General features: G+C 42.8%; 1 protein-coding gene across 1 annotated transcript; it reads right to left on the bottom strand.

The window, feature by feature from the left end:
• Positions 1-33,207: 33,207 nt before the first annotated feature.
• XK (X-linked Kx blood group antigen, Kell and VPS13A binding protein) lies at positions 33,208-64,489 on the bottom strand. The gene is made up of 3 exons (XM_069757542.1): positions 64,172-64,489; positions 44,403-44,665; positions 33,208-34,098 (listed from the first exon to the last, which is right to left on the bottom strand). The coding sequence occupies exons 1-3, from the start codon at positions 64,414-64,416 to the stop codon at positions 33,275-33,277; spliced, it is 1,332 nt and encodes a 443-aa protein (XP_069613643.1). The 5' UTR covers positions 64,417-64,489; the 3' UTR covers positions 33,208-33,274.
• Positions 64,490-72,089: the final 7,600 nt, after the last annotated feature.

Below are 72,089 nucleotides of genomic sequence, written 5' to 3'. Positions count from 1 at the left end.
TAACCCTTATAACTCCCTAACAAAAAAAATGGTGGTTCCATAATTGTGCTGATGTAAAGTAGACATGTGGGAAATGTTACTTATTAAGTATTGTGTGTGACATATGTGACGCCCAAGAGACCGGGGTACCCAGCACCGGACCAATGGGGTCTGTCTCTTGAGGGGGGTGTCACGGGTGGCTTGACCCGATGCTGTGGCCTCAGGCAATGCACAGTGTAAAGGGTATCGTGAGGGAACAGGCACTTACTTGATCAGCAGCAGGTTCTCCCAGCGGTGATGATCCCAATCCTGGATAGATGGCTATTGTCCAAATGAAAGACTGAGGCACTGAAACGTTTAACCAGTTTACTTTAACAAAAAAAAAGGATTTACAACCAGTCCTGTCACCGGAGTCTGTATGGGAACTCTGAGTTACTTTGACCCTGCCGGGGTCTTCGCCTCTTATTGTGCGCAATTTCTGTGTGGCCCTGCTGCTGTATGTGAACTGGCTGCCGGCCCAATCTGTCCCCTCCGGGTCCTGGTTCGACGGGCAACCCGAGTCCTTTTATCGGCTTACCCCCTCCAGGAGTACCGCTGAACTCTGTGTCTGTTGCTGCGTCTGACCCTAGTGAAGCTGATATCACCTCACGTATTTCCGGTTGCTGTATTATATGTAATGAATACAGCCACGGATCCGGTATCCGTCTTTGCGCCTGTTCTGGGTAGTGATTAATGCTACCCGGTTCTCACAATGTCCTTTTTCTCTATCCCTCTTCTCCTTAGGCCGGTGATTTAGGCCTGGTAACAGTCACAGGGCTGTTAGAGATTCAGCTGTATGACCTCTCACTATCAGCTCCTTGGCCCAACTGCCATTTCTTCTCTCAGACCAGAATGGATCAAGGGGAGTCTCTGGAGCTCCCCCTTCTGGCCGGAGGTGGTAGTGCAGTCTTGCTATTTTAGTATTTGTACTTACTGTCAGTAACTATTTTTGTGGCAAATACCCCTAGGGGTGCCACACATATCTCTGTGATTAAAGGGCATGAAAATTCAAAGTTGGAAATTTTCAAAATTTTGGCCAAATTTCTGTTTTTTTCACAAATAAACTCAAGTTTGTGGAAGGTCCTTAAAGATGATTTCAGGGAATTAGGCTGCAAGCTGAAAGCAAGGACCTCCAACGTGGTATTTTCCGAAATACTGCCTGTACCACGTACCACGCCAGAGAGGCAACGGGAGATTAGGGAGGTTAATAAGTGGCTCAAGAATTGGTGTAGGAAGGAGGGGTTTGGGTTCCTGCAGAACTGGGCCGACTTCTCAGTTGGCTACAGGCTCTACGCTAGGGACGGGCTGCACCTCAATGGGGAGGGTGCAGCTGTGTTGGGGGAGAAAATGGCTAGAAGGTTGGAGGAGTGTTTAAACTAGGAATTGGGGGGGAGGGTATTCATTTTATAGGAGGGAAAGATAGTGCAGATAGAGATCTGGGCACAAATAAGGAAGTTGGGGGTGGCGGTGGCATGGGGGGTGGGGGTTAGAACAGTTAATAATTTAGGAAAGAATAGAGGTGCAGAGATATACATAAAATGTATGTGTACTAATGCCAGAAGCCTCGCCAACAAAATGGACGAATTAGAACTAATGTTGTTGGAGCATAATTATGACATGGTGGGGATATCTGAGACATGTCTCGATGAGAGCCATGACTGGGCTGTTAACTTGCAGGGCTATAGCCTGTTCAGAAATGACCGTACAGATAAGCGAGGGGGTGGGGTGTGTCTATATGTAAAATCGTCCTTAAAACCCATCCTGCGTGATAATATAGGTGAATTTAATGAAAATGTAGAATCCCTGTGGGTGGAGATAAGGGGAGGGGGAAAAATAATAAATTACTGATAGGGGTTTGTTATAAATCTCCAAAAATAATGGAAGCAATGGAGAATATCCTTGTAAAGCAAATAGATGAAGCTGCGACTCAAGGAGAAGTCTTTATTATGGGGGACTTCAACTACCCTGAAATAGATTGGGGAACAGAAACCTGCAGTTCCAGCAAAGGTAATCGGTTTTTGACAACTATGAGAGACAATTACCTTTCACAACTGGTTCAGGACCCAACAAGAAGGGAGGCACTGCTAGAACTAATATTAACCAACAGGCCAGACCGCATAGCAAATTTAAGGGTTGGGGGTCACTTGGGAAATAGCGATCACAAAATAATAAGTTTTCATGTATCCTTTAAAAAGATGTGTAATAGAGGGGTTACAAGGACACTAAACTTCAGGAGGGCAAATTTTCAACGGATGAGAGAGGATCTTGGTGCAATTAACTGGGACGATATCCTGAGACACAAAAATACACAAAGAAAATGGGAGACGTTTATTAGCATTCTGGATAGGACCTGTGCACAGTATATACCGTATCGGAATAAACATACTAGAAATAGGAGGAAACCAATATGGCTAAATAGAGCTGTAAGGGGCGCAATAAGTGACAAAAAGAAAGCATTCAGAGAATAAAAGGAAGTAGGTAGTGATGAGGCATTAAATAAATACAAAAAATTAAATAAATTCTGTAAAAAGCAAATCAAGGCAGCAAAGATTGAGACAGAGAGACTCATTGCCAGAGAGAGTAAAAATAATCCTAAAATATTCTTTAACTACATAAATAGTAAGAAACTAAAAAATGATAGTGTTGGCCCCCTTAAAAATAGTCTGGGTGAAATGGTGGATGAGGATGAGGAAAAAGCCAATATGCTAAATGACTTTTTTTCATCAGTATTTACACAAGAAAATCCCATGGCAGACAAAATGACTAGTGATAAAAATTCCCAATTAAATGTAACCTGCTTAACCCAGCAGGAAGTGCGGCAGTGTCTAAAAATCACTAAAATTGACAAATCTCCAGGCCCGGATGGGATACACCCTCGAGTACTGCAGGAATTAAGTACAGTCATTGATAGACCATTACTTTTAATCTTTAAAGAATCCATAATAACAGGGTCTGTACCACAGGACTGGCGTATAGCAAATGTGGTGCCAATATTCAAAAAGGGGACAAAAACTGAACTCGGAAATTATAGGCCAGTAAGCTTAACCTTTACTGTGGGTAAAATCCTGGAGGGCATTCTAAGGGATGCTATACTGGAGTATCTGAAGAGGAATAACCTCATGACCCAGTATCAGCACGGGTTTACTAGGGACCGTTCATGTCAGACTAATTTGATCAGTTTCTATGAAGAGGTAAGTTCCGGATTGGACCAAGGGAACCCAGTGGATGTAGTGTATATGGACTTTTCAAAAGCTTTTGATACGGTGCCACACAAAAGGTTGATACATAAAATGAGAATAATGGGGATAGGGGAAAATATGTGCAGGTGGGTTGAGAGCTGGCTCAGGGATAGGAAACAAAGGGTGTTTATTAATGGAGCACACTCGGACTGGGTAGCGGTTAGCAGTGGGGTACCACAGGGGTTAGTATTGGGCCCTCTTCTTTTTAACATATTTATTAATGACCTTGTAGGGGGCATTCAGAGTAGAATTTCAATATTTGCAGATGACACTAAACTCTGCAGGGTAATCAATACAGAGGAGGACAATTTTATATTACAGGATGATTTATGTAAACTAGAAGCTTGGGCTGATAAATGGCAAATGAGCTTTAATGGGGATAAATGTAAGGTCATGCACTTGGGTAGAAGTAATAAGATGTATAATTATGTGCTTAATTCTAAAACTCTGGGCAAAACCGTCAATGAAAAAGACCTGGGTGTATGGGTAGATGACAAACTCATATTCAGTGGCCAGTGTCAGGCAGCTGCTACAAAGGCAAATAAAATAATGGGATGCATTAAAAGAGGCATAGATGCTCATGAGGAGAACATAATTTTACCTCTATACAAGTCACTAGTTCGACCACACTCAGAATACTGTGCACAGTTCTGGTCTCCGGTGTATAAGAAAGACATAGCTGAACTAGAGCGGGTGCAGAGAAGAGCGACCAAGGTTATTAGAGGACTGGGGGATCTGCAATACCAAGATAGGTTATTACACTTGGGGCTATTTAGTTTGGAAAAACGAAGACTAAGGGGTGATCTTATGTTAATGTATAAATATATGAGGGGACAGTACAAAGACCTTTCTGATGATCTTTTTAATCATAGACCTGAAACCGGGACAAGGGGGCATCCTCTGCGTTTGGAGGAAAAAAGGTTTAAGCATAATAACAGACGCGGATTCTTTACTGTAAGAGCAGTGAGACTATGGAACTCTCTGCCGTATGATGTTGTAATGAGTGATTCATTACTTAAATTTAAGAGGGGACTGGATACCCTTCTGGAAAAGTATAATGTTACAGGGTACATACACTAGATTCCTTGATAGGGCGTTGATCCAGGGAACTAGTCTGATTGCCGTATGTGGAGTGGGGAAGGAATTTTTTTCCCCAATGTGGAGCTTACTCTTGCCACATGGGTTTTTTTTGCCTTCCTCTGGATCAACATGTTAGGGCATGTTAGGTTAGGCTATGGGTTGAACTAGATGGACTTATAGTCTTCCTTCAACCTTAATAACTATGTAACTATGTACCGTATATACTCGAGTATAAGCCGACCCGAGTATAAGCCGACCCCCCTAATTTTGCCACAAAAACTGGGAAAACTTATTGACTCGAGTATAAGCCTAGGGTAGGAAATGCAGCAGCTACCGGTGAATTTCAAAAATAAAAATAGATGCTCCATACCGTTCATTATTGCCCCATAAGATGCTCCATATAAAGCTGTGCCACATATAATGCTCCATACTGTTCATTATTGCCCCATAGATGTGCCATATAGTGCTCTGCACCGTTCATTATTGCCCCATAGATGTGCCATATAGTGCTCTGCACCGTTCATTATTGCCCCATAGCTGTGCCATATAGTGCTCTGCGCCATTCATTATTGCCCCATAGCTGTGCCATATAGTGCTCTGCGCCGTTCATTATTGCCCCATAGCTGTGCCATATAGTGCTCTGCGCCGTTCATTATTGCCCCATAGCTGTGCCATATAGTGCTCTGCGCCATTCATTATTGCCCCATAGCTGTGCCATATAGTGCTCTGCGCCGTTCATTATTGCCCCATAGCTGCCATATAGTGCTCTGCGCCGTTCATTATTGCCCCATAGCTGCCATATAGTGCTCTGCGCCATTCAGTATTGCCCCATAGATGTGCCATATAGTGCTCTGCGCTGTTCATTATTGCCCCATAGCTGCCATATAGTGCTCTGCGCCGTTCATTATTGCCCCATAGCTGCCATATAGTGGTCTGCGCCGTTCAGTATTGCCCCATAGATGTGCCATATAGTGCTCTGCACCGTTCATTATTGCCCCATAGCTGCCATATAGTACTCTGCACCGTTCATTATTGCCCCATAGCTGCCATATAGTGCTCTGCGCCGTTCATTATTGCCCCACAGCTGTGCCATATAGTGCTCTGCGCCGTTCATTATTGCCCCATAGCTGCCATATAGTGCTTTGCGCCGTTCAGTATTGCCCCATAGATGTGCCATATAGTGCTCTGCGCTGTTCATTATTGCCCCATAGCTGCCATATAGTGCTCTGCACCATTCATTATTGCCCCATAGCTGCCATATAGTGCTCTGCGCCGTTCAGTATTGCCCCATAGCCGTGCCATAGAAAGCTGTGCCATTGCTGCTGCTGCTGCAATAAAAAAAAAAGCCATACTCATCTCGCTGCTTGCAGCTCCCAGCGTTTCGTCTCGGCGTCTCTCTGCACTGACTGATCAGGCAGAGGACGCCGCGCACACTATATGCGTCAGCGCCCTCTCCCCCTCACCCGCCGCCCCTGCTGCCCACCGTGACTCGAGTATAAGCCGAGAGGGGCACTTTCAGCCCAAAATTTTGGCTTTTACCACTATCATGAAGTACATTATGTCACGAGAAAACAGTGTCAGAATCACCGGGATCCATGGAAGCGTTCCAGAGTTATAACCTCATAAAGGGACAGTGGTCAGAATTGTAAAAAATGAGCCCCGTCATTAACATGCAAACAACCCTTGGAGGTTAAGGGGTTAAAGATACCATTTTAGTGCAGATACAATCTTTTTATCGCCCGTTATTGCATTTTTATGCAATGTCGCGGTGACCAAAAAAACGTAATTCTGGCATTTTGACTTTTTTTCTCACTATGCCGTTTAGCGATCAGGTTAATCCTTTTTTTATTGATAGATCAGGTGATTCTGAACGTGGTGATATCAAATATGTGCAGGTTTGATGTTATTTTTATTATTTTATTTTGAATGGGGTGAAAGGGGGGTGATTTGAACTTTTTTTTTTTTTACATTTTTTAACACATTTTTACATTTTTTTTACTTTTGGGATGCTATATAGCAGATTTAATGACTTGCTATGAGGGCCGACCACTGGGTGGCACTCACAGCAATCCGGCAGTGACAACCATAGACATCTCCAGGAGACCTCGGGTTGTCATGCCGACACCGGTGACTCGCAATCATGTGACGCGGGTCACTGGTGTATTTCCAGCGCGATTGTCTGAAGCACCATTTAAATGCTGCCGTCAGCATTTGACAGCTGCATTTAACTAGGCTATAGCTGCGGGTGGATAGCGACATCGGCGTACTGTCTCCGATATGGAGAAGGATGATTGGAATCCTATCACGTCTGACTAATCAAGATGGGGGTGTAATGTAAAGATACAGCATTGTATCTTAATTAATCAGACAACTATTTTTGGCAAGCCAGAAAGAATAGACTGTTATCTACATGTTAACAGTATTGAATTTAAGCATTTCTTTCTGGTTGGTCAAGAAAACTTTTTCTGTGTAAGCCTGTAATATTGTCTTGTAAGTTGACAATTGATATAACATATTGTGCTCTTATCATTGATAACTAGTGATGTTTACTGATATGCTAATTATGCGTTGTCTAGGCCAGATAGTTTTTGACTTCGAAAACAGAGGAGAAAAACCTATGCAAATAGATTAAATAATCAAGTAATGCTACTTGATCTCATCTCCATTTTTACTCTTTATGTACAGTAAATACTGAATGAAGGACACTTGTTAAGTATCAAATAGTTTACATGCCTCTGTATAGAGAGACAGGGAGACAGAGACAGACAGAGATTCTACTGAGACATCCATACATCCAAAGGACCAGGGACAGGACAGTAACCAATACATGATGGCTCCATCATGAGGGACAAGGATATATCATTCTACAGGAAACAACCTAGGGGACCTCAGCCCCGGTTGGAAGAATACAGATCTGCTCCATTGACCATCGATGAACCATGGATACGTTTGGAGAAAGCCAGGATTGGGACCCGCTGATCGCCTGGCTCCATGGACAGGTCTGGAGAAGCCACATTGTGACCCTTGGGTCAACAGGCCTTGTACTTCAATGGACTGTCATCTTCCCAAGCTTATTGATACCTCCGCTCTGTGTACATGCCACAGGTGAGGTTGTCGACCCTGGAAGCTCTGAAGTATAGTGGGGAAAATAAGTATTTGATCCCTTGATGATTTTGTAAGATTACTGACAAACACATGAACAGTCTATAATTTTAAGAGTAGCTTAATTTTATCATTGATAGAATATCAGAAAAAAAAACAGAAAATCACATTGTATAAATTCTATAAATTTATTTGCATTTTGCAGTGAGAAATAAGTATTTGATCCCACTGGCAAACAAGACTTAATACTTGGTGGTAAAACCCTTGTTGGCAAGCACAGCAGTAGACGTTTTCTGTAGCTGATGATGTTTGCACACATGTCAGACGGAATTTTGGTCCACTCCTCTTTGCAAATCATCTCTAAATCATTAAGATTTTGAGGCTGTCGCTTGACAACTCAGAGCTTCAACTCCCTCCATAAGTATTTTATGGGATAAAGGTCTGGAGACTGACTAGGCCACTCTATGACCTTAATGTGCTTATTTTTGAGCCACTCCTTTGTTTCCTTGGCTGTATTGTTTGGGTCATTGTCTTGCTGGAAGACCCAGCCATGACCCATTTTAATGTCCGGCAGAGGGATGGAGGTTGTCACTCAGGATTTAACGCTACATGACTCCATCCATTCTCCCATTGATGTGGTAAAGAATTCCTGTGCCTTTAGCAGAGAAACATCCCCAAAATGTTATCACCTCCATGCTTGACAGTGGGGATGGTTTTGTGTCATAGACCTATAAAGAGGGCACCGGAGATAAATGCTCCACCATAATAAATATAATATTTATTGATGTATGCTACTCATATGTGTATGTATATACCCGTGGTATAAGTACAATTTGATTCTCTTGCTCTTTAGTTTAGTATTACGTCCGTGTGTGGCACTAGTGTCGCCTTTCCGTTTTTTCATTGTATCCTTTTTACTCTGGTTCCTATTTGCATTATTTATGTATTTTTTAATATAGTTTTTCAATAAAATTGTTTACTTTTAGCTCTAGTGTCCATTTGTCTTTTGGTTTTCTTTGTGTTGTGTCATAGGCAGCATTTCTCTTCCTCCAAACACGGCAAGTTGAGTTAATGCCAAAAGACCTCAATTTTTGTCTCATCTAACCACAACACCTTGTCCCAATCACTCACAGAATCATCCAGGTGTTCATTGGCAAACTTCAGATGGGCCTGCACATGTGCCTTATTGAGCAGGGGGACCTTGCAGGCACTGCAGGATTTTAAACCTTTATGGCGTAATGTGTTACCAATGGTTTTCTTGGTGACTGTAGTCCCAGCTGCCTTGAGATTATTAACAAGTTCCCCCCCGTGTAGTTTTAGGCTGATCTCTCATTTTGCATGGTGCCTCAGATCGATGTCGATTGACAGTAATTTTGTATTTCTTACATTTTCTTACTATTGCACCAACACTTGTCTCCTTCTCACCTCATGTCTTACTTATGGTTTTGTAGCCCATTCCAGCTTTGTGCAGGTCTATGATCCTGTCCTTGAGATCCTTATAAAGCTCTTTGATCTTGCCAATGTTGTAGAGGTTAGTCTGACTGATTAATTGAGTCTGTGGACAGGAGTCTTTTATAAAGGTGACTATGTAAGACAGCTGTCTTTAATGCAGGTATCGAGTTGATTAGGAGCGTCTAACTGGTCTGTAGGAGCCAGAACTCTTATTGGTTGGTAGGGAATCAAATAAATTTATATAATATATACAATGTGATTTTTTGGATTTTATTTTTGATAGTCTATCTCTCAATGTTAAAATTAACCTACCCTTAAAATTATAGACTGTTCATATCTTTGTCAGTGGGCAAACTTACAAAATTAGCAAGGGATCAAATACTTATTTCCCCCCACTGTAACAGCTGCCATTATCCCAGCGAGTCAGGGGAAGGGTGAGACTCTTTAATGTGCACCATCTTGGGGTATTTTGCTGGGACTGTTCTATGTGATATATGCCTGTTTTGTGGTTCAATAAAGCATTGCCTCACTGTTTTACACTCACCTTGTGTTGTTTGAGTAGCGTTACGCCCACATTAAAAGGAGAGTGGGCGTGCGGTGGGACGATCCCTGGTCCATTCGGTTTCAGCTAGTGGACCAGGGTGCCTGCCGAACCCTCGTGTCTCCACACCTAGCTCTCTTAATATATACGAAACATAATAAATCAAATTCTAAATGGTTATTAATAAAAGGATTTCATAAATGTGTCTCACACCCCTGAAAAATATGTCCACGTGCCAAAAATTCTAAAACCTTTAAAGACTCCTGAAAAAGAATATTTTAATATAAAATCATTCATAAATTGCAATTCAGCAGTTGTAGTTTACATTATTGAATGCACTGCTTGTAGACTGAAATATGTTGTTAGCGCCACAAAATGACTCAAAACCAGTATTCGAAAACATATGATACTGAAAAATTGGAATATTACCAGAAATATGTCACAGGTGTCTAAACATTTCATTACTTCACCAGTCGTTACACTGGCTGCCCATTCATTACAGGATACAATTCAAAGTACTTGTTCTCACCCACAAAGCTCTCCACAGTGCGGCACCCCCTTACATCTCCTCCCTCATTTCTGTCTATCAGCCTAACAGACCACTGCGCTCTGCAAATGACTTTTGGCTAACCTCTGCACTAATCCGTACCTCCCACTCCCGACTCCAAGACTTCTCCCGTGCTGCGCCAATCCTCTGGAATGCTCTACCCCAAGATATTAGGACCATCCATAATTTGCATAGTTTTAGGCGCTCGCTCAAAACACATTTGTTCAGAGCGGCCTATCACGTTCACTAATCAAAGTTATGTTATGTTTGTGTGTGTGTAGCCCATTCACTATCCCCATCTATTCCCCAACCCCTGAAGATGGCTGGACCATGATTGTAAATACATCATTGTAAATACACACCTGTACTTTGTATCTCCCCCACCTCATTGTAGATTGTAAGCTCTCACGAGCAGGGTCGTCTTATTTTGCTTTAATTATTGTATTGTTAACGTTGTTACTTATGACTTTTGTGTTTGAAACTGTTAAACTGTAAAGCGCTGCGGAATATGTTGGCGCTATATAAATAAAGATTATTATTATTATATTATTATTACTTGCAAAAAAAGTAGTTTTTCATCCCTAAAAGTTTAAGCATTGGAACACATAGCGAAACACAAAAGAGGAGGGAATAGGAAACAAATCTACTATATAATTGTCTAAGGGTCACTTCCGTCTGTCTGTCCTTCTGTCTGTCACGGATATTCATTGGTCGCGGCCTCTGTCTATCATGGAAATCCAAGTTGCTGATTGGTCACCGCAAAACAGCCACGACCAATCAGCGACGGGCACAGTCCGGAAGAAAATGGCCGCTCCTTACTCCCCGCAGTCACTGCCCGGCGCCCGCATACTCCCCTCCGGCCACCGCCCACACACAGTTAATGCCGGCGGTAATGGACCGCATTATGCCGCTGGTAACGCACTCCGTTACCGCCGCTATTAACCCTGTGTGTCCCCAACTTTTTACTATTGATGCGGCCTATGCGGCATCAATAGTAAAAAATGTAATGTTAAAAAAAACAAAAAAAAAACTGCTATACTCCTCCGCTGAGCCAGCCGCATCTTCCTTTCCCGGCGATGCATTGCGAAATTACCCAGAAGACTTAGCGGCCTTGCGAGACCGTTAAGTCATCTGGGTAATTTCGCAATGCATCCTGGGAACGGAAGATGGCGGCAGCCGCGCGCGTATCGCCGGAGCTCCGATGGACCCAAGGAGGTGAGTATATAACTTTTTTTTATTTTTATAATTTTTTTTTAACAGGGATATGGTGCCCACACTGCTGTATATTACATAGCCAGTGTTATATACTATCTGGGCTGTGCTATATATTACGTGGCCACTGTTATATACTACGTGGCTGGGCAATATACTACGTGACTGGGCAATATACTACGTGGCTGGGCAATATACTATGTGACTGGGCAATATACTACGTGACTGGGCAATGTACTACGTGTCTGTGCTGTATACTACGTCGCTGTGCAATATACTATGTGACTGGGCAATATACTACGTGACTGGGCAATATACTACGTGACTGGGCAATATACTACGTGTCTGTGCTGTATACTACGTTGCTATGCAATATACTACGTCGCTGGGCAATATACTACGTGACTGGGCAATATACTACGTGGCTGGGCAATATACTACGTCAGGGGTGTCAAACTGCATTCCTCGAGGGCTGCAAACAGGTCATGTTTTCAGGATTTCCTTGTACTGCACAGGTGATAATTTAAACAGCCAACTCATTATTTGTGTAGGTGATTAAATTATCACCTGTGCAGTACAAGGAAATCCTGAAAACACGACCTGTTTGCAGCCCTCGAGGAATGCAGTTTGACACCCCTGTACTACGTGACTGGGCAATATACTATGTGACTGGGCAATATACTATGTGACTGGGCAATATACTACGTCGCTGTGCAATATACTACGTCACTGGGCAATATACTATGCGGGCTGTGCTGTATACTACGTGACTGGGCAATATACTACGTGGCTGGGCAATATACTACGTGACTGGGCAATATTCTACGTCACTGTGCAATATACTACGTGGCTCTGTGCTGTATACTACGTGACTGGGCAATATACTACGTGACTGGGCAATATACTATGTGACTGGGCAATATACTACGTGACTGGGCAATGTACTACGTGTCTGTGCTGTATACTACATCGCTGTGCAATATACTATGTGACCTGGCAATATACTACGTGGCTGGGCAATATACTACGTGACTGGGCAATATACTACGTGTCTGTGCTGTATACTACGTCGCTGTGCTATATACTATGTCGCTGGCTCAGCGACGTAGTATATAGCACAGCGACGTAGTATACAGCAGACATGTAGTATATTGCCCAGTCACGTAGTATATTGCCCAGCCACGTAGTATATTGCACAGCCATGTACTATATTGCCCAGTCACGTAGTATATTGCCCAGTCACGTAGTATATTGTCCAGTTACGTAGTATATTGCCCAGTTACGTAGTATATTGTCCAGCGACGTAGTATATTGCCCAGCCACGTAGAATAATGCCCAGCGACGCTGGGCAGTATACTACGTGGCTGGGCAATATACTACGCAAGCAGCTACGCAATATACTACGCAAGCAGCGTTTGAGGTCCGTCACTCAAATGACTGCACATCGCTAGAGCACGCTGTTGTGAATTCAGCTTTTGGCCATTTTGAATACCTTGTGATGCCATTCAGACTCTCTAATGCCCCATCTGTGTTCCAATCCTTCATGCATGATATCTTTCGGAGTTATCTTGATAAATTCATGGTTGTATATTTGGATGATATTTAGATTTTTTCCAATGATTGGGAGTCTCATGTGAAACAGGTCAGGATGGTATTTCAGATCCTCCGTAATAATGCTTTATTTGTGAAGGGGTCAAAGTGCCTCTTTGGAGTGCAGAAGGTTTCTTTTTTGGGTTTCATTTTTTCTCCCTCATCTATACAGTAGAAATGGATCCGGTTAAGGTTCAGGCCATTCATGATTGGATTCAGCCCACATCTGTGAAGAGCCTTCAGAAATTCTTGGGCTTTGCTAATTTTTATCGTCGTTTCATTGCCAACTTCTCCAGTGTGGTTAAACCTCTGACCGATTTGACAAAGAAAGGCGCTGATGTGACGAATTGGTCCTCCGCGGCTGTTTCTGCCTTTCAGGAGCTTAAACGCCGATTTACTTCTGCCCCTGTGTTGCGTCAGCCAGATGTTTCTCTTCCATTTCAGGTTGAGGTTGACGCGTCTGAGATTGGGGCAGGGGCCGTTTTGTCTCAGAGGAATTCTGATGGTTCCTTGATGAAACCGTGTGCCTTCTTTTCTCAGAAGTTTTCGCCTGCGGAACGCAATTATGATGTCGGCAATCGGGAGTTGTTGGCTATGAAGTGGGCATTTGAGGAGTGGCGACATTGGCTTGAGGGGGCCAAGCACCGTATTGTGGTCCTGACCGATCATAAGAATCTGATTTACCTCGAGTCTGCCAAACGGCTGAATCCTAGACAGGCTCGATGGTCCCTGTTTTTCTCCCGTTTTGATTTTGTGGTCTCGTACATTCCTGGTACTAAGAATGTTAAGGCGGATGCCCTCTCTAGGAGTTTTATCCTGATTCCCCTGGGGTTCTTGAGCCGGTCGGCATTCTGAAGGAAGGGGTGATTCTTTCTGCCATCTCCCCTGATTTACGACGGGTTCTTCAGGAATTTCAGGCTAATAAACCTGACCGCTGTCCAGTGGGGAAACTGTTTGTTCCTGATAGATGGACTAGTAAAGTGATTTCTGAGGTTCATTGTTCTGTGTTGGCTGGCCATCCTGGGATTTTTGGTACCAGAAATTTGGTTGGTAGGTCCTTTTGGTGGCCTTCTTTGTCGCGGGATGTGCGTTCTTTTGTGCAGTCCTGTGGGATTTGTGCGCGGGCTAAGCCTTGCTGTTCCCACGCTAGTGGGTTGCTTTTGCCATTACCGGTCCCCGAGAGGCCCTGGACACATATTTCTATAGATTTTATTTCCGATCTTCCTGTTTCCCAAAGAATGTCGGTTATCTGGGTTGTCTGTGACCGATTTTCTAAGATGGTTCATTTGGTGCCTTTGCCTAAATTGCCTTCTTCTTCTGATTTGGTTCCGTTGTTTTTTCAGCATGTGGTACGTTTGCATGGTACTCCGGAGAATATTGTGTCCGACAGAGGTTCCCAGTTTGTTTCTAGGTTTTGGCGGGCCTTTTGTGCCAAGCTGGGCATTGATTTGTCTTTTTCTTCTGCATTTCATCCTCAGACAAATGGCCAGACTGAGCGAACTAATCAGACCTTGGAGACCTATTTGAGATGCTTTGTGTCTGCTGATCAGGATGATTGGGTGGCTTTTTTGCCATTGGCCGAGTTTGCCCTTAATAATCGGGCTAGTTCGGCTACTTTGGTTTCGCTTTTTTTTGTAATTTTGGTTTTCATCCTCGTTTTTCTTCTGGGCAGGTTGAGCCTTCTGACCTTCCATGTGTGGATTCTGTGGTCGACAGGTTGCAGCAGATTTGGGCTCATGTGGTGGACAATTTGGTGCTGTCTCAGGAGGAGGCTCAACGTTTTGCTAACCGTCGTCGGTGTGTTGGTTCCCGGCTTCGGGTTGGGGATCTGGTTTGGTTATCTTCCCATCATGTTCCTATGAAGGTTTCTTCCCCTAAGTTTAAGCCTCGATTTATTGGTCCTTATAGGATTTCTGAGACTAATCCGGTGTCCTTTCGCCTGGAGCTTCCGGCCTCTTTTGCTATTCATAATGTCTTCCATAGATCTTTGTTGCGGAAATATGTGGAGCCCGTTATTCCCTCTGTTGATCCTCCGGCCCCTGTGTTGGTCGATGGGGAGTTGGAATATGTTGTTGAGAAGATTTTGGATTCTCGTTTTTCGAGGCGGAAGCTTCAGTACCTCGTCAAATGGAAGGGTTATGGCCAGGAGGATAATTCTTGGGTTTCTGCCTCTGATGTCCATGCCGCTGATTTGGTTCGTACCTTTCATCGGGCTCATCCTGATTGGCCTGGGGGCTCTGGTGAGGGTTCGGTGACCCCTCCTCAAGGGGGGGTACTGTTGTGAATTCAGCTTTTGGGCTCCCTCCGGTGGTTGTAGAGGGTAATGCAGTTGTGCCTGGACTGCAGGATTGGACAGGTGTATCTACTAATTGCAAAACTGACTGGGGTATATAGCTTTGCAGGACTCTTTAGTCCCTGTCAGTTGTCCATTGTTTTTGGAGGATTCACTTCCCTGCTGGTCTCTCCAGTTTGCTGTGCTTTTCTACAAAGATAAGTCCTGGCTTTGTGTTTGCTGTCCACCTGCTGTGGACCTTATAGTTCTGTACATACTCATGTTTTTGTCTTGTCCAGCTTTGTCTGTGAAGGATTTTTTGCAGCCAAGCTGTGTCTCTGGAGATGCAGATATACCCTCCATGTCTTTAGTCAGATGTGGTGATTTGTATTTTCTGTGGTGGATATTTTCTAGTGTTTTTAATACTGACCACATAGCACTCTGTTCTATTCTTTCTTTTTAGCTAGTATGGCCTCCTATGCTAAAATCTGATTTCATATCTGCGTATGTTATTTCCCTCTCCTCTCACAGTCAATATTTGTCGGGGGCTATCTGTCCTTTGGGGATTTTCTCTGAGGCAACATAGGTTTCTTGTTTCTGTCTTTAGGGGAAGTTAGATCTTAGGCTGTGTCGAGGGGTCTAGGGAGTGTTAGGTACCCCCCACGGCTACTTCTAGTTGCGCTGCTAGGTTCAGGGTTTGCTGTCAGTACAGGGACCACCTTCTCCAGAGTCCGTCTCATGCTGCTCCTAGGCCACCAGATCATAACAGCACGCCCAATGTTACAAACAATGGCGGCGTTAACGGACTACGTTACACCGCGTTATGCTGCGGTGTAACGTAGTCCGTTTAACGGAGTCACATAATGCAATGTGACCCTAGCCTAAGGCATTAGGGACACTTTGGCAGCATCATAATGTGTGCAGGAAAAATGTGGAGGCATTATACGGTGTTTGGGCAACTGTGGTGGCAGCATCACACATTGCATGTGAGAGGTATTGTGGGGGCAAATTGTGCGTGAGAATTAACTGTGTTGATATCATACGCTGAGTGAAGAGGCATTTTTTGGGGATACAATACAACTGTAGGGGTTGTGAAAGGGGTACTTTCGTGGGTGAGAACACTAAGGGCTTTCAGTAGGAGCATAATTACTGTGTTTGTGCTGCAATCCAAATGTCCCTTATGCTGTTTTTAAAAGTTGTAAGATATAAGCCTGCCTACTCGGCTGAATTATTTTTTGGGGTATGGGGGGAGATGGGAAGATTGGTGGTACAAATTAGGACTTTTGTCATTAATTCTAGGTGTGCTGCTGCTATGGGTTTTTGCTTTTTCTTATCTACCATTACATTGACCAATCAAAACATGGCCACATTATAGAGGGGAAAAGTCGAATACCCAAAGAGTAAGTCACAGCTGCAGCCTAGCTTAGCGTGTTCTCCTGAGATGAGATTTGTCTCATGTGACCAAAATGAGAACTCGACAGTCGCCATGTCTCTTACTGCTATGGGAGTCAAAGAGCGCAGAAGTGCATCACCTATAACATACTAAAATTTGACACCCCAGCCTGTAGCTGTGACCTTCTCTGTGGATATTTGCTTTTCCCCCTTTATGACACAGCAATGTTTTCATTGGACAGCGTATACATTGAGGAGAAAAAGAAAAAGCTTGCAGTGAAGATCTATGGTATACACCTAGTTGGTTGAAGGGAAAATATGCATCTTTATTACAGGGGGAGGGGGTATAACTTTAGGAGAGGTACAGAAAATAAAATAAAAACTGTTTCAGAATCAGAGTCATTTGGTGGAGGTACTCAATTGAACCTGCAAAAATATTCCTCAGTAATCTTTTTCAGCAATTTGTATACTATACATTGTATATACGTCTGTAGAATTTTAAACTTTTGGAATTTTGATTTTATTTGAGCTATAGTCTGAACATAACAATGAAGAAAGCCAAGGGTACTAGTGGATATGTAGTTTGCAGAACAGCATAATCTTCATGTGTATCACGTATGGACTCCCTTTGTCAGAAACCATATCATTTTTTTGTTTTGCTTCTTTTACACACTACAACACATTATTTTAGTTGGTAATAAGTTTATTGGATATATGTGATTAAAGTCATACAGGTCACACAAACATCACATTTCTTTAATAAAAGCTATATTGTGAGTCACTTTACACATAATGGCCGAACATGTTAAGGCATTGTATTTGCAGATGTCCTCATTCACATAACTGATATGGTGACAACATCAATTTGCATTTTTCTGGCACAATAATAAATAGTTTTCATTTACACCAATTCTAAAATACTGCTTATGGATTGCAGCTAGATGGAAGTGGGGAGTTTATTTTAACATGCCAGGCCATACATCAGATATTACGGGGGGAAAATGTGCAATTCAAGTCTATGCACAATGTTGTTCACATGATGCTTTAGCACAGTATTTTCAGTTCTTGTTTGATCTTACTTTTGACATAATTGGCCATATCACTAGAAGTCAAATATATTTGTAGCTCACATTTATTAAAAATGATGACCCAAATTCATCAAGGCAGAAGTAAATATTGCTGGTCTTGATGAAGAGGGCATGATGGAGTCAGAGTTTCCTAATTAATTAAGAGTCACAAGCCTCCTAATGAATCAGGCTTGTGTGAAAAGTGGTAAGCACCTCGCCACAAAAATCTTACTCCATTCAGAGACTGGTGTAAGATTTCTGGCATAAGGCATTCCATAGCTCGCCAAGAGGTAAAATGAGTTGTGGTGTTCCGCCCCCTAGCTCTACTCATGTAGACAGAGCTATGAAAAAATACCATCAAAATTACAAAAGTTTCAACATTTTTGCACAAATAATTTGCAACTTACCAAAGTGTTTTATTACAGATTTCTGGCGAAAACACTTTGATGAATAGGGGCCCATGTCTTTTGTATTACTTATATTTCCTTCTGGTTTACTGTGGGTTAATACAAACACTGTAACCGTAGATTAGCCAGTGTGTAGTCCCTTACTTTTGTACATACATTATCGAAAGCAGAGTTTAAGCTGCTCATACAATAGAAATGTTTGTATGGTGGAAATGGCAAATCGAGACCATTTTCTAATCACCATTTGCGGCATTTTGTCACATGAAATTAGGGTGAGAAGCCACCTGAATGCAGATATCTGTTGAAACATTGATCTGTAGTGTTGTGATATTTCAGTCGCTGTTCAGTGCTGTAGTTGAAATTTATGCCAAACAGCAGAGAAGCATCTCATCAATGGAAGCCCAGAATGGTAAAGAAATAACAGATATGGCTCAGCTAGGTTGAACAGCCACATTACAATGTCAGGACCATCTTACGGGAAAGCTGTATAAGGAGAGGAAGGAGCCATGTGTAGGATGATTCACCTAAAAGAGGTGTACTGTACTCCTCTGGACGGTCACAGATACTTTTTGGTGCAAGGCAAAAATATCCTTATTTTCTCACTAGGAGGCACAAAGCGTAATGATTACAGTCACTTAACTGGTACAAGCTTTATGGTTGAAGTGTCTGAAAAGGAACACTTGTCAGTTACCTTCACTTTTGGTGGACACATTCTCTTCAACAGAAGAATAGAAGAGTAGCATAGTTGTAGCAGGATTCTCAGACCTACGGTTGAGGCATAGAGGCCAGACTGAACTCCAAGATGGCAGCTAACTCTTGCTCAAGTCTGTGTCACTATATGTCTAGATATTGACTTTCCTCTCCCCTCTTCCTATATGTGCTATGTCTATATCAATAGCTGCCCCAATTAAGTAATCTGTAGACTCATCCCTTTCTCTCAGCACACACAGTTTCAGAGACTCTAATGACCCCTGCATAGGTTTGGGGTAAAAAAATTTGTTGGGGTCTATACAAAGCTCCTGACAAAGACAGACCCTGCCTACCCTGCAGCTGTCTCTCTCTCAAACTCTCCATCCTCTGCCTCTCTTATCTTTTTTAGAAGTGATACCTGAGGGACTTTATTCTCTACTGTCTTTCGCCTCCCTGAGTTTTGCAGGACGGGAGACCATAGATGCACTTCCACAAGGAGACGACAGACTTAGGTTATTATTGTAATGTGGCTAAATGGATTATCTGCACAAATGCAATGGGAGCTTCAGAGTTAAGTGAAAAGAATGATTTATTTTAGCAATGAAAAATATTCTGTAATTATGCTAAATATGTCTTTGACATTTGTATATTACAATGTTTTATACTTATCGTATGTTTTTAAGGTTACTCACTAAGAATCATGGTAGTGCACAAAAATATGACTGCGCTAATAAGGTAACCATTTAGGCCAGACAAAGCGCACAACAGCTCAAAATGGCCGTCGTCTATATGCAGCAGTGTTCACCTGTAATTTGCAAACTGCTATTTTTTGTTCAATAAAGACACCAAGAAACTTAAGGCGAGTGCCACTTTTACTTCTTCCATATTGCATTATTGGACTACTTTGTATTATTGCTGAGCATCGTCTATGTGATTATTTGACAAAGCCCATAGTGAAAATTGTTGTGTGTTACATACACTCAAGCCGTCACTGTAGTAGCTTATCTATGGTCTTTCTATATACATACTGTAGATTGACCTACAGCGCCTTTACAGTGGTCCTGTTTGTTTGGCAATCCCCACATGTGTTGCGATTGTCTACCACCGTAAATTATGCAGCTACAGGGACTCGAATATATTATCGTGCACGGCCAAGATACTCGGATAACACCAGAACATGCTTGAATAACACGTTATCTGAGCATGTTCGCTCATCACTAGTGCCTAAGGCATTAAATGGCGGGCACCTATTAAAAGGGTTGTCCGGTCCAAGTCAATAAGTTACTTTATGTAAAAATTGAAGTAATATAGAAGAGCCGTATCATAACTTATATGATAAACACCATTAGGGTATGTGCACATGTATTCCTGAGGTCTGCGGATTTTTCCGCAGCGAATTTGTGAAAACCGCAGGTCAAAGGCACTGCTTTTTACCTGCAGATTTCCTGCGGAATTACCGTGGATTTACCGCGGTTTTTGTGCGGATTCCACTGCAGTTTTACACCTGCGGTTTTCTATTATGGAGCAGGTATAAAACCGCTGCGGATTCCGCACAAAGAATTGACATGCTGCGGAATGTAACCCGCAGCGTTTCCGCGCGGTTTTTTCCGCAGCATGTGCACTGCAGATTGCGTTTCCCATAGGTTTACATGGTACTGTAAACGCATGGGAAAGCGTGCGAACATAGCCTTAAAAGGCATAAAAATATGACAAAAAGCATGACAATCAAAAAGTCATATAGAAAAACAATGGTATCACTGAAAAGGTAATCTCCAACTAAAAAAACCTTCATATTCAATTTTTTTCTAAGTGTGGCTCATTTACCCTGCTGAGGTTGAGACCTCTAGTGTACTGCATGCAATGTTTGAGCTCAGGTGCAGAGACATGAGGCTGATCTGGACATCGTGGTCCGTACTTGGGTTGTGAATGTTGCACATGTAAAGTCGGCCTAATGAAGGTTCAAGAACACAGACTTACTATATACAGTTAGGTCCATATATATTTTGACAGAGACAACATTTTTCTAATTTTTGTTATAGATATTACCACAATGAATTTTCAACAAAACAATTCAGATGCAGTTGAAGTTCAGACTTTCAGCTTTCATTTGAGGGTATCCACATTAAAAGTGGATGAAGGGTTTAGGAGTTTCAGCTCCGTAACATGTGCCACCCTGTTTTTAAAGGGACCAAAAGTAATTGGACAATTGACTCCAAGGCTATTTCATGGACAAGTGTGGGCAATCCCTTCGTTATGTCATTCTCAATTAAGCAGATAAAAGGCCTGGAGTTGATTTGAGGTGTGGTGCTTGCATTTGGAAGGTTTTGCTGTGAAGTAAACATGCAGTCATAAGAGCTCTCCATGCAGGTGAAACAAGCCATCCTTAAGCTGCGAAAACAGAAAAAACCCATCCGAGAAATTGCTACAATATTAGGAGTGAAAAAACACCAAAAACAGGCAAAGATGCTTACCTGTCTAAACAGGCCTCAATACAAATGCACAAGCAGGGTGCAGCGGACCCAAACAAAATAGCAAATGCACAGGTGCGATACCTAATGAAACAGCCAGCCTTCAATAAGGGTTTGGCCGTGTGGTACACCAATGCACTAAGATAAAATACTCTGTATGTGGCGTGTTCACACAAGGAATGCAAAGCGTCTGGCTGCAGCCTATTAATGACGCCATATGGCGGGCTGCCCAGTGCTAAAATGCATCCTGTGTGAACAGAGGCCACAGTGTACAGAACAACATGCAGTCATAAGAGCTCTCCATGCAGGTGAAACAAGCCATCCTTAAGCTGCGAAAACAGAAAAAACCCATCCGAGAAATTGCTACAATATTAGGAGTGACAAAATCTACAGTTTGGTACATCCTGAGAAAGAAAGAAAGCACTGGTGAACTCATCAATGCAAAAAGACCTGGGCACCCACGGAAGACAACAGTGGTAGATGATCGCAGAATAATCTCCATGGTGAAGAGAAACCCCTTCACAACAGCCAACCAAGTGAACAACACTCTCCAAGAGATCGGCGTATCAATATCCAAATCTACCATAAAGGGAAGACTGCATGAAACTAAATACAGAGGGTTCACTGCACGGTGCAAGCCACTCATAAGCATCAAGAATAAAAAGGCTAGACTGGACTTTGCTAAAAAAAATCTACAAAAGCCAGCACAGTTCTGGAAGAACATTCTTTGGACAGAAGAAACCAAGATCAACCTCTACCAGAATGATGGAAAGAGAAAAGTATGGCGAAGGCATGGTACAGCTCATGATCCAAAGCATACCACATCATCTGTAAAACATGGCGGAGGCAGTGTGATGGCTTGGGCATGCATGGCTGCCAGTGGCACTGGGTCACTAGTGTTTATTGATGATGTGACTCAGGACAGAAGCAGCCAAATTAATTCTGAGGTATTCAGAGACATACCGTGTGCTCAGATCCAGCCAAATGCAGCCAAACTGATTGATCGTTGTTTCATACTACAGATGGACAATGACCCAAAACATAAAGCCAAAGCAACCCAGGAGTTTATTAAAGCAAAGAAGTGGAATATTCTTGAATGGCCAAGTCAGTCACCTGATCTCAACCCAATTGAGCATGCATTTCACTTGATAAATACTAAACTTCAGACAGAAAGGCCCACACACAAACAGCAACTGAAAACCACCACAGTGAAGGCCTGGCAGAGCATCAAAAAGGAGGAATCACAGCGTCTGGTGATGTTCATGAGTTCAAGACTTCAGGAAGTCATTGCCAACAAAGGGCTTTCAACCACGTACTAAAAATGAACATTTTATTTAAAATTATTTAATCTGTCCAATTAAATGAATAATGAATCTTACCTAAACTATATACCAATTTATGGACATGTATGGCTTATTCAGATGTATCTTACATTATTTGGCTGCATTGCCGCTGAACTGCTACATTTTCTTTTGGTACTATACAAGAAAGGCACATTGCAAGCCTTTGCCATAAATTGAAATACATGGTAAGTGTGTCTAAACACACAAACACTGTAACAAAAAGCACATTACGTTGTTATGTACTCCATGAAAACATTTTACTGCATCATCATTAACATACTCTTTGGGCCAATTCAAACACTGCACATTTTGTATGAGAATTGAGAATTATTTCGCAACAGAAAATCAGTTTCAGTAATATGAATGTAAAATGTGAATGTATTCCAGTATTGACAGCAAGCACATGGAAATTTCATTTAGATGAGTAGACTGTAAGGGTACGTGTCCACGTTCAGGATGGCCGGCAGTTTTGACGGAGTGGCAAACTCACTCTGCCCAAAGCTCCGCCCCCTTCTGGAGACGCGATGATGCCGGATGTGTTCATTGCACACATCCGGAATCATCTCACTCCATACATAGGACTGCGTTATACCTTGTGGCGGCGCAGCGGCGCCGCAAGGTAAACAAACATGCTGCGATCTAAAAATACGCGCCGAATGTCCGGAGTCGCAGGGCCGCCGAATGCGTGTTACCACGCATAGTGGAGACGGGATTTCATTAAATCCCCTCCACTATGCTGTAACATCTGGACGCTGCGTTTCTATGCAGCGTCAAACACGCAGCGTTTTCTGAACGTGGAAACATACCCTTAGAGAACTTTTTGCAACAAAATTTGCACCACATGTATCCTCCTTTAGTGCATATACACATATAGGGGGTTTGATGAAAATCGTCAGCAGTATGTCTGCAGATTTTACTGAAGAATTCACTCTACATATTGCAAAGGGTGAAATCTACAATGAAAATCTGAAAATCTTTGACATGCAGGTCAATTTACCTGCTGAATATTTCCACAATATGTCCATGAGATTTCTCTACCGTGCTGGCATTACGTTCAACTTCCAATTTTTTTAGGGCCTGAAAATCTGTTCAGAAAAAAAATGCAACAAAAACACATTGTGTGCATTGGCCCTTACAGTAGCAGTACATACATTTGTATTGCTCAAAAATAATTGAAATACCCAATGTCATTATTATGATGTACTGTATGTTATTATACTGCAAAGTAAAGTTGGTATTAATGATACATTTAACTTTTGCCAAAAATCTATTCTGCAAAATAAAACATAAAAATAAATTAGTTTTATAAATGTTACATTCTGATGCGAGCCGCTGTTCATAAGGTAAAGTCCGGATGAGAATAGATATATTTGTCCATTGATCGGGCAGAAAAACTGACAATTTTTCATCTATACTGTCATCAGTATGTCCAGTTTTAACATTCATATGACATCTGTATATAGCAACAAAAGAATTACATAACATCAAGTACACTTTTATTTGTTAATAATTTAAATAGATCAGAATGGATCTAATGGATTTAAAGAAGATGTCATGCATTGGTGTCCATATGGCTTCTGTTTTTTATGTACCCATTGAAATTATAGAGGAAATCTGATCAGAAAAAGCGATGGGTGTGAGAAAAAAATTGCAGCATGCTGGGAGCTCACTCTGATATCTGATGGTTGTGAGAAAAAAATTGCAGCATGCTGGGAGCTCACTCTGATATCTGATGGGTGTGAGAAAAAAATGTCAGCATGCTGGGAGCTCACTCTGATATCTGATGGGTGAGAAACAAAATCACAGCATGCTGGGAGCTCACTCTGAAATCTGATGGGTGTGAGAAAAAAATTGCAGCATGCTGGGAGCTCACTCTGAAATCTGATGGGTGTAAGAAAAAAATTGCAGCATGCTGGGAGCTCACTCTGATATCTGATGGTTGTGAGAAAAAAATCGCAGCATACTGGGAGCTCACTCTGAAATCTGATGGGTGTAAGAAAAAAAAAATAGCAGCATGCTGGAAGCTCACTCTGAAATCTGATGGGTGTGAGAAAAAAATCGCAGCATGCTGGGAGCTCACTCTGAAATCTGATGGGTGTAAAGGTACCGTCACACTAGACGATATCGCTAGCGATCCGTGGCGTTGCAGCGTCCTCGCTAGCGATATCGTCCAGTGTGACAGGCAGCAGCGATCAGGCCCCTGCTGTGTTGTCGCTGGTCGGGGAAGAAAGTCCAGAACTTTATTTGGTCGCTGGACTCCCCGCAGACATCACTGAATCGGCATGTGTGACACCGATTCAGTGATGTCTTCGCTGGTAACCAGGGTAAACATCGGGTAACTAAGCGCAGGGCCGCGCTTAGTAACCCGATGTTTACCCTGGTTACCATCGTTAAAGTAAAAAAACAACCGCTACATACTTACCTACCGCTGTCTGTCCTCGGCGCTCTGCTTCTCTGGTCTGGCTGTGAGCGCAGCGGCCGGAAAGCAGAGCGGTGACGTCACCGCTCTGCTTTCCGGCTGCCCGGCGCTCACAGCCAGACCAGAGAAGCAGAGCGCCGAGGACAGACAGCGGTAGGTAAGTATGTAGCGGTTGTTTTTTTACTTTTTAGGATGGTAACCAGGGTAAACATCGGGTTACTAAGCGCGGCCCTGCGCTTAGTTACCCGATGTTTACCCTGGTTACCGGGGACCTCGGGATCGTTGGTCGCTGGAGAGCTGTCTGTGTGACAGCTCTCCAGCGACCAAACAGCGACGCTGCAGCGATCCGGATCGTTGTCGGTATCGCTGCAGCGTCGCTCAGTGTGACGGCACCTTAAGAAAAAAATTGCAGCATGTTGGGAGCTCACTCTGAAATCTGATGAGTATGAGAAAAAAATCGCAGCATACTGGGAGCTCACTCTGAAATCTGATGGGTATGAGAAAAAAAATTGCAGCATGCTGGGAGCTCACTCTGAAATCTGATGGGTGCAAGAAAAAAATCGCAGCATGCTGGGAGCTCACTCTGAAATCTGATGGGTGTAAGAAAAAAATTGCAGCATGCTGGGAGCTAACGCTGAAATCTGATGAGTATGAGAAAAAAATCGCAGCATACTGGGAGCTCACTGAAATCTGATGGGTATGAGAAAAAAAATTGCAGCATGCTGGGAGCTCACTCTGAAATCTGATGGGTGTAAGAAAAAAATCGCAGCATGCTGGGAGCTCACTCTGAAATCTGATGGGTGTAAGAAAAAAATTGCAGCATGCTGGGAGCTCACTCTGAAATCTGATAAGTATGAGAAAAAAAATCGCAGCATACTGGGAGCTCACTCTGAAATCTGATGGGTATGAGAAAAAAAATTGCAGCATGCTGGGAGCTCACTCTGAAATCTGATGGGTGTAAGAAAAAAATCGCAGCATGCTGGGAGCTCACTCTGAAATCTGATGGGTGTAAGAAAAAAATTGCAGCATGCTGGGAGCTCACTCTGAAATCTGATGGATATGAGAAAAAATTGCAGCATACTGGGAGCTCACTCTGAAATCTGATGGGTGTGAGAAAAAAAATTGCAGCATGCTGGGAGCTCACTCTGATATCTGATGGGTGTGAGATAAAAAAAAAATCACAGCATACTGGGAGCTCACTCTGAAATCTGATGGGTGTAAGAAAAAAAATCACAGCATGCTGGAAGCTCACTCTGAAATCTGATGGGTGTGAGAAAAAAAATCGCAGCATGTTGGGAGCTCACTCTGAAATCTGATGGGTGTGAGAAAAATTGCAGCATGCTGGGAGCTCACTCTGATATCTGAGGGGTGTGAGAAAAAAAATTGCCGCATGCTGGGAGCTCACTGATATCTGATGGGTATGAGAAAAACATTGCAGCATGCTGGGAGCTCACTCTGATATCTGATGGGTGTGAGAAAAAAAATTGCAGCATGCTGGGAGCTCACTCTGAAATCTGATGGGTGCAAGAAAAAAATCGCAGCATGCTGGGAGCTCACTCTGAAATCTGATGGGTGTAAGAAAAAAATTGCAGCATGCTGGGAGCTAACGCTGAAATCTGATGAGTATGAGAAAAAAATCGCAGCATACTGGGAGCTCACTGAAATCTGATGGGTATGAGAAAAAAAATTGCAGCATGCTGGGAGCTCACTCTGAAATCTGATGGGTGTAAGAAAAAAATCGCAGCATGCTGGGAGCTCACTCTGAAATCTGATGGGTGTAAGAAAAAAATTGCAGCATGCTGGGAGCTCACTCTGAAATCTGATAAGTATGAGAAAAAAAATCGCAGCATACTGGGAGCTCACTCTGAAATCTGATGGGTATGAGAAAAAAAATTGCAGCATGCTGGGAGCTCACTCTGAAATCTGATGGGTGTAAGAAAAAAATCGCAGCATGCTGGGAGCTCACTCTGAAATCTGATGGGTGTAAGAAAAAAATTGCAGCATGCTGGGAGCTCACTCTGAAATCTGATGGATATGAGAAAAAATTGCAGCATACTGGGAGCTCACTCTGAAATCTGATGGGTGTGAGAAAAAAAATTGCAGCATGCTGGGAGCTCACTCTGATATCTGATGGGTGTGAGATAAAAAAAAAATCACAGCATACTGGGAGCTCACTCTGAAATCTGATGGGTGTAAGAAAAAAAATCACAGCATGCTGGAAGCTCACTCTGAAATCTGATGGGTGTGAGAAAAAAAATCGCAGCATGTTGGGAGCTCACTCTGAAATCTGATGGGTGTGAGAAAAATTGCAGCATGCTGGGAGCTCACTCTGATATCTGAGGGGTGTGAGAAAAAAAATTGCCGCATGCTGGGAGCTCACTGATATCTGATGGGTATGAGAAAAACATTGCAGCATGCTGGGAGCTCACTCTGATATCTGATGGGTGTGAGAAAAAAAATTGCAGCATGCTGGGAGCTCACTGGGAGCTCATATAACAGAAAGCATGGAAAGTCTACTTCTAAAGCAGATAGATGAAGCTGCAACCCATAATGAGGTCCTGGTTATGGGGGACTTTAACTACCCGGATATTAACTGGGAAACAGAAACCTGTGAAACCCATAAAGGCAACAGGTTTCTGCTAATAACCAAGAAAAATTATCTTTCACAATTGGTGCAGAATCCAACCAGAGGAGCAGCACTTTTAGACCTAATACTATCTAATAGACCTGACAGAATAACAAATCTGCAGGTGGTTGGGCATTTAGGAAATAGCGACCACAATATTGTGCAGTTTCACCTGTCTTTCACTAAGGGGACTTGTCAGGGAGTCACAAAAACACTGAACTTTAGGAAGGCAAAGTTTGACCAGCTTAGAGATGCCCTTAATCTGGTAGACTGGGACAATATCCTCAGAAATAAGAATACAGATAATAAATGGAAAATGTTTAAGAACATCCTAAATAGGCAGTGTAAGCGGTTTATACCTTGTGGGAATAAAAGGACTAGAAATAGGAAAAACCCAATGTGGCTAAACAAAGAAGTAAGACAGGCAATTAACAGTAAAAAGAAAGCATTTGCACTACTAAAGCAGGATGGCACCATTGAAGCTCTAAAAAACTATAGGGAGAAAAATACTTTATCTAAAAAACTAATTAAAGCTGCCAAAAAGGAAACAGAGAAGCACATTGCTAAGGAGAGTAAAACTAATCCCAAACTGTTCTTCAACTATATCAATAGTAAAAGAATAAAAACTGAAAATGTAGGCCCCTTAAAAAATAGTGAGGAAAGAATGGTTGTAGATGACGAGGAAAAAGCTAACATATTAAACACCTTCTTCTCCACGGTATTCACGGTGGAAAATGAAATGCTAGGTGAAATCCCAAGAAACAATGAAAACCCTATATTAAGGGTCACCAATCTAACCCAAGAAGAGGTGCGAAACCGGCTAAATAAGATTAAAATAGATAAATCTCCGGGTCCGGATGGCATACACCCACGAGTACTAGGAGAACTAAGTAATGTAATAGATAAACCATTATTTCTTATTTTTAGTGACTCTATAGCGACAGGGTCTGTTCCGCAGGACTGGCGCATAGCAAATGTGGTGCCAATATTCAAAAAGGGCTCTAAAAGTGAACCTGGAAATTATAGGCCAGTAAGTCTAACCTCTATTGTTGGTAAAATATTTGAAGGGTTTCTGAGGGATGTTATTCTGGATTATCTCAATGAGAATAACTGTTTAACTCCATATCAGCATGGGTTTATGAGAAATCGCTCCTGTCAAACCAATCTAATCAGTTTTTATGAAGAGGTAAGCTATAAGCTGGACCACGGTGAGTCATTGGACCTGGTATATCTCGATTTTTCCAAAGCGTTTGATACCGTGCCGCACAAGAGGTTGGTACACAAAATGAGAATGCTTGGTCTGGGGGAAAATGTGTGTAAATGGGTTAGTAACTGGCTAAGTGATAGAAAGCAGAGGGTGGTTATAAATGGTATAGCCTCTAACTGGGTCGCTGTGACCAGTGGGGTACCGCAGGGGTCAGTATTGGGACCTGTTCTCTTCAACATATTCATTAATGATCTGGTAGAAGGTTTACACAGTAAAATATCGATATTTGCAGATGATACAAAACTATGTAAAGCAGTTAATACAAGAGAAGATAGTATTCTGCTACAGATGGATCTGGATAAGTTGGAAACTTGGGCTGAAAGGTGGCAGATGAGGTTTAACAATGATAAATGTAAGGTTATACACATGGGAAGAGGGAATCAATATCACCATTACACACTGAACGGGAAACCACTGGGTAAATCTGACAGGGAGAAGGACTTGGGGATCCTAGTTAATGATAAACTTACCTGGAGCAGCCAGTGCCAGGCAGCAGCTGCCAAGGCAAACAGGATCATGGGGTGCATTAAAAGAGGTCTGGATACACATGATGAGAGCATTATACTGCCTCTGTACAAATCCCTAGTTAGACCGCACATGGAGTACTGTGTCCAGTTTTGGGCACCGGTGCTCAGGAAGGATATAATGGAACTAGAGAGAGTACAAAGGAGGGCAACAAAATTAATAAAGGGGATGGGAGAACTACAATACCCAGATAGATTAGCGAAATTAGGATTATTTAGTCTAGAAAAAAGACGACTGAGGGGCGATCTAATAACCATGTATAAGTATATAAGGGGACAATACAAATATCTCGCTGAGGATCTGTTTATACCAAGGAAGGTGACGGGCACAAGGGGGCATTCTTTGCGTCTGGAGAAGAGAAGGTTTTTCCACCAACATAGAAGAGGATTCTTTACTGTTAGGGCAGTGAGAATCTGGAATTGCTTGCCTGAGGAGGTGGTGATGGCGAACTCAGTCGAGGGGTTCAAGAGAGGCCTGGATGTCTTCCTGGAGCAGAACAATATTGTATCATACAATTATTAGGTTCTGTAGAAGGACGTAGATCTGGGTATTTATTATGATGGAATATAGGCTGAACTGGATGGACAAATGTCTTTTTTCGGCCTTACTAACTATGTTACTATGTTACTATGTTACTCTGAAATCTGATGGGTGTAAGAAAAAAATCGCAGCATGCCGGGAGCTCACTCTGAAATCTGATGGATATGAGAAAAAAATTGCAGCATACTGGGAGCTCACTCTGAAATCTGATGGGTATGAGAAAAAAATCGCAGCGTGCTGGGAGCTCACTCTGATATCTGATGGGTGTGAGAAAAACATTGCAGCATGCTGGGAGCTCACTCTGATATCTGATGGGTGTGAGAAAAAAATTACAGCATGCTGGGAGCTCACTCTGAAATCTGATGGGTGTAAGAAAAAAATCGCAGCATGCTGGGAGCTCACTCTGAAATCTGATGGATATGAGAAAAAAATCGCAGCATACTGGGAGCTCACTCTGAAATCTGATGGGTATGAGAAAAAAATCGCAGCATGCTGGGAGCTCACTCTGATATCTGTTGGGTGTAAGAAAAACATTGCAGCATGCTGGGAGCTCACTCTGAAATCTGATGGATATGAGAAAAAAATCGCAGCATACTGGGAGCTCACTGAAATCTGATGGGTAAGAAAAAAAATCACAGCATGCTGGAATCTCACTCTGAAATCTGATGGGTGTGAGAAAAACATTGCAGCATGCTGGGAGCTCACTCTGATATCTGAGGGGTGTGAGAAAAAAAATTGCAGCATGCTGGGAGCTCACTCTGAAATCTGATGGGTGTAAGAAAAAAAATTGCAGCATGCTGGGAGCTCACTCTGATATCTGATGGGTGTGAGAAAAAAATTACAGCATGCTGGGAGCTCACTCTGAAATCTGATGGGTGTAAGAAAAAAATCGCAGCATGCTGGGAGCTCACTCTGAAATCTGATGGATATGAGAAAAAAATCGCAGCATACTGGGAGCTCACTCTGAAATCTGATGGGTATGAGAAAAAAATCGCAGCATGCTGGGAGCTCACTCTGATATCTGTTGGGTGTAAGAAAAACATTGCAGCATGCTGGGAGCTCACTCTGAAATATGATGGATATGAGAAAAAAATCGCAGCATACTGGGAGCTCACTGAAATCTGATGGGTAAGAAAAAAAATCACAGCATGCTGGAATCTCACTCTGAAATCTGATGGGTGTGAGAAAAAAATTGCCGCATGCTGGGAGCTCACTCTGAAATCTGATGGGTGTAAGAAAAAAAATTGCAGCATGCTGGGAGCTCACTCTGAAATCTGATGGGTATGAGAAAAACATTGCAGCATGCTGGGAACTCACTCTGATATCTGATGGGTGTGAGAAAAAAAATTGCAGCATGCTGGGAGCTCACTCTGAAATCTGATGGATATGAGAAAAAAATCGCAGCATACTGGGAGCTCACTCTGAAATCTGATGGGTGTGAGATAAAAAAAATCACAGCATACTGGGAGCTCACTCTGAAATCTGATGGGTATGAGAAAAAAATCGCAGCATGCTGGGAGCTCACTCTGAAATCTGATTGGTGTAAGAAAAAAAATTGCAGTATGCTGGGAGCTCACTCTGAAATCTGATTGGTGTAAGAAAAAAAATTGCAGCATGCTGGGAGCTCACTCTGAAATCTGATGGGTATGAGAAAAAAATCGCAGCATGCTGGGAGCTCACTCTGAAATCTGATGGATATGAGAAAAAAATCGCAGCATGCTGGGAGCTCACTCTGAAATCTGATGGGTGTGAGATAAAAAAATCATAGCATGCTGGAAGCTCACTCTGAAATCTGATGGGTGTGAGAAAAAAAATCGCAGCATGCTGGGAGCTCACGCTGATATCTGATGGGTCTGAGAAAAACATTGCAGCATGCTGGGAGCTCACTCTGATATCTGATGGGTGTGAGAAAAAAATTGCAGCATGCTGGGAGCTCACTCTGAAATCTGATGGGTGTGAGAAACCAAATCACAGCATACTGGGAGCTCACTCTGAAATCTGATGGGTGTAAGAAAAAAACTGCAGCATGCTGGGAGCTCACTCTGAAATCTGATGGGTGTGAGGAAACTAAAATGGGATGCCATATAGACCATCAGTATAGAATCAGATTTTTATGTATAAATTACAATTCTGTAGCATATGAAACTGTAAATGATCCTGTAAATGATTAATAGCTGCTAAGCAAAAAAAAAACAATTTCATATAGACAATACAGGGATGACAAGTGAGAAAAAAAGTCTCACTCCCTGGATGAGAAAGGGACAGATTTTAAGGGTATGTGCACACACTGCGGATTTTGCTGTGGATCCGCAGCAGTTTCCAATGCGTTTACAGTACCATGTTAACCTATGGGAAACGAAATCCGCAGTGCACATGCTGCGGAAAAAACGCAGCGGTTTATATTACGCAGCAAGTCAATTCTTTGTGCGGATTCCGCTGCGGTTTTACACCTGCTCCAATAGAAAACTGCAGGTGTAAGGCTGCAGCGGAATCTGCAGTAGAAACCGCAGTTTTGCACTGCGGTTTTTCCAAATCCGCTGCGGAAAAATCCACAGTCCTCCAGAACACATACCATTAATACGCAAATGTGACCGCAGTGTTAAAAGAAGTTTCTTCAGCAGCAGTGGTGTATATTATCTGGTAGTTTGGCTGCTTCACATTTCCACACCTCAGCTGCAGCAGACTTCTTTCTGAACAGGTTGAGAGTGTTTACCATCAGTCAATCATGAATAGGAACATCCCCATTATTCATGCTTCGTACACTAGGGTTACACCACCACATTTTTTCTCATCGAAGAGAATTGGGCAGACTATGCTAATCACACTTTGATCACACTCTGATCAAAGTTTGATCAGAATTTGATCACGGTTTTAAACAATTTTTTGGGGAAGTAGAGAAGGTGGAAAAAATATGACGCCATCTTCTCTATACTGTCAGTGAAAATCGCACCACTCTCGGATGTTATTTGAGTGCAGTCTGATGTTTTTAACGGACTCATTGACTTGCATGGCCAAGAGTGATCCGAATATCTGATGCAAATAGTGCAACCTGTGATTTTTTTCCACGGACAGAAAAGGTTGGACATATGCATGACTCTACAGAATAATATTGGTCCGATTGTGATCCGATATTTTATTGGATCGCACTAGGACGGAATATACGGTCGCCTGCACAAGTCCATAAAGAGGTAAATTTTCCTTTTCATGTTGCTGTTTGAATCTTCGAACTAAATATTCTATTCATTATGATGTGTGAATACCGACTTACTCCTGAAGCATTATCTTTAGCTTATCATTAGATTTGCATATTTCAATCATAACGATATCCATCACCGGTAAAAGCAAAATGATGCATTTTGTATAACATAAATTACATAAAATTCTGTACATGCTTGGAAGCTGGCAGATCATATACAGCCATCCTACACATGGTTGTACGATGGCTTTATTACAAGTAGACCTCAGTCAGGTTCACTTCTATGCACTGGCAGATACTTCCAGGTGGGTATTGCCATTCTGAGAATCCACTGCCTTCATGTGTTCACTGATGTCAGAACTATTTGATAATTTGGCCCCAAACTTATCCCCCTTGTTTGGGGCTTTTGATGGTATGCAGAGGTAGCACAAGAATTTGAAGCAGGATAGAAGTCCCTGGGAAATGCTTGAAGAGAAAAGTTTCTTACAAGGATGGCAAAACTGGTAAAATACAAGCATGAACAGCACTGCCATACAATAGACGATCAGTAACTGCAGTACAAGCAAAGGGGCACATACATACATGTAGACATCTGTTCTGTATATATACCATAGCAGCAGGAGGGCAGCATTTTCAATAAATCTCACCATATAGTACACTGCCATGCGGTACCAGTTTTGAGATTTATTGATTAGGTCCGGATCATTTAGCTTGAGTTGAACTGCTGACCAGCAAAATATGTTTATGCCAGCATAAAGAAAGGTGAGAAAGCAGAGCACTATGGTAGTACCAACCCTTGACAAGGCTTTTTCTATGTTTTCAGGAAAAGGAGATTTACTCTGCCAAAAAAGAATCCATGGATAAAAGAAAAAAACAAGAAAGTTCGATAGCACCACAGGCAGGATCCATATCTGAAGCACTGAGCTGAAAAGGACCAGTACAATGACTCTTGTGGCAATCTCAAAGCTCCTCCACAGGAATATGACCAGATAGGCAGCCGCTCTAATACTTATATCATAGTCGTCATACTTGATTTTAATGGCCAAGATGTTGCACCGCAATGCCCCATACACAATGGACAGCAAAGAAATGCACATGAAGATGCCTGCAATTATAAGATTTAGGATTAATATTATGAGAAATTGTTCAGATTTATAGTTTTATGAATCAGAATGTGCAAATGATGTACACGTATATTTTCAATCAATGTGCATAAAATTGTAAAACAAAAATATTTTCCATAAAGTTACCTTACCGATTCTCTGCCTGTTCCCCACCATTAGTTATCTATGTTCCCTTATGCTACTCTATGATGATGACATAGAATACAAATGTGAAGACAAGTTCCATCAGAATAGTGAAGATTCCGTAAGCGAAGAACATTGGAAAAGGTTATTGTATCGTTTTATTCCAGTCGACCCTTGTTATATGTGGAGAAAGGATGTACAGTTGGTTCAACTACTTTGTTAAAACCTACAGTTGAGGTCATAATTTTACTTACACCTTAGGTACATTCATTTTCACTCAGTTTTTCACAATCCCACTACACATTCCATCTATTTGGTCAGCTAGGATCACAATTATAGTTCAGGAATTTCATCAAATTCCTAGTGACTTAGAAGTTTACATGCATTGCCTATTAATTGATTACGGTAATTTGGTCAAATGTTTCGGAGAGCCTTCCTCAAGCTTCTCACAATAAGCTGGTGGCATTTTGACCAGTTCATCCTGACTGGTCAGGTTTGTAGGTCTTCTTGATCTCACACTTTTGTGATGGCTCCTGTGTTACCTTCACTTTGTTTTCATCTAGTCATTTTGCCACAATTTTAGAAGTATGCTTGGGTTCATTTGCACCCAAGCTTTTACTTCTTGGACGATGTCTTGAAATGTTGTTTCAATATCTCCACATAATTTTCCTTCTTCATAATGCCAGTTATATGGTGACGTGCACCAGTCCCTCATGCAGCAATTCACAATCACAACATAAAACGGCCAACCCCACGTTTCACAGTTGGTATGATGTTCTTTCCTCTATACAAAATAATGGACAACAGTTCCATCATCAGAACAGGGGACATTCCTGCAAAGCGCAAGATTGTTATCTCCATGTAAAGTTGAAAACTTTAATCTGACTTTTTGTGGCAGATATGGAGCAGCAGCTTTTTTGCTGAGAGTCTTTCAAGTCACATCAATGTAGGATACTTTTCACTGTTGATATAGATACTTTTGTACCTGTTTCCATCAGCACCTTCACATAGTCTTTTGCTTTTGTTCTTGGATGGATTTGTATTTTTTGTAGAAAAGTACATCCACCTTTAGGAGACAAAACATGTCAGCATCTTGAATAGCATGATGGCTATGTGGTTCCTATGGTGTTTAAACTTGCATATTAACGTTAGAACAGATGACCATAGTAACTTCAGGTGTTTAGAAATTGTCCCCAAGGATGTACCAGACTTGTGGAGGTCCACAATTCTTTTTCACATGACTTGTCTGATTTATATTGATTTTCCCATATGGTCAATCAATGAGTCAAGAAGGACTTGAATGTAAGCATTAAAATACTGTCACATGTGCAACTCAAATGATGTCAATTAGAACCTTTTATACTAATGACATCTCCTGTAATATTCTAAGCTATTTGAAGGCATGGTCAACATGGTGTACGTAAACGTTTGACAAAGAATATTCTTTGTAAAGTGAACTATAAATGAAATCATCTGCCTAATACCTATTGCTGAATAAATTCCTGTTTTCTGTGAGCTTTCTGACCTGGAATTCTTGAAGGGTATAAGTGAGTTTTAATGACTTCAACCTAAGTGCATATAAATGTATGACTCTAACTGTACACCTGGCAGTTGTGTGTTGTGAATTCTGTGGCAGAGCTCCCTCCTGTGGTCACAAGTGGTACTTCGGCTGATTCTCTCTGGGAGCTTCCGTTTGTGGAGGAAAGTGGTACTGCGGCTTCTGAGTTTCCTCCCTCAGGTGATCTGGTGAGGTCGTTAGGTGCTTCTCTACTTAACTCCACCTAATGCTTTGATCCATGCTTCCTGTCAATGTTCCAGTGTTGGACTTGTTTTTCCCTGGATCATTCCTGTGGCCTGCTGCTCTGCATAGCTAAGTTCTTCTTTGCTATTTGTTTGCTATTTTTTCTGTCCAGCTTGTCTATTTGTTTTGCTGGAAGCTCTGGGACGCAAAGGGTGTACCTCCGTGCCGTTAGTTCGGTACGGAGGGTCTTTTTGCCCCCTTTGCGTGGTTTTCTTTAGGGTTTTGTGTAGACCGCAAAGTTATCTTTCCTATCCTCGCTCTGTTAAGAAAGTCGGGTCTCACTTTGCTGAATCTATTTCATCCCTACGTTTGTTTTTTCATCTTAACTCACAGTCATTATATGTGGGGGGCTGCCTTTTCCTTTGGGGTATTTCTCTGAGGCAAGGTAGGCTTATTTTCTATCTTCAGGCTAGTTAGTTTCTCAGGCTGTGCCGAGTTGCATAGGCAGAGTTAGGCGCAATCCACGGCTGCCTCTAGTGTTGTTTGGAGAGGATTAGGGATTGCGGTCTGCAGAGTTCCCACGTCTCAGAGCTCGTTCTATTATTTTGGGTTATTGTCAGATCACTGTATGTGCTCTGACCTCCATGTCCATTGTGATACTGAATTGCCTTTCATAACAGTTGTGTATCTCTCACTGATACCCTAGGCTCTGCACTTCCAATTGCATACTGTGAAGTGAGTACAATACACAGTTAAAAAGAAAAGAGTTCACAATGCTACTATCCATCATCCTATAGACGCTAACATTGTTGAAACTTAAATTTACTTTTTTTCTGTGTGTGAACATCAGCACTTTCTATTACATACAATTATGCCATATTATGGAATAGGAGTAAACATTTCATGGGAAAAATTTGTACTCCGGGAACCCACATTTAGTTACGTCCAGAAATATTAGGACAGTGACACAAGTTTTGTCATTTTAGATGGTTACCAAAACATATTCAATATACAGTTTTACCTAATCAATATAGGCTTAACCCCTTCATGACATGATACACATTTACGTCACATGCTGTGTCCCTGCCTTTGATGCAGGCTTGCTCGCATATTTCCCTACACATGATGGCTGATTTAATCAGACATCATGTGCCCTTAAAGGGACACTGTCACCTGAATTTGGAGGGAACAATCTTCAGCCATGGAGGCGGGGTTTTGGGGTTTTTGATTCACCCTTTCCTTACCCGCTGGCTGCATGCTGGCTGCAATATTGGATTGAAGTTCATTCTCTGTCCTCTGTAGTACATGCCTGCACAAGGCAATCTTGCCTTGCGCAGGCATGTACTATGGAGGACAGAGAATGAACTTCAATCCAATATTGCAGCCAGCATGCAGCCAGCGGGTAAGGAAAGGGTGAATCAAAAACCCAAAAACCCCGCCTCCATGGCTGAAGATTGTTCCCTCCAAATTCAGGTGACAGTGTCCCTTTAACACAGGGGTGGGCAATTAATTTTGCCATGGGGCCGCATGAGAAATTTGGATGGTTTAGAGGGCCGGACTAATATAATATGGGGGCACAAGTGACAAATCAGGACAGTATGGGGGAACAAGTGACAAATCAAGACAGTATGGGGGCACAAGTGACAAATCAGGACAGTATGATGGGGGCACATGTGACAAATCAGGACAGTATGGGAGCACAAGTGACAAATCAGGACAGTATGGGGCCCATACTGTCCTGATTTGTCACTTGTGCCCCCATAGTGACAAATCAGGACAGTATGGGGCCCATACTGTCCTGATTTGTCACATGTGCCCCCATCATACTGTCCTTACTCCTGATAATTGTGCCCCAAAGCCCCATACTGTCCTGTTTGTGCTGCCCCCATCCGCATTCCCCCCAGGGCTGGCCACTGCTCCCTCCCCCTCCTATCATGCATGCAGGCAGACAGGCAGGTGCCAGGCAGCTCCATCACCCGGTCCCCGCAGCATGGAGCACTTACCACCGACCACCGGTGACCTCAGTACAGCCGCAGTGCCACACAGAACACCGGCGTCCGGCGGAACGGAGCAGCGCCGCAGCCTGTGTCACGCTGAGTGACGTCACCCGCTGCTGGCGCTTCCCTGATGCGGAAGTGCCAGCGGCGGTCAGCGCCTCTCAGCGGACAGGGGGATTGAATGCAGGGCGCAGAGGCGCAGGCGCTGGAGTGGCTGAAGGGAAGGGGAACCAGCGACGCGCAGCAGCTGCACTGTCTCTGGCAGCTGGCCGAGCGGTGCCGGGATCGGCGGGCCGTTCACAATCGTCAGGCGGGCCGGATGTGGCCCGCGGGCCGGATGTGGCCCGCGGGCCGCATCTTGCCCAGGTCTGCTTTAACAGGTGTGGGTAGAGCGGAATCTCTGACAGCTGCATTCAACATGAGCCCGCAGGGGAACGCATCATTCCACGCGCCCATCAGTGCGTCTGTGACGTGATGGGTTTTAATGACAGTCAGGGATCTGCGGATAACCTGTGCCTGTCATTACGATCCTCCTACGAAAGTAAGCCTGTGACTGATGTTCATAGGAGATCCTGATTTTCTCTATACATAGCAGCGCTATGTATAGCACAAACTAAACATAAGGGGGCTAACAAATACTGTAACAAGTGAAAAAAATGTTTTTAAAAATGAAAAAAAAAACAAATTCACAAGTTTTGACCCATTTAAAGTACGGTAGAACAAATACTAAAAATAAAAATACACATATTTGGTATTGCTGCATTCATAAAAGTCCCATTTGTCAAATATATAATGTAAATTAATCAGTTCGGTAAACGGGGTAACAAGAAAAAAGATCCTGGAAAATAAAAATGTTACGGGTTTCAAAAAATGGCGACAAAAGCAAATTCTTTTTATTTTTACAAAAATAGTATAGTGAACATGGTAAATAAAAAAACAATTGTGGAATTGCATTTTTTATGCAATTTTACTCTGATTTTTTTTTCCCGTTTTCCAGTACACTATGTAGTAAAATGAATGGTGTCATTCAAAAGTACAACTCATCCTGCAAAAAAACAAGCGCTCATACGGCTATATAGATGGAAAATAAAAAAAAGTTATGGCTCTTGAAAGATGGGGAGGAAAAAAAACTAAAATGAAAAAAAATTGCCATGTCATGAAGGGGTTAAAGTGCAGACTCTCAGCTTTAATTTGAGGGTACATGCTAATTGGAGCAAGGGTTTATGAATTACAACTCTGTACTGTGTAGCTGCCTCTTTTTATAACTCAAAAAAGTAATTGGACAATTATCGAAAAGATCTTTAATGGGCAGCATGGACTATTCTCTCGTTAATCCATCATCAATTAGGCAAGTGAAAGTTCTGGAGCTGATTCTATTTGCATTTGGAATCTGTGGCTATGGACTCACACCATGTTGTCAAGTGAGCACTCAATGGTAGAGAAACAGACCAGCTTAGTAGCCACATCAACAGTTTGGTACATACTGCAAAAAAAGAGCGCACTGGTGAGCTTGGGAACTTAAAAAGGCCTGGAAGTCCACGGAAGACAACAGTGGTGGTTGAGTGCAGAATCCCTTCTATGGTGAAGAAAAACTCCACAACATCCACCCAAGTGAAGAACACTCTCCAGGAAATATCTAAGTCTACCATAAGGCCGGTGTCCCACTTGCAACTGCAATGGGAGAAACTTGTGCGAGTCTCTCGCCTCGATACCAGGCACTGCCGCATAGAAATATATGCAGCTGCACACTCCGGCCTCGAGTGCTGTTGGCGGTGCTGGGTATTGAGGCGAGAGACTCGCATGAGTTTCTCGCATTGCAGTTGCAAGTGGGACACCAGTTTAAAGGGAAGACTTCACGAGAGAAAATACAGAGCGTTCACAAAAAGGTGCAAACCATTAATTAGCCTTAAAAATACAAAGGTCAGATTAGACTAAAAAAGCTAGCCCAGTTCTGGAAAACCATTCTTTAAACAGATGAAACTAAGATCAACTTGTACCAGAATGATAGGAAGAAGAAAGTATGGAGAAGGCTTGGAATGGCTCATGATCCAGAGCACACCACATCCTCTGTAAAACATGGTGGAGGCAGTGTGATGGCATGGGAATGCATGGCTTTGAATGGCACTGGGTCACTAGTGTTTATTGATGATGTGACTGAAGATAGTAGCAGCCGGATGAACTGTGAAGTGTACAGGGCTATGCTTTCTACACAGATTCAACCAAATTCAGCAAGGTTGATTGGACAGCTCTTCACAGTAAAGATGAACAATGACATAAAACATACTGCGATATCAGCCCAAGATTTTTTTAAAGGCAAAAAAGTGGAATATTCTGCATTAGCCAAATTAATCATCAGATTTTAACCCCATGGAACATGCATTTCACATGCTGACAAGACGTAAGGTAGCAAGACCCACAAACAAGCAACAACTGGAGTCAGCTGAAGTAAAGGCCTAGCAAAGCATCACGAAGAAGAAAACACAGCATTTGGTGACATCCATGGCTTTCAGACATCAGGCAGTGATTCCCTGAAAAGGATCCTCTACAAAGTATTAAAAATGAACATCATATTTATGGTAAAGTTAGTTTGTCCAATTACTTTTGAGCCCCTGAAATGACGTATAAAAATAGTAGAAAAATTCCTAAACGTTTCACAGGATATTTTTGTTCAACACCTCTAATTAATCTTGAAAGCCTACACTCTACAATTACATCTAAGTTATTTAATTTTGCATAACAAATAGTGGCATGCAGAGATTCGGTCACTGTCCAAATATTTCTGGAGAGTTCAGCAAGGCAAGGAATTAAATAAAATATAACTTTTAATTAGGACCTTAAAAAAAGGGCCAACATATATGTATATAACAACCAAGACAATACATAAAGTGCTAGTGCTAAAGATATCCAGTGCTCGTATTAATATTTGGTTTGATCTCACCAATGCAATTTTCTTTCTGTGCTTGGTGCACAAGATAGGAGCCAGGGAGGAACAATGATAGCAGGGGGGAGGTTGAAGTTACTCTTTTCCCCTAAAACTCCTTGTCATGCCCCTGCCTTACAAGGGCATTACCCGAGTGAGTATGGCCTGCCCAAATATTGCTGAAATAACTGTATATGTACAGAGCAGGGGGACTATGTACCCTGTTTATAAGAGAGTAGTGGTCACACAGTTGTGGCGATCCTTTATTTTAACCATTCGAACACAGCAAGCAGTTGCGCCTGCTTACCATACTTACATTTTTACTTCCCATAGACTGTGAAGGAGATAAACACTGATATGCACATATATTACACTAGATCCTACTTATACTTTTCAGCCCCTAGAAGAAGTCCAGGGCCTTATCTAACTTATGTAAAATAATAAAAAGCACTTAGTTGAAGAAACATGCATACACTGTAGTTGTGGTTTGATTCAGAGTTATGAATCTGTAACATCTTACCAATTATAATTGATAAATATAAAAATATAATATATAAATGAAGGTACACATAGGTTTTCCATTACATGACATATTGCACAGGTATCCTACTCCTATAGAAGCACTTCTGGGAATTATAGTGCCTTACAGAGGTACCATTCAGCAGCACATGGTGGAGCCATGTATCTATCATAGAAAAGTGCAGGGGCTCCATGTGTCGCCATGTTGAGTTTAAGCCTACAGCTTTACCGTCTATATGGACTATTTATAGTGCTTTGACTTTCTAGCCAGTATATTTTAGTAAAAAATAAATAATGGAATTAAAAATTAAATTTATTTCTGACAACATAACCTCATTAAAGAACCTGGTAAATGTAAACTCTTAGTATACATATTTATCTGGCAACTGTAGCCAGGAATTTGGGCTATTCAATTTTCATATATATTTTCCATTAGGTATCAACTATTCTGTTCTTACAATATTGAATTGAATCTTCTCACAATGATACTATACTTCACAAAACGGAAAATGCAACACAAAGAAGGAAAAGTCATTGAATTATGAAAATCACACAATCAATAGACATGATAATGATTTGCAAATGATGACAAAATTGAAAGAACATTTTCAAAACATTCCAATTTATTCAGTGTTAAGCATGAGAGTTACACACAGAAATATACGCACTCACACCTCAGTATGCTATCAATGATACTATTAATGGTTGTCTGAGGACTATTTTAGAATGCTGAATGCCCTTTTGTAAGCGAATTATCAAAATCCACTGCTGGCAGCTCTCTTTCTAATTGCTTACCAATGACGTGCCAGATGTGCTTGATTGGAGAAAAGTCTGGAGACTACACAGGCCATGGTGTAATCCAAGGGTCAGGATAGCAGACACGGACACAGACTCGGAGTCACTGGCACAACACAATCAATGATCAGACAGGTTCTGGGTCAAGGGGCAGAATGGACATAGACTCTGAGTCACTGACAGGACCAGATTTGGACACTGTTCAGACAGCACAGGTTGTGGATCACTAATAGGAGCAGACACAAACTCAGAGTCACTGACAGGACCGGATTTGGTCACTGTTCAGACAGATCTGGTTCTGGATCACGGAGAGGGTCAGGATTCAGATACTGGAACAGGCCTAAACTGTAAGGACTCTGGAATACTAATGACAACAGACACTGGTGGTGGTTCAAGTACCGTTGGAATGGTTACAGGTATGGATGCCGTAGGAGTGGTATCAGGGTTCAGGTACCACAGGTGAGGCTTCAGGCTCAGGTACCGCAGGGAGCGGTGTCAGGCTCAGGTACTGCAGGGATCTGTGTCAGGCTCAGCTCAGGTACCGTGAGTGCGTTTTCAGGCACAGATACCGCAGGGAGCGGTGTCAGGCTCAGGTACCATGGATGCGGCTTCAGACATAGGTAGTGCAGGGAGTGGAGTCAGGCTCAGGTACCACAGGGAGCAGTGTCGAGGTTCACGTACCATATTTGCGGCTTCAGGCTCAGGTAGCAGTCTTGAAGTTCATATACTGCAGGTGCAACTTCAGTAACAAGATACCCCCAGTGCGGTGTCAGGGTTCAGGTGCCGTTGGTGCAGTTTCAAGGCACATGTACCACCAAAGCAGCTTGAGGCAGTGTCGCTTGAGAAAGCTGTACGCAAAACGCGCATCGGCGCAGTACTAGCAAGTCTCTTCCCTCCCTCACTATGGATAAGCATTACAACCTGTAAACTAGGCTCTTGTCTTATTCTATGTGTATTGGACCTTTTACTACATATGGTGACTGGTTGTATAGGTCTAGTATATACAATTATACCATACATTGATTGATACTCTGGATTGGCTTTGTGGATCTCTGTCTGTTAATCCTCCTTATTCTGACATACTGTTACACTGTTTGTTAACTATTTTTAATAAATTTGTTCTAATAAATATTCTCGTTTTAATTCTACTGTTGGTTTATGGTTATTCCAATTTTCCTTTGGTATGTACAAATCATTAGATGAGCGAACCCGAACTTAGAAGTTTGGGGGTTCATAATGGACAGTTTGCGTCTGGTGCTAAATGCCGAATACGGACTTCTCCCGGAAGTCCTTTGCAATGTTCGGAGTTCCAGGGAAAGTATTCTGCAACGAGAGAGAGAATTTTCCAGCTCAAAAGTTCAGGTCCTCATTGTTTTCAATGGGATTCAGGTTCTGGCTCAAGTTCGGGTAAAGTTCTGATACCAGAAATGAACTTTGGAATAAAGTTTGGGTAGGGTGCTAGAACCGAAACTTCCAAGGGTCCCCTTATCCCTAATTAGAAAGCATTTGCACAACATTGGGGTTTGAGCCAGACGTCCACTGACCTCACCCCACTGCTCTCAAAGACTATCATGGTGCAGATTAAGACTGGAATGGAAGTTTATAATTTTTAGTGATGAGTCCCACTTTTGTTTTGGTTGCAATGATAGCCAGATATAAGTCTGGATACCACATTGGCAACAAATTAAAGAGGCCTTTGTAAGGGAATGTAAAAGTGTCCCAGGAGCCATTTTTCAACACACCTAGCCAGGCCACATGTTGCTTATGCAACGAAGAGCAGCCTGCATGCCATAGATGTGCTACCACGGCCTACATTGTCTCCAGAGTTATCTCTTATTGATCACATCTTGGACGTTATTGGTCAGTAATTGCAAAGGGAGCTGCCAGCAGAGGATCTTGATGATTGGTACACCCAAGGGCTTTAGTGTAGTAAGACATTCCTCAGACAACCATTATTAACCTAGGTAATAGCAGCCAAGGAGTGTATTTATGAGTGCAGCCCTTAATTCTTGATACTGAATAACTGAGATGTTATGAAAATATTGTTTCCATTTTTTAACCATTTGCATATCATTAACATTTTTACAGTTCTTGTGAATTTCTTAATTCTACAAATTTTCTTATTTGGTGTTGTAATGCAAATTTTGAGAAGTGTATAAGGAATGATCTGACTATAAACTGTTTACTTACGCAGTGATATTGAAACATTTTGTTGCAATATTGCTATGTATAACTGAAGAGTCAGTTGAGGTGCTGATCCGAGGAAAGCTTGGATAACGGAGGCTCGGCTGAAAGCAGATCTGTGTGTAAAGAGTTTTCTTTCAGCTTGGCCCACTTCCTTCTCCACTTCATCTGTACAGCCTTCTTTGGGCAGCTGTCTCTTTTTGGTGATACTGACATAAGGTTCTTCCACTTTACCAGCATTGAAGTAGATGTAGAAGACCTCAATACACCTGCACAATAACAAAAAATAACATTTCAGAAAGAGATTTATATTCAGAATTCATGCATGGCAAATGAAATCTTCTATATCAAAATAAGGAGTCATTAGGCTGTCAAGATCCAAGCTACAATACTTAGCCCTTGAGCATATTAGAGCTTTGTGCATGGATGCGTAAAACATTACTCATACTCTTTTATGGGGTTCTACTGATACTATTGATTGACTTTGATTTCATACAAAAGCAATATTCCATATGAATTATTAAGAAAACATAATCAGGGAATACTCCACTAGGTTCTATACTTGTGGAGCAGACTCAGAAGCTGAGCCCGCTCCACATGCGTCAGATGCAGACCATGTAACACAGCCATTGTCTGCATGAAGCAGCAGCAACAGCAGCAACTTGCAATCACTGCAGTGGCTGCTGTTTATTGTGCACAAAATCCTATTTCCACCATCCTATGTAATCGTGGGGCACCAATAGATTACAATGGCAGCTGGTGGTCTACTAAAGGCCCCATGATTACCATCTTGTTACTCCTGTGTAGCCCAGCAAAAGGAGATCATTATTTAGACTAGTGTTTCAAAAACTCCAACTCCTCATAGCTCCTGACACATTGTCAGGATATCCTGAGAGAACCTGTGGCAATTTCTGATGCATTAATAGTAATTCCATCATCTGTGCAATACCAATGATATCCTGAAACCATGAGTTTGATTTACACTTTTTTTTTTATGCAATAAAATATCACTGTATTTACAGCTCTGGCAAAAATGAAGAGACCACCACATCAAAACCCTGTCATGGGCAGCCCAATATCCAGACCTGGACCCCACTGAAAACCTCTGGAATGTAATCAGGAGAATGATGGATAATCACAAGCCATCAAACAAAGAAGAACTGCTTACATTTTTGCACCAGAAGCAGTGTGAAAGACTGGTGGAAAGCATGCCAAGACGCATGAAAGATGTGATTAAAAATCATGGTTATTCCACAAAATATTGCTTTCTGAACTCTTCCTGAGTTAAAACATTAGTATTGCTGTTTTTAAATTATTATGAACTTGTTTTCTTTGCATTACTTGAGGTCTGAAAGCACTGTTTTTTTTTAAATTTTGACCATTTCTCCTTTTCAGAAAAAAATACAAAATTTATTGCTTGGAAATTCGGAGACATGTTGTCAGAAGTTTATAGAATAAAAGAACAATATACATTTTACTCAAAATTATACCTATAAAGAGAAAAATCAGACAAACTGAACATTTTGCAGTGGCCTCTTAATTTTTGCAAGAGCTGTAGAACAAGCGATCAAAGGACGGAAAATAAATATAACAAAATAGTAGTTGTTTAAAAAATATAAACATTCAAACCACCATTTTTCCAATTTAAAAATAAAAAAATGAACAGATCTGGTATGGCCGTGTATGTAAAAGTCTCATCTATCAAAATAAAATAATTAACTAAAAATTCAAAAAAATTAAAAAGTCAAAAACTTAGTTTTTTTGTTGCCGCACCTTAAAAAAATGCAATAAAAAGACAAAATGTTGTACAGTATGTACCCCAAAATGGTATAACTAAATAACATTTTGTTTTCATTTTTCATCATTTGCATATCACTATCACGTCTTTCGATCCTGTGCTTTCCATGATTACATGACTTTTCCTCCTTGATATTGTTATTTCAATGTTGAAGAGTGTATATTAGTAAGTTATATACATGAATTTTTAAGTAACAATAATAATAATTTTTATTTATATAGCGCCAACATATTCCGCAGCACTTTACAATTAAGCGGGGACATGTACAGACAATAAATTCAATACAAGTTAAGACAATTTAAACAGTGACATTAGGGGGGAGGTCCCTGCTTGCAAGCTTACAATCTACAAGGAAATGGGGGGACAAAATAGGTGAAAAGTGCTTGTTATTTCAGGTCTGGCAATTATAATAAATAGGGATTTTCATATAAAGCTGCATGATCCGGTCATCAGCCCGTGTGTTTAAGTGCAAGAGTCAAGCATCAAGTGCAGTTATCATGTGCATGGAGGGTGAGGAGACAGATTAATAGTAGGGTGCAGATTCACATGCAGATAATATTTGGAAGGAGGGAACAGGGCAAAGTTAGTTTACTGAGTAGTTGATGTGGTAGGCTTGTTTGAAGAGATAGGTTTTCAAAGCGCGCTTGAATAGGTCGGGGCTAGGTATCAGTCTGATCATCTGGGGAAGTGCATTCCAGAGAGCTGACACAGCACGAGAGGAGTCTTGGAGACGGAGGTGTGAGGTTCGGATTACAGGGGATGTTAGTCTTAGGTCATTTGTAGAATGGAGGGCACGTGTAGGGCGATAGACAGAGATAAGAGAGGAGATATAAGGCGGTGCAGAACTGTGGAGAGCTTTGTGGGTGAGAGACATGAGTTTATACTGGACCCTGTAGCGAATGGGTAGCCGGTGTAATGACTGGCACGAGATGGAGGCATTGGTGAAGCGGCTGGACAGAAATATGACCCTGGCTGCCGCATTCAAGATGGATTGGAGAGGAGAAAGTTTGGTAAGAGGGAGACCGATCAGAAAAGAGTTGCAGTAGTCCAGACGAGAATGAATAAAAGCAACAGTAAGAGTCTTAGCAGTTTCAAAGGTGAGAAAAGGTCGGATTCTGGACATGTTTTTAAGATGCAGGTGACAAGAGCGAGTGAGTGATTGGATATAGGGAGTAAAGGAAAGTTCGGTGATGACTCCAAGAAAGCGGGTATGCTGCTTGGGAGTTATGGTTGAACCCTCCAGGGTAATTTTGATGTTGGGTAGAGTGAGGTTAGTAGAAGGGAGAAATACAAGAAGCTCCGTTTTGGAGAGATTTAGTTTGAGATAGAGGGAGGACATGATGTTAGAGACAGCAGACAGACAATCCTTGGCATTTTGAATTAGGGTAGGGGCGATGTCAGGGGAAGAAGTGTATAATTGGGTGTCGTCAGCATAGAGATGATACTGGAACCCAAATCTGCTAATTGTTTGTCCAATAGGGGCAGTGTATAGAGAGAAAAGGAGGGTGCCTAGGAATGAGCCCTGTGGAACCCCGATAGTAAGGGGACGAGGAGAGGAAGAGGAGCCGGCAAAGGATACAGTGAAGGAGTGGTCAGAGAGGTAGGAGGAGAACCAGGAGAGGGCTGTGTCCTTGAGGCCTATAGAGCGGAGCATAGTGAGGAGGAGCTGGTGATCAAGAGTGTCAAATGCAGCAGAGTATATTATAAGAGTATAAGTATATTTTTTGCTGTAAACCCCTTTAAGCTACTCAAGCACACCTTAACTGCTAGACATGACAGTGCGTAATATGGTGCACTCAATCCAGAACCATAGTGTACAGCAGTGTTCCCCAACTCCGGTCTCAAGAGCCAGCAACAGGCATTGTTTTGAGGATTTCCTTAGTATTGCAAAGGTGATAATTGCATCACCTGGACAGGCAAGCATTCAATAACCTGTGCAATGCTAAGGAAATCCTGAAAACATGACCTGTTGGTGGCTCTTGAGGACCGGAGTTGGGGAACACTGGTGTACAGTGTATTGTCATGTCAGTGCTTTTAGAATTATAGTGCTGCTGTTTGATATGCTGAACCGAATAAAGCATGCTGACTCTACACACGAAAATCACTGCATGAAAATGGGATCTCCAAAAAGAAAAACATTAGTGCCGTGTCTACAATTCATACTGCACAAAACAGATATTGATTGTGAATATACTTGTGTTATTATTACACTCAGCAAGATCTTTTAAAACCACAAGCTGTATGGTTTCTTTTATGCCAGCACCAACATTTCCCTGATGGCGTTTGCCTTTATCCTTCTAAAATTTAATATTTCAAAGCTCAAACTTTTCCTTTAAGCCTGCTAATCATACGCGTGGTGGAAAGGGCAGACACAGGCTGTACGTTTATTGCTTAGCAACAGTAATGATTGGTATGAAAATGATGAAAGCATCCCATTGAGGTTTGGAGAAAGATAAGAGAAGGCGTGAAGGTGATTAGAAAGTAGAAATGGAGGGAATATGCCTTAAATAAGCAGTAATTTACCTCACTGTTGGACAGCCCACAACAGATTGGTTCACACGATACTTTTAGCAATGTATTGGGAGCTGTCTGATAACAAGATACAGGGCTGTGGGGAATTTTCACAATCAACTTTATGTTTCTACAAATCTTTGAGCTGTCTATTCCTATAATATTGAAGGCTGGACTGGAAAGCCACAGGGAATATATCAATTTATGTGGTTGCCCTATATTATAGCAACCTGCTTGCTGCAATTTAAACAATGTAACAAGAAAACATGTAAAAAGTAGAAAAAAAAGGAATGCTAACTTTATTAGAAAGCCTCATCTAATAGAGTTTTGTAGCAACTGGGGCCTTCAGAACCACAGCAATTCATTGTGACATAGAGTCCACTTGGTTTTAAAGTTGTTGAGAAATATTCGCCCATGTAGACAGGATAGATTCTCGCAGTTTCCACAAATTTGATGGACTTACTGTCATGAGCAGCCCATTTGTGACAACACAACATTTATTCTTAATTATCCAGACATCTAGTTTCAGTAACCCAGTAAGCCTAAGTTTGTTGTTACCTCCTTTCTGTGCTTGCCACAAGTTGGGTTAGTCGGCCCTGGTATTTTGCTGGGACTGCACTAGGTGTTATTTTCTGTTTTGTGTTTCAGTAAAATATTACCACACTGTTTTAACCTCACCCTGTGTTGTCTGAGCAGTATTATGCCTACGGTAAAGTAGAGCGGACATTCAGGGGGATGTGCCTTGGTCTCAGGCCAGCGGACTAGAGTACCTGTTAACGCATCGTGTCTCCACACCATTCTATCTAATCCCAGATTACGGTAGCTGTATAGGATCGAGATGAAAGGAGAGTAAAGGTCAGGGTAATAAGGAAAACTTGTCATGTGTCTGGATCAAATTCATTACTAAATGACTTGTGTAACATGTGTCCTTTTGACATAGGGTGAAGTGTTGCCATGAAATTGGACGACTAGCTTAGGTGAGCCTTACTACCTAAAGATTCATCCAGTAGGTATGAAAGGGCCCAACAAAACATTCCCACGACATTACTCCATCAACACAATCCTAATCAGTCTTTGTCTCCACCAACACTAGCCTGATCACTCGACAACTATATCAACACCAGCCTGATCAGTTGACAAATTTTGGATTCATGTAAGTCTCTTCCACTTCTCAGCGATCCATTCATCCTATTTCCAAGTGAGTCATTGTTATGCAATCTGACATGTTAGTTTGAGCCTAGTTGTAATATTGTGCTGCAATTTGCTTGTTTGGCTTTTCAACAGAACTATTTTAGTAATCCTCCTCCGTAGAAAAAAAGTTGCTCTACACCGCTTCAACTCATAAAAACAGTTGTGATTCATTTTTATGACTAGTATGGATCAAATTTTTGGGTTTGTTTCGATGTTAGGCTCACCCTTTCATGTACCTATCCTCCTCTGCCAGTTGGTTACAGCCATAGGATGACCTTTCTAAAGATGTTTTTCTTCAATCACACCTATCAGTATACACTCAATACTGTGGCACAATAACAGATTATTGGCAGTATTTGAAATACTGGCCCTGCCATGTCTCTTTCAAAGGTGCTCAGATGGCTAGATTTTCTAATTCTAATGTTGATTTACATTGAAAACTGGCTCACTTAATTTATTCTGCACTCCAGAGTCATGTATAAAGGGACACTCCAATCCTGAAAGTGCAAGTGTCTGCATCAGTCATTACGTATAGAGTATGTGTAAATGCAGTGCTCAGCATATATTAAAACACATCCTTTGAAAAATAAGATTTTAATCAAAACCTCACTAACCACAAGAGGAATTTCCAAAATTTTGACAAGACAGAGTTTTATAGAATATTTTTTAGCCAATGTACTCATTTATGCCGAGCAATATATATACAGTACTGTGCAAACTTTTTAGGCAAGAGTGATAAAAAAAAATTCTGCAACTATAGAGAGTCTTGTTGTTTAGCAGCTACAGGTAACTTGCACAAAGGATGATTTTTGATTTAATAAATGAATTTGATAACTATATTAGAAATCCACAAAATGCATTAACCCCCTTCAGTCCATTTTTTATTCATTGCACTTTCATTTGTTCCTCCCCTTCGTTAAATAGCCATAGCTTTTGTATTCTTCTGCTGATATAACTGTATGTGGGCATGTTTTTAATGTGGAGAGTTGCAGTTTTGAATCATACCATTCATTTTACCATACATAGTGTACTCGAAATGGGAAAAAAAAATCCATGCAAGGTGAAATGGTGAAAAAAACACACAATTCTACCAGCTTTTCTTTTTTTTTAATTTTCTTCACTGTGTGGTAAAAAATTACCTGGCAATGTGATTTTCCAGGACAGCATGATTTTTTTGAAACCAAATATGTATAGGTTTTTTCTTTAAACCCCTTCACCACCTAGTCTGTTTTCATCTTCCTGAACAAAACAAATTTGACAATTCTTATCAGTGTCACTTTATGTGGTAATAACTCTGTCCTACACCTGTTGTGGTTTTTGACACACCTTTTGGGCCTGATGCGGGCCTGCCAGATGACAGCTTTTGCGATGTAGATGGCTGCTGCAGATTATCCTCCTCCGCTTCTGAGCTACAGGCAGCGGCACCCTCTTCCCCCAATGGCTGCCAATCTGGGTCAACAACTGGGTCATCTATCACCTCCTCTTCAATGTCATGTGCACCTTCCTCTGTGTCACCGTGTAAGGTGCTATAGCGTTCGGGACGGGGCACCATAGTCTCATCAGGGTCAGATTCGGGCTCAGTACACTGCGAGGGCAAAGTAGTGATCTGAGTCAATAGAACAGCATAATAATCAAGCTGTGGCTGTGCATCTGTGCACTCCATGTCCGATTCATCCTGTAATGGGCTTGTAACAATTTCCCTCTATAACCCAGACACGGTATGTGTAAAGAGCTCCATGGAGTAAAGTGTAGTGTTGCCTGTCGCATCCTTCACTTTTGTTTTGGGTGAAGGACACAAGGAAGCTACTTTTTCTGGACCTGGAGCAGCCACTGACGACTCGCTGCTTTTAGATTTTGAAGCTTCTGAAGAGGAGGCGAAAGAGCTAGATACTGAGTCAGCAAGGACAGCCAAAACTTGTTCCTGCTGCTCCGGCTTTAAAAGCTGTTTTCCAACTCCCAGATAAGGGAGCCTTCGAGGCCTTGTGTAGCCAGATGATGACGCTGCCTCAACACCTTGAGCCTTTGGTGCTATCTTGCTTTTCCCAGTACCACCAGATGCTCCACTACCACCACCACCATCAGTACCAGCTGGCAACGACAGCCCACGGCCTCTTCCACCAGACTTCCTCATTTTTGGGGAAATGTTACCAAAATAACAACCGTTATATGCTACTGTTAAACAAGGTAGAAGGTGTATATTAACTTTTGGAGAATTTATATCTCCCTTTTTTTGGCGGGAAGACTGCAGCCAAAAACAGGCCCTGTGTATTACACTACACAATGTACAAGGCAGAACGTGGCTTGCAGATATACGCCAAACAGAACTGACGTAGATCCACTTAGTGGCAATTTAAAGCTCCCTTTTTTTTGGGGGGGAGACTGCAGGAAAAAACAGGCCCTGTGTATTACACAACACAATGTACAAGGCAGAACGTGGCTGGCAGATATACGCCAAACAGAACTCACGTAGATCCACTTAGTGGCAATTTCAAGCTCCCTTTTTGGGGGGCGAGACTGCAGCCAAAAACAGGCCCTGTGTATTACACAACACAATGGACAAGGCAGAACGTGGCTGGCAGATATACGCCAAACAGAACTGACGTAGTTCCACAGTGGCTATTTAAAGCTCCCTTTTTTCCTTTTTTTTGGGGGGGGAGACTGCAGGAAAAAACAGGCCCTGTGTATTACACAACACAATGTACAAGGCAGAACGTGGCTGGCAGATATACGCCAAACAGAACTGACGTAGATCCACTTAGTGGCAATTTAAAGCTCCCTTTTTTTGGGGGGGGGGGAGACTGCAGGAAAAAACAGGCCCTGTGTATTACACAACACAATGTACAAGGCAGAATGTGGCTGGCAGATATACGCCAAACAGAACTGACGTAGTTCCACAGTGGCTATTTAAAGCTCCCTTTTTTCCTTTTTTTTGGGGGGGGGAGACTGCAGGAAAAAACAGGCCCTGTGTATTACACAACACAATGTACAAGGCAGAACGTGGCTGGCAGATATACGCCAAACAGAACTGACGTAGATCCACTTAGTGGCAATTTAAAGCTCCCTTTTTTTTTTTTTTGGGGGGGGGGGGGGAGACTGCAGGAAAAAACAGGCCCTGTGTATTACACAACACAATGTACAAGGCAGAATGTGGCTGGCAGATATACGCCAAACAGAACTGACGTAGTTCCACAGTGGCTATTTAAAGCTCCCTTTTTTCCTTTTTTTTTGGGGGGGGGGAGACTGCAGGAAAAAACAGGCCCTGTGTATTACACAACACAATGTACAAGGCAGAACGTGGCTGGCAGATATACGCCAAACAGAACTCACGTAGATCCACTTAGTGGCAATTTCAAGCTCCCTTTTTGGGGGGCGAGACTGCAGCCAAAAACAGGCCCTGTGTATTACACAACACAATGGACAAGGCAGAACGTGGCTGGCAGATATACGCCAAACAGAACTCACGTAGATCCACTTAGTGGCAATTTAAAGCTCCCTTTCTTTGGGGGGGGGGAGACTGCAGGAAAATGCAGGCCCTGTGTATTACACAACACAATGTACAAGGCAGAATGTGGCTGGCAGATATACGCCAAACAGAACTGACGTTGATCCACTTAGTGGCAATTTAAAGCTCCCTTTTTCTGTGGGGGAGACTGCAGGAAAAAACAGGCCCTGTGTATTACACAACACAATGTACAAGGCAGAATGTGGCTGGCAGATATACGCCAAACAGAACTCACGTAGATCCACTTAGTGGCAAGTTCAAGCTCCCTTTTTTGGGGGCGAGACTGCAGCCAAAAACAGGTCCTGTGTATTACACAACACAATGTACAAGGCAGAACGTTGCCGGCATATATACGCCAAACAGAACTCACGTAGATCCACTTAGTGGCAATTTCAAGCTCCCTTTTCTGGGGGCGAGACTGCAGCCAAAAACAGGTCCTGTGTATTACACAACACAATGTACAAGGCAGAATGTGGCTGGCAGATATACGCCAAACAGAACTGACGTAGATCCACTTAGTGGCAATTTAAAGCTCCTTTTTTGGGGAGGGGAGACTGCAGGAAAAAACAGGCCCTGTGTATTACACAACACAATGTACAAGGCAGAACGTGGCTGGCAGATATACGCCAAACAGAACTGACGTAGTTCCACAGTGGCTATTTAAAGCTCCCTTTTTTCCTTTTTTTTTGGGGGGGAGACTGCAGGAAAAAATAGGCCCTGTGTATTACACAACACAATGTACAAGGCAGAACGTGGCTGGCAGATATACGCCAAACAGAACTCACGTAGATCCACTTAGTAGCAATTTTAAGCTCCCTTTTTTGGGGGCGAAACTGCAGCCAAAAACAGGCCCTGTGTATTACACAACACAATGTACAAGGCAGAATGTGGCTGCCAGATATACGCCAAACAGAACTGACGTAGATCCATTTAGTGGCAATTTAAAGCTCCCTTTTTGTTTGGGGGGGGGAGGGGAGACTGCAGGAAAAAACTGTTCTTTTTGCCCCACAGTTTTCCTTTTCACATGGGTAATAGGTGACAATGGACTGTACAATTTTTTGTGCACTTTCTCCTGAGTATGCCGATACCCAATATGTAATGGAAAACTACTGTTTGTGTGCACGGAGTGGCTTGGAAGAAAAAGAGAGCCATTTGAATTTTGGAGAGCCATTTTGGCTGGTATAGATTGCAGACTCCATGTCACATTTGAAGAGTTCCTGACAAGCTAAAACAGCATAAACCCCCACAAGTGACCCCATTTTGGAAACTACAACTCTCAAGAAATTAAACTATATGTGTAGTGAGCATTTTTAAACCTCTGGAAATTCACAGAATTGTATAGCATTGGGCTGAGTAAATGGGAAAATACATTTTTTTCCACTAAAATGTTGTGTTGGTCCCAAGTTTTAATTTTCAGAAGGGATAACAGGCGAAAACAAGCATTACATATTGTTACACAATTTCTTCTGAGTACTCCAATACCCCATATGTGGTTGAAAACTACTTTTGAGGCATAGTGTAAAGCTCAGAAGGGAAGAAGCGCCATTTTGGAGGGCAGATTTTGCTGGAATGGTTTTAGGGTTCCATGTCACATTGGCAAAGCACCTGACATGCCAGAAAAGCAGAATCCCCCACATAAGTGACCCCACTTTACAAACTACACCCACAATGAATACATTGCTTCACAAAATGTTATACCATTGGGTGATTAAGAAATTACCGTATGTACTGGAGTATAAGCCGAGAATTTCAGCCCATTTTTTTAGGCTGAAACTGCCCGTCGGCTTATACTCGAGTCATTGTCCCAGGGGGGTCGGCGGGGGAGGGGTGAGCAGCAGCTGTCACATACTCACCTCCTCCTGCCGTGGTCCCTGCATCTCCGATGGTCTCCGGGTGCTTGCATGTAGAGGAGCTGCGGAGACACCATCATGTGTTTCTCAACGCAGGCAGTGAATAGCCAGGCCTTTCCACGGGAAGCAACAACCAAGGGAAGGGCAGCATCCAATAAAGGAAAACATCCAATAAAGGAAAACCACCTATGCCAAGCATGGTATCCATCCACAGACAGCTGTTTCGGGGTTTTCGCCCCTCATCAGTGTGGAGTAGGAAACTGTTGTGAATTCTATTTTCGAACTCCCTCCTGTGGTCATGAATGGTACTTCGGCGAGTTCTGTCCATGGACTCCCTCTGGTGGCTGTGAGTGGAGCTGCTGCTTCTGAGGTTCCTTCCACAGGTTACATAGTTACATAGTTACATAGTTATTAAGGTTGAAGGAAGACTATATGTCCATCTAGTTCAACCCATAGCCTAACCTAACATGCCCTAACATGTTGATCCAGAGGAAGGCAAAAAAAACCCATGTGGCAAAGAGTAAGCTCCACATTGGGGAAAAAAAATTCCTTCCCGACTCCACATACAGCAATCAGACTAGTTCCCTGGATCAACGCCCTATCAAGGAATCTAGTGTATATACCCTGTAACATTATACTTTTCCAGAAAGGTATCCAGTCCCCTCTTAAATTTAAGTAATGAATCACTCAATACAACATCATACGGCAGAGAGTTCCATAGTCTCACTGCTCTTACAGTAAAGAATCCGCGTCTGTTATTATGCTTAAACCTTTTTTCCTCCAACCGCAGAGGATGCCCCCTTGTCCCTGTTTCAGGTCTATGATTAAAAAGATCATCAGAAAGGTCTTTGTACTGTCCCCTCATATATTTATACATTAAAATAAGATCACCCCTTAGTCTTCGTTTTTCCAAACTAAATAGCCCCAAGCGTAATAACCTATCTTGGTATTGCAGACCCCCTAGTCCTCTAATAACCTTGGTCGCTCTTCTCTGCACCCACTCCAGTTCAGCTATGTCTTTCTTAAACACCGGAGACCAGAACTGTGCACAGTATTCTAAGTGTGGTCGAACTAGTGACTTGTATAGAGGTAAAATTATATTCTCCTCATGAGCATCTATGCCTCTTTTAATGCATCCCATTATTTTATTTGCCTTTGTAGCCGCTGCCTGACACTGGCCACTGAATTTAAGTTTGTCATCCACCCATACACCCAGGTCTTTTTCATTGACGGTTTTGCCCAGAGTTTTAGAATTAAGCACATAATTATACATCTTATTACTTCTACCCAAGTGCATGACCTTACATTTATCCCCATTAAAGCTCATTTGCCATTTATCAGCCCAAGCTTCTAGTTTACATAAATCATCCTGTAATATAAAATTGTCCTCCTCTGTATTGATTACCCTGCAGAGTTTAGTGTCATCTGCAAATATTGAAATTCTACTCTGAATGCCCCCTACAAGGTCATTAATAAATATGTTAAATGACGTAGTTTATTCTTTGGCTGGCTGTTCTATTTAACTCCACTCAGATCGTTACTCCATGCCAGCTGTCAATGTTCTTGTACTGGTTCAGTTCACTCTTGGATCTTTCTGGTGACCTGTCTACTCCAGCAGAAGCTAAGTCCCTGATAGTTATTATTTGTTCATTGTTTCCTTGTCCAGTTGGCTATCATGATTTTGCCTTGCTAGCTGGAAGCTCTGGGATGCAGAGTGGCACCTCCGCACCGTGAGTCGGTGCGGAGGTCTTTTTGCACACTCTGCGTGGTCTTTTGTAGTTTTTTGTGCTGACCGCAAAGATACCTTTCCTATCCTCAGTCTGTTTAGTAAGTCTGGCCTCCCTTTGCTGAAACCTGTTTCATTTCTGTGTTTGTGACTTTCATCTTAACTCACAGTCAATATATGTGGGGGGCTGCCTTTTCCTTTGGGGAATTTCTCTGAGGCAAGGTAGGCTTTATTTTCTATCTTTAGGGCTAGTTAGCTCTTAGGCTGTGAAGAGGCGTCTAGGTCGTGTTCGGTACGCTCCACGGCTATTTCTAGTTGTGTGATAGGATTAGGGGTTGCGGTCAGCAGAGCTCCCACTTCCCAGAGCTTGTCCTGTGTGAGTTTAACCATCAGGTCGTTCCGGGTGCTCCTAACCACCAGGTCCATAACAGGAAACTGGCTATCAGGAGCAGTGCCTAGTAGAAAGTCTATAAAGGCATGGATGATTGACCTCGTGGAGACCAAAACATCCAACACCGCGGAGACACCATCACGTGTTTCTCAACGCAGTGATCCAGAACACTGCCCCCAAATATGCAAATGCATGTAGAGGTGCTGCGGAGACACCATCACGTGTTTCTCAACAAACTTTTTTATTTTCACAAGGGTAACAAGAGAAAATGGACTCCAAAATTTGTTGTGCAATTTCTCCTGAATACGCTGATATCTTATTTGTGGGGGAAATCTACTGTTTGGCACACGGCAGAGCTCAGAAGGGAAGGAGCACCATTTGACTTTTTTAATGTAAGATTTGCTGGAATAATTAACGGCCGCCATGTCATGTTTGGAGAGTCCCTGATGTGCCTAAACAGTGGAAACCCCCAACAAGTGGCCACATTTTGGATCCCACACACCTCAAGGATTTTATCCCGGGGTATAGTGAACATTTTTAACCCACAGATACGACACGGAATTTGATAACATTAGGTCGTCATATTGAATTCGTCGTCGTTAGTGTTGAGCGCTAGTGCCCCCTACTGCACTTTGCATCGGGTACTCAGATATGCACCGAATATCGAGTGACATGCTCGAGTGCCTGCCATGCATGTTTCACGGCTATTAGACACTCAAAAAAAACATGCGGGGATCCGCGATACTCCATGCATACCAGAGCACCCGATGCAAACTCTAGTAGCGACTAGGGTCTATCACAGTGATCAAAAGCAGCCAATAGGAAAAATGTCCTATTGTTGCCGGGTACCGGCCAGCAGATTTCGGCTGGCGCAAAGATCATGCGCCTGCCATTTTTTTTCCATGAAGATGTCGCCAGGCTGGAGGACTGCTCAGGAGGGACTGGGGATGGCAGAGGTACAGGGGACATAATTTCTCTCTCTTCTGACTAAATCAGAAGAGATTGAAACAGTCGGTACACTTTTTTTTTTATTCACTGAATAACGGTGATCACGTGACCGGACGCTGGAAGATCCGGCCCTGATCATATTCTCCGGGGTCTCAGCTACCCCAGGTTGCAGGACCCTGGAAATTTTCAGACTCTAGAGGGCAATACAGCCTTATTTCCAACTGCCATTTTAAATACTCTTAGGATCCGCTGTTTTAATGCGTATTGGCGATCGGTAAGGGGTTAAGCAAGTTTCTTACTGCCAAGAGAGCAGCTTTTGCCTGCGTAAAAAAAAACTGCAATGTGTGAAACACGCGTTGGGGTGCATGTGTATGCACATGGACAGGAACATGGGTAAGATGACCTGATGGGAACACTGTTTTGTGGACATTTAGAGGCTCTCTAGCAGTGTGATTCTGACTATGTTGGCAATACTGGTATATACTTGACTAGCGATGAGATTACAACCACTCTGATTATCTATGCGCTGGCACTTTAGGTTTTTACTTACTGGTTGTTATTTAGCCTGAACCTCCCGTCTATTCACCCATGATGATCCTGCGGTGCTACACATTTTAGTGGGTGCACCTTTTGCTCCTGATTCAATTTGCTCTGGTTGTGTAACATGTACTTTGATTGTCATATAATCTTGCACAGTTGTTGTGTATTTTTTACAAATGTAAAATAAAGTGTATTTCTATTTTACTCCTTTTGATGTGACTTTGTGCTTCAAATTTTGTGTTTTGGAATGTGTGAACATAGCCAATAGTTTTCCCCCTATGTGAGAACTGGCACAATAGCATATTAGTAATGCATGGTGCCTTAAAAGGAACCTGTCACCCCTTTTTTTCGTTATGAGATAAAAATATGGTTCAATAGGGCCTGATCTCTGCTTTACATCAGTACCTTTCATATCCCCCGATTCCCCACCTTTGCTGAGAAAATACCTTAGTAATCTCTCCGTTTTTGTATGTAAATCACCTGGGTCCGATCCGATGGGTGGGGCCTAATCGCCATCTCTCCCCCCCACTCCTCGGCGTGCTTGACGTAACAAGATCTGTGAATAGCACAGATCCCGTTTAGTTTCTGCGCGTGTGCATTGAATTGGCCTCTAGCGCCTGCGCAGTATGTCAAGGAAAATGCCGGCGCATGCGCAATAATGAGTTGTATGATTTGCCCACTGTTGGGCAAAACATACTGCGCACGCGCGAGAGGCCACTTTAATGCGCAGGCGCAGAAAACAATGCCCGCCAACACAGGAAAGAAGATAAATTAATGCGTAAAGCAAGGCAGTCGGTGGGGAGAAACGGCGAATAGGCTACGCCCATCCGACCGAACCGAGGTGATTGACATACAAAAACGGAGATATTACTAAGGCATTTTCTCAGCAAAGGTGGGGAATCGGGGGATATGAAAGGTACTGATGTAAAGCAGAGCTCAGGCTCTATTGAACCATATTTTTATCTCATATCGAAAAACGGGGTGACAGGTTCCTTTTAAGAATAGAAAGAAGACTGGTGGGTTGGCTGCACTGTCAGAAATATAATTAAAAATCAGTTATGACTTTCAGAATCCCACAAGCTCAATATGATTTTCCCCCATGGAACATGATTTTATTGTGCAAAACTACCAAAGTGTATATATGTGTGTATGTACAGTGCCTTGCTAAAGTATTCGGCCCCCTGGAACTTTTCAACCTTTCCCACATATCACGCTTCAAACATAAAGATATCAAATGTAAATTTTTGGTGAAGAATCAACAACAAGTGGAACACAATTGTGAAGTTGAACGAAATTTATTGGTTATTTTAAATTTTTGTGGAAATTCAAAAACTCAAAAGTGAGGCGTGCAATATTATTCGGTCCCTTTAACTTAAAAGGAACCTGTCACCCCCAAAATCGCAGATGAGCTAAGCCCACCGGTATCAGGGGCTTATCTACAGCATTTAATGCTGTGGATAAGCCCCCGATGTATCCTGAAAGATGAGAAAAAGAGGTTAGATTATACTCACCCAGGGGCGGTCCCGCTGCGGTCCGGTCCGATGGGCGTTGCGGTCCGATCCGGGGCCTCATCATAAGAAGATGGGAGGCCCCGGACCGGGACGCCCATCGTACCGGGACCGCCCCTGGGTGAGTATAATCTAACCTCTTTTTCTCATCTATCAGGTTACATCAGGGGCTTATTTACATCATTCCAGAATGCTGTAGATAAGCCCCTGATGCCAGGGGTGACAGGTTCCCTTTAATACTTTGTTACGCCACCTTTTGCTGTCTCTATCAGTTTTGTACATCGAGAGACTGAAATTCTTGCACATTCTTCCTTGGCAAACAGCTCAAGCTCAGTGAGGTTTGATGGAGATCGTTTGTGAACAGCAGTTTTCAGCTCTTTCCACAGATTCTTGATTGGATTGAGGTCTGGACTTTGACTTAGCCATTCTAACACCTGGATACGTTTATTTGTGAACCATTCCACTGTAGATTTTGCTTTATGTTTGGGATCATTGTCTTGTTGGAAGACAAATCTCTGGCCCAATCTCAGGTCTTTTGCAGACATCAACAGGTTTTCTTCAAGAATGGTCCTGTATTTGGCTCCATCCATCTTCCCATCAATTTTAACCATCCTCCGTGTCCCTGCTGAAGACAAGCAGGCCCAAACCATGATGCTGCCACCACCATGTTTGACAGTGGGGATGGTGTGTTCAAGGTGATGAGCTGTGTTGCCTTTACGTCAAACATATCGTTGGCATTGCTGCCAAAAAGTTTGATTTTGGTTTCAGCTGACCAGAGCACCTTCTTCCACATGTTTGGTGTGTCTCCCAGGTGGCTTGTTGCAAACTTTAAACAACCTATTTTATGGATATCTTTGAGAAATTGCTTTCTTCTTGCCACTCTTCCATAAAGGCCTGATTTGTGCAGTGTACGACTGATTGTTGTCCTATGGACAGACTGTCCCACGTGAGCTGTACATTTCTGCAGTTCATCCAGATTGATCATGGGCCTCTTGGCTGCATCTCTGATCAGTCTTCTCCTTGTTTGAGATGAAAGTTTAGAGGAACGGCGGAGTCTTGGTAGATTTGCAGTAGCATGATACTCCTTCGATTTCAATATGATCGCTTGCACAGTGCTCCTTGGGATGTTTAAAGTTTTGGAAATCATTATGTATCCAAATCCGGCTTTAAACTTCTCCACAACAGTATTACGGACCTGCCTGTTGTGTTCCTTGGTCTTCATGATGCTCTCTGTGCTTCAAACAGAACACTGAGACTATCACAGAGCAGGTGCATTTATATGACTATCACAGAGCAGGTGCATTTATATGGAGACTTGATTACACACAGGTGGATTATATTTATCATCATTAGGCATTTAGGACAATATTGGATCATTCAGAGATCCACAATGAACTTCTGGAGTGAGTTTGCTGCACTGAAAGTAAAGGGGCCGAATAATATTGCACGCCCCACTTTTCAGTTTTTGATTTTCCACAAAAATTTTAAATAACCAACAAATTTCGTTCAACTTCACAATTGTGTTCCATTTGTTATTTATTCTTCACCAAAAATTTACATTTGGTATCTTTATGTTTGAAGCATGATATGTGGGAAAAGGTTGAGAAGTTCCAGGGGGCCAAATCGCAAGGCAGTGTGTGTGTATGTGTGTGTGTGTTATATATATACTAGATGGTGGCCCGATTCTAACGCATGGGGTATTCTAGAATATGTATGTATGTATGTATGTATGTATGTATATAGCAGCCACATAGTATATAGCAGAGGCCACGTAGTATATAGCAAATACTATGTGGCCTGTGCTATATAATATGTGGCTGCTATATATATATATATAAATATATATATATATATATATATATATATTGTAGAATACCCGATGCGTTAATACAGGCCACGCAGTATATAACAGTGGCCATGCAGTATATAACACAGCCCCCATACTATATAACACAACCCACGCAGTATATAGCAGCCACGCAGTATATAACACAGGTGACGTAGTATATAACACAGGCTGCGCAGTATATAACACAGGGCACGTAGTATATAGCACGGCCCCCACAGTATATAACACAGCCCACGGAGTATATAACACAGCCCACGTACTATATAACACAGCCCGCGTACTATATAAAACTGCCCATGCAGTATATAGCAGGCGTGCAGTATATAACACAGGCGACGCAGTATATAACACAGCCCACGTAACATATAAGACAGGGCACATAGTATATAACACAGCCCACGGAGTATATAACACTGCCCATGTAGTATATAGCAGCCACGCAGTATATAACACTGCCCACACAGTATTTAGCAGTGTGGGCACCATAACCCTGTTAAAAAATAAATAAAAATAAAAAATAGTTATATACTCACCCCCTGGGATCCAGTGAAACTCTGGCAATGCGCGCGCGGCTGCCGCCATCTTCTGTTCCCAGGATGCATTGCGAAATTACCCAGATGACTTAGCGGTCTCATGAGACCGTTAAGTCTTCTGGGTAATTTCGCAATGGATCTTTGGGAACGGAAGATGGCGGCCGGCGCGAGCGCATCGTCGGACGACGGAAGGTGAGAATAGCAGGGAATTTTCTTTTTTTATTATTTTTAACATTACATCTTTTTACTATTGATGCTGCATAGGCAGTATCAATAGTAAAAAAGCTGGGGACACACAGGGTTATTAGCAGCGGTAACGGAGTGCGGTACCCGTGGCCCGTTACCGCTGGCATTAACCCTGTGTGAGCGGTGACTGGAGAGGATTACGGAGCGGGCTCCGGCCACTGACTGCAGGGGAGTAGGGGAGGGACTAATCGGACTGTGCCCGTCGCTGATTGGTCGTGGCAGCCATGACAGGCAGCTGGCGAGACCAATCAGCGACGCGGGATTTCCGTTACGGAAGTTGCCGACAGAAAGACGGAAGTACCTTAGACAATTATATATATAGATTTATTACACTGCAACTGTGCTGACCTGTAGAATAAGATTGAAAGTGTAAGTCTACTTTAGCCAAGATACAAGACATGTGGTCAAAAATTGCAGATTGCTGACACTATATCATGTCAGAACTGTTTTGCTTTATTCTAAGGCTATATTCACACTTTGCGGATTTTGCTGCGGATCCGCAGCGGATTTGACCGCTGCGGATCCGCAGCAGTTTCCCATGAGTTTACATTTCAATGTAAACCTATGGGAAACAAAAAACGCTGTGCACATGCTGCAGAAAAATCCGCGCGGAAACGCTGCGGATTACATTCCGCAGCATGTCACTTCTTTTCTGCGGATTTTCAGCTGCTCCAATAGAAAACTGCAGTTGAAAATCCGCAGAAGAAAACGCAGTAAAAACCGCGATAAATCCGCAGTAAAAACCGCGATGGGTTTTCACTGCGGATTTTGCAATTCCGCTGCGGAAAAATCCGCAGTGGAATCTGCAAAGTGTGCACATAGCCTAAGCCCCCCATCCGCACCCCTTTGGATGTGAACATAAGTTAATCAACAAATCACTGATGAAACCAATAACTACTACTAATTTGTCATGCAAAGAAGCGATTCATACATTTATAACATGACCCATAGTTTATTCTTCTATGACAGAGCGGACAAAGGGTTTTTTTCTACTGACTTCCGTAACACAAATCTCATATATTTATATCAGCAGATTTCCACCATGGGGCAGTAGTATAAATTATACTGTACTATTACATGGTAGTATTACTCCAACAGGACAATATTAATGCCCTTACTGCACTGTTTGGCTGCTATGCCAGATACACAAAGCCCTGAGTCCCCAACTACCCCCATCCTCACCTGACCAAGGGTCCAAGCTGCAAGAGGTGCAGCAGCAGCACCAGCGGTCGGTCCCTGCTCAGGTCCCTGTGGATGAAGATGAGGCTCAGCTGCACCAGCACACAGGGCAGGAGGCTGAAGAGGAGGGTGAGGGAGTGCCAGGTGCTGTCTCCGGCCGAGCTGTACGTGCTGCTTACATACACGGCGGTCACTGTCTCCGCCACAAACAGGATGACTGACAGAAGCACCGAGCCCGGGAATTTCATGCTGAGCGAGCACCGAGGCTGACACACCCGGCCGTGCCCTCCCCCACCGCCCTGTGTGCGCCCTCAGCTCACTGCAGTGCTGGTGGTACACGGAGGTGAGACCAGCCTCTGCACCAGTGATGGAGCCTGCACAGAAGGGTGCCTGGATTTCCTGCTCTTCCTCACATACGACACTGTGGAATTGCTTCTCCAGTCATTTCCTTACCAATAATGTTTGCAAAGGGGGCCATCTGGCGACCCCATATCTGAGCTGCCTGCCCTAGCCCCCCCTGCTGCACCATCTCCATGGCACAGTATTCTGCTGTCACATAAAGGGATTTTCTAGCCTCAGAAGAAAATAGATAATGGGAAGATGTGATTAGAATAATTAATGAAGTGGAACTTACCAACCTAATGGTGTATTCAACCTGTCTGTGTCAAGGGCGTTCGTCAGAATCCTTGAAAACGACATTCAGATGTGCCCCGGATGGCGCTATTAGGCTGGTGGACAAGGCAAACTGAGTGCCAAGTATGAAACTTTGGCCTCTGTTGTTAGCATCTTTCTGGTAGCATTTTGACTTTTCAGGCTGGCACAAGGACATAGAGCCCGATTCATATAGACTGGCATCGTGCACATTGGTCTCGATGATGAGATGTGCTGGAGTCAGACGCATATGCCTCTTCATGAAGCGGAGCGTCGCATGAGTGGAGTACCCCTCAGTATGCGCCTCACCACAAATCATACTGCACTCCTTATTGAAGTAAGATATGTGACATAGCAAATTGCGCCACTCGTTATGAATTTGACAAGTGGCGGTCACCACGCCCTCCCCCTGCCTCAGCTCTGTCCACTTTGTCGAGTTGGGTGAAAATAGCGTGAAAATACAAAGTCACAAAATAGCAGAGACTAGAGTTGAAACTACATTAATTAATTTTTGAAATATTTTTTCACCAGAATACTGGCGGGTCCAATGTCTACTGAACCAAAGCAATATAAACTACTGAATATGGGCAAACGTAAGTATTGGGGCACATTCAAATAAATATGGAGCTTCCACAACTCTGGGAAGGCTTTCTACAAAATTGTGGCATGTGTCTGTGGGAAATGGGAATATTGGCCCATTCATCTTCCTGAGTAACATTTGTGGGGTCAGACACTGATGTTGGATGAGAAGACCTGGCTCCCAATCTCTGCTCTAGTTCACTCCAAAGGCAGTGATGGGATTGAGGTCAGGTTCTTTGTGGCCAGTCAAGTTCTTCCACATCAAACTCACCCAACTATACCATGAACAGAAAAGGGCTAAAACTGCTCTTGCAAAGACTGGCGTTTTAACCTCTTACTGCCAAATTCTGGTTTCACCTTCCTGACGGAGCCCTCGTTTTCAAATCTGTCACTTTATGTAGTGATAACTCTGGAATGCTCATTCAATCCCAGCGATTCTGAGATTGTTTTTTCACAACACACTGTACTTCATGTTATTCTTGAAATTAAGTCTATAAAATTAAATTTACCATATTCTGCAATTTTAAACCTTTCAATTTTTATGTCCTTGTTTACCAGACAAAATCATTAAGACATAACATTTCCATTATGTCTACTTGACGTCAGCGTAATTTTTTAAAACTCTCTTTTATTTTGTTAAGATGTTAGAAGGGTTTAGCAATAGTGATGGGCGAGCATGCTCGGCACTGCTTAGTACTGTCTCAATTGAGCATCACTGTGCTCAAGAAGCTCGGTACTCGCTCACCATGCTCGATTCCCTGTCCCGCATGTTTGGCACCTGATTTTCAGGCACTAAACGTGGGGATTGCCTGCCAATCAGGGCAATGCTGTAGCCATGTTGGGTACTGCCATTACTGTGATTACCTGGCCGCATAGCGTCATTGGGTCTATATAAGACCCGGAGATGCCATCTTGGGCGCATTGTATCTGGACATAGTGTAGGGAGAGTCACTGCTGTAGAAGGGACAGTGTGTTCTATAGTGTTTATTTACCTGCTGCTGCAAGATTTTTTAATTTTTATTTTTTGCTTCATTTTTATATAGTTTTTTATTTTTCATTGGGGCAGTCTTGCTTTAAACTCGTTTAGGAGACCTCTATGGCACAGCGAATATAAAAAACATAGAGTAGGACTGCCCCATTATGAGAATGCCGTGAAGTGGCGGGGTAGCTCAAAGAATTGATCAATTGTTTGCGAAATGTCTCATTTTGAAAATACAGTTAGAAATCAATATGTTCATTTGCACTTTATGTATTGCGTTTTAACCATAGGCAGCGCTGGCTTCTCCCCTCTTTTGCTTTGTAAGTCATCACCTCCTGTATATAGTATATACCTGTGTGTCATCTGCTCCTGTATATAGTATATACCTGTGTCATCTGCTCCTGTATATAGTATATATCTGTGTGTCATCTCCTCCTGTATATAGTGTGTATCTGTATGTCATCTCCTCCTGTATATAGTATATACCTGTGTGTCATCTCCTCCTGTATATAGTATATACCTGTGTCATCTGCTCCTGTATATAGTATTCTGTGTGTCATCTCCTCCTGTATATAGTATAGACGTGTGTCATCTCCCCTGTATGTAGTATATACCTGTGTGTCATCTCCTCCTGTATATGGTATATACCTGTGTGTCATCTTCTTCTGTATATAGTATATATCTGTGTGTCATTTCCTCCTGTATATATTATGTACCTGTATGTCATCTCCTCCTGTATATAGTATATACCTGTGTGTCATCTCCTCCTGTATATAGTATATACCTGTGTGTCATCTCCCCTGTATATAGTATATATGTGAGTGTCATCTCCTCCTGTATATTGTATATACCTATGTGTCATCTCCCCTGTATATAGTATGCACCTGTATGTCATCTCCCCTGTATATAGTATATACCAGTGTGTCAGCTCCTCCTGTATATAGTATATATCTGTGTGTCATCTCCTCCTGTATATAGTGTGTATCTGTATGTCATCTCCTCCTGTATATAGTATATACCTGTGTGTCATCTCCTCCTGTATATAGTATATACCTGTGTCATCTGCTCCTGTATATAGTATTCTGTGTGTCATCTCCTCCTGTATATAGTATAGACGTGTGTCATCTCCCCTGTATGTAGTATATACCTGTGTGTCATCTCCTCCTGTATATGGTATATACCTGTGTGTCATCTTCTTCTGTATATAGTATATATCTGTGTGTCATTTCCTCCTGTATATTGTATGTACCTGTATGTCATCTCCTCCTGTACTCCTGTATATAGTATATACCTGTGTGTCATCTCCTCCTGTATATAGTATATACCTGTGTGTCATCTCCCCTGTATATAGTATATATGTGAGTGTCATCTCCTCCTGTATATTGTATATACCTGTGTGTCATCTCCCCTGTATATAGTATGCACCTGTATGTCATCTCCCCTGTATATAGTATATACCAGCGTGTCAGCTCCTCCTGTATATAGTATATACCTGTATGTCATCTCCTCCTGTATATAGTATATACCTGTGTGTCATGTCCTACTGTTTATAGTGTATACCTGTGTGTTATCTCCTGTATATAGTATATATGTGTGTGTGTCATCTCCTCCTGTATATAGTATATACCTGTGCATCATCTCCTCCTGTATATAGTATATACGTGTGTGTCATCTCCCCTGTATATAGTATATATGTGAGTGTCATCTCCTCCTGTATATTGTATATACCTGTGTGTCATCTCCCCTGTATATAGTATGCACCTGTATGTCATCTCCCCTGTATATAGTATATACCAGTGTGTCAGCTCCTCCTGTATATAGTATATACCTGTATGTCATCTCTCCTGTATATAGTATATATCTGTGTCATCTTCTCCTGTATATAGTATATACCTGTGTCATCTCTCCCGTACATCGTATATATCTGTGTGTCATCTTCCCTGTATATAGTATATACCTGTGTGTCATCTCCTCCTGTATATACTATATACCTGTGTGTCATCTCCCCTGTATATAGTATGTACCTGTATGTCATCTCCTCCTGTATGTAGTATATACCTGTCATCTCTCCTGTATATAGTATATATCTGTGTGTCATCTCCTCCTGTATATAGTATATACCTGTGTGTCATCTCTCCTATATATAGTATATATCTGTGTGTCATCTCCTCCTGTATATAGTATATACCTATGTGTCATCTCCCCTGTATATAGTATATATCTGTATGTCATCTCCTCCTGTATTAGAGCGCGTTCACACGTTATTTGGTCAGTATTTTTACCTCAGTATTTGTAAGCTCGTAAATTGGCAGCCTGATAAATCCCCAGCCAACAGGAAGCCCTCTCCCCTGGCAGTATATATTAGCTCACACATACACATAATAGAAAGGTCATGTGACTGACAGCTGCCGTATTTCCTATCTGGTACATTTGTTGCTCTTGTAGTTTGTCTGCTTATTAATCAGATTTTTATTTTTGAAGGATAATATCAGACTTGTATGTGTTGGGCGAGTTTCATGTGTCAAGTTGTGTGTGTTGAGTTGCATGTGGCGATATGCATGTAGCGACTTTTGTGAGATGGGTTTTGTGTGGCGACATGCGTGTAGCAACTTTTTGTGTGTCGAGTTGCATGTGACAGGTTAGTGTAGCAAGTTATGTGCAGCAAGTTTTGTGCATGGTGAGTTTTGCGTGGGGGGAGTTTTTCATGAGGTGAGTTTTGCACGTGTGGCGAGTTTTGCGTGAGCCGAGTTTTGCGCGTGGCGAGTTTTGAGCAGCGACTTTTGTGTTTCGACTTTTATGTGGCGAGGTTGGTGTATGTGTGGTGAAATGTGTGCTGAGGGTGGTATATGTGTTCAAGCACGTGGTAGTGTGTGGCGCATTTTGTGTGTGTGTTCATATCCCCGTATGTGGTGAGTATCCCATGTCGGGGCCCCACCTTAGCAACTGTACGGTATATACTCTTTGGCGCCATCGCTCTCACTCTTTAAGTCCCCCTTGTTCACATCTGGCAGCTGTCAATTTGCCTCCAACACTTTTCCTTTCACTTTTTCCCCATTATGTAGATAGGGGCAAAATTGTTTGGTGAATTGGAATGCGCGGGGTTAAAATTTCGCCTCACAACATAGCCTATGACACTCTCGGGGTCCAGATGTGTGACTGTGCAAAATTTTGTGGCTGTAGCTGTGACGGTGCAGGTGCCAATCCCGGACACACACACACACACCTTTATATATTAGACTAGCTGAAGAGCCCGGCGTTGCCTGGGCATAGTAAATATCTGTGGTTAGTTATAGCACCTCACTTCTCGTATTTTCCCATCACGTCTCTCGTTTTCCCCCTCACATCTCTCATTTCCCCCTCACTCCTCTTATTTTCCCCCTCACTCCTCTCATTCCCCCCTAACACTTGTCATTTCGACCTCACATCTATCATTTTCCGATCACTCCACTATTTTCCCTCACTCCTCTCATTTTGCACTCACACCTTTTCATTTTCACCTTACACCCCTCATTTTCACCTCACACCTCTCATTTTCCCCTCAGTATATACGTTTGTCATCTCCTCCTGTATATAGTATATACCTGTGTGTCATCTCCCCTTTATATAGTATATATGTGTGTGTCATCTCCCCTGTATATATAGTGTATAGGAAAGAGGAGATCCAGCTCAACGAAATAGTGAAAAATCCATAGTTTATTTCACTTAAAATATAGTGAAAGGACAAAACATCAGCATACAAAAAATATTTTAAAACCAAGGTCAACGCGTTTCCGGTGACTAAGCACCCTTAATCATGCTTAGTCACCGGAAACGCGTTGACCTTGGTTTTAAAATATTTTTTGTATGCTGATGTTTTGTCCTTTCACTATATTTTAAGTGAAATAAACTATGGATTTTTCACTATTTCGTTGAGCTGGATCTCCTTCTCTTTCCTGTTCGTCTACGCCCTGACACAGCGGTTCCGTGCTCCGAGCTCTTGGGAATGTCGGTATGGTGAGCTGGATTTTGTTTTTTCATATATAGTGTATACCTGTGTGTCATCTGCTCCTGTATATAGTATATACCTGTGTGTCCTCTCCACTGTATATAGTATATATGTGTGTCATCTCCTCCTGTATATAGTATATACCTGTGTCATCTCCTCCTGCATATAGTATATACCTGTGTGTCATCTCCCCTGTATATTGTATACTAGCTATTGAACCCGTTCTACGCCCGGGTGGCGAGCATTTATATTGGTATATGGTCTCCATCATGTGCTGCTGCCATCCTGCGCCCGTTCTGTCATGTGCTGCTGCCATCCTGCACCCGTTCTGTCATGTGCTGCTGCCATCCTGCGCCCGTTCTGTCATGTGCTGCTCCCATCCTGCGCCCGTTCTGTCATGCGCTGCTGCCATCCTGCGCCCGTTCTGTCATGCGCTGCTGCCATCCTGCGCCCGTTCTGTCATGTGCTGCTCCCATCCTGCGCCCGTTCTGTCATGCGCTGCTGTCATCCTGCGCCCGTTCTGTCATGCGCTGCTGCCATCCTGCGCCCGTTCTGTCATGCGCTGCTGCCATCCTGCGCCCGTTCTGTCATGTGCTGCTCCCATCCTGCGCCCGTTCTGTCATGTGCTGCTCCCATCCTGTCATGTGCTGCTCCCATCCTGCGCCCGTTCTGTCATGCGCTGCTGCCATCCTGCGCCCGTTCTGTCATGTGCTGCTGCCACCCTGCGCCCGTTCTGTCATGCGCTGCTGCCATCCTGCGCCCGTTCTGTCATGTGCTGCTCCCATCCTGCTGCCATCCTGCGCCCGTTATGTCATGCGCTGCTGCCATCCTGCGCCCGTTCTGTCATGTGCTGCTGCCATCCTGCGCCCGTTCTGTCATGTGCTGCTGCCATCCTGCGCCCGTTCTGTCATGTGCTGCTGCCATCCTGCGCCCGTTCTGTCAAGTGCTGCTGCCATCCTGCGCCTGTTCTGTCATGCGCTGCTGCCATCCTGCGCCCGTTCTTTCATGTGCTGCTGCCATCCTGCTGCCATCCTGCGCCCGTTCTGTCATGTGCTGCTCCCATCCTGCGCCCGTTCTGTCATGCGCTGCTGCCATCCTGCGCCCGTTCTGTCATGTGCTGCTCCCATCCTGCTGCCATCCTGCGCCCGTTATGTCATGCGCTGCTGTCATCCTGCGCCCGTTCTGTCATGTGCTGCTGCCATCCTGCGCCCGTTCTGTCATGTGCTGCTGCCATCCTGCGCCCGTTCTGTCATGTGCTGCTGCCATCCTGCGCCCGTTCTGTCATGTGCTGCTCCCATCCTGCGCCACTATTGTATTATATGCCCCCGTATGCTGCTGCCATATAAAAAAAAAAAAAATACCATACTCACCTATTGTCCGGCTCCACTGCAGGTGTGTCTTCAAGAAAATGGCGCCGGAAAGCGCGGACTGCGCAGGCGCCGATTCCGGCAGCAGGAATCGGCGCCTGCGCAGTCCGCGCTTTCCGGCGCCATTTTCTTGAACACACACTCCGGCTCCTCTGCCTGTGACTGGACTCTGTCACAGCAGAGGAGCCAGAAGACAGAGCCGCAGGCAGCGCTGGAACGGAGGACAGGTGAATATACTTACCCTCCCTCCTGGCGCGTCCACGGTCCCTGACTCTCCGGTGGAGATCGCGGTATGCGTTCAGTACTTACGCATACCGCGATCTCCTGGGAGCGTCACTCTGTGGGGGCCAGACTGCGCCG

The sequence above is a fragment of the Ranitomeya imitator genome, chromosome 3, assembly GCF_032444005.1.
Source record: "Ranitomeya imitator isolate aRanImi1 chromosome 3, aRanImi1.pri, whole genome shotgun sequence".
NCBI lineage: Eukaryota > Metazoa > Chordata > Amphibia > Anura > Dendrobatidae > Ranitomeya > Ranitomeya imitator.
Note: the sequence above shows the minus strand (reverse complement) of the source record. Positions and strands in the feature narration are given on the sequence as shown.

Bases quoted from the DNA above. Each gene is read 5' to 3' on its own strand.
- XK (XM_069757542.1), bottom strand. From the start codon at position 64,416: ATGAAATTCCCGGGCTCGGTGCTTCTGTCAGTCATCCTGTTTGTGGCG. The intron at 44,666-64,171 runs GTGAGGATGGGG...GTTATTGTGCAG, and splicing joins CAGCTTGGACCCTTGGTCAG to GTGTATTGAGGTCTTCTACA. The intron at 34,099-44,402 runs GTAAGTAAACAG...TTATAATTGCAG, and splicing joins AAATGTTTCAATATCACTGC to GCATCTTCATGTGCATTTCT.